At 43.5% G+C, this 72,089-nt stretch overlaps 1 protein-coding gene across 1 annotated transcript; it reads right to left on the minus strand.

The window, feature by feature from the left end:
* Nucleotides 1-31,180: 31,180 nt before the first annotated feature.
* On the minus strand, nt 31,181-45,491 carry slitrk6 (SLIT and NTRK-like family, member 6). The gene is made up of 2 exons (XM_074664848.1): nt 44,989-45,491; nt 31,181-34,957 (listed from the first exon to the last, which is right to left on the minus strand). Exon 2 carries the CDS (start codon nt 34,940-34,942, stop codon nt 32,414-32,416), a length of 2,529 nt encoding a protein of 842 aa, XP_074520949.1. The 5' UTR covers nt 34,943-34,957; nt 44,989-45,491; the 3' UTR covers nt 31,181-32,413.
* Nucleotides 45,492-72,089: the final 26,598 nt, after the last annotated feature.

The following is a 72,089-nucleotide window of genomic DNA, read 5'->3' on the forward strand; positions in this document are numbered from 1 at the left end:
TACAAAAATGTGGATTCAAAAGCCAAGTGGTAGACCAAAGACATTTCACCAGAGCTGAGCCAGAAGATCTGATTGGTTGATCTTGGAAGCAAATGAAGTTGGTTACTGGAGCCAACCGCAGCCCGATAACCATCAGACGCCATCTAGACTTCTTCCAGAGGAATCAGCTCACTCTTTGGACCATCTTGATGTGGTCCCCAGATCTAAATCACTCTGACAACATTTGGGGATGGATGGAGAGGGACGTTTACAGAAATGGACATCAGGTCCAGACAGTGGAGAAATCTTCGCCATTTGGAGCAACGTTCACACTAACTTCCTTCTCATTACCAGTGTTGGGCAAATGACTTTAAAAAAGTAATTGAATTAGTAACTGAAGTACTCCTTTGAAAAATGTGACTCGTTACTAGGAAAAGTAATTATTATTTTGAAAAACCTTCAAAAGAATTCAGTTTTTGAGCAGGTTTTGCTTTGGGACACTGTGTAAACATGTCTATTCTTGCTTTTTACATCTACGTTGAAGTTGTGTCTGTTTACTTCCATCCTGAAAACACTGATTTGACCCACACAGACCGCTCCAGACTCAGGAATATTACATCTGTAGCTCCTGTCCTGTGTCTGGCTAAGGGAACCAGTCTGACAGACCTGTCAACAGTCCTGATTTAGGAGAGATTCTCCCACTTTCTAACTGTGTCTCACACTCCACTCCCAACTTGTAATTTCTCCTGGTTAACCCCTTAATTGTAGGTCTGGTCCTGTCATCTCTAATGTTTTCAGCTACTTGTGCCTTACATTCAAACTTCTAAAAGCATCCACCCTCTCCCTGGAGCTTAGGGCTGGGAGGATGAATCGGTAGAATTGATAAATATCAATTACTAAAGTGCTGATAACGTTCTTCCATAGTTGACGGTCTGTGCTTCGTCATTACTGTATTAGTTTCTCTTCAGTTTCTTTGTCTTTTTCCTTTTTGTTGGATTGTGTAGCGGTTTGCAGCTAGCTTAGGACACAAACATAAAGCTAAAAATCCTACAGACACTCCTTTATATGTTGTGAAATGTATGGTATGTCTTTTAAGACTGTTTTTTCTTTTTTCTTTTTTTTTTTAAATTGTCAGCCCGTTTGAAAACCACAAGAAGCTCATTAAACTAATGTTAGCATTAGCGTTAGCTGCTATAGATAGTGATAGGGCAGAGAGGTATTACTGTTTAACCTACAGGTGAAAAGATTGAAGACACATTTTTATTTATTTGCCTTTTTGGCCACTAAGTTCTTAATCTGATGACATAACAATATATTTTCTGTTATTTTGCCCAAACTGTTGATTCTTAAAGTGACAGTACATTTATGTCTTTTGTTATACATTATAAATGTAGCATGTAGTCAGTTTAATTATTTTCAAATATGTTGTTTCTTTGTGTATATCATTAAGCAAACAATAGTCATCAACTAAAATAACAACACGTTTGGTTTTGCAAATTTTCTATTATGCATTCTCATCCCTTTTTTCAGATTCATTGATCAATCGTAAATATAATCATCAGAGTAATCGATGACTAAAATAATTGGTAGTTGCATCTCTTCTGGAGGTGGTTTGATCCAAAGACGCTGCATGAGATCCTTTCTGACTGAGGTTACACAGACGCACACAGGTAGCATCAGCCCTTTGTTAATATCGAGTAAACAAGATTTTTCTCATCATTACTTGTGTGTCTTAGGCTTCTTACCATATTTAATTTTGCACTTTATGTAATCTGTAACAGTAATGGCGTTGAAGCATTTGAAACAGTAATCAATTAGATTACCCGCTACTGGAAAAAGTAACAGTGTTAGCAGACTGCTCATTACTGAGTCCTTTCAACTTTGATTTCTGTTTTAGAGGTTATTCAGGAGTTTTTGTCTCACTCCCAATTCTTCTTTCTGCATTTTGAAACTCCACTGAGTAACCTTTTTAAGATCCAACAGTGCAAAATGTAAATTTGTGCAGTTTTTCTACTAGTCTTGACATTTTTTCAGTTTTGTATGAGTGAGGTCTGTGTAACTCAGCAGAGAACCCATTAGAAACACCCTTCACAGGATGTTTTAACTTCATTCCCAGAGAACATTTCCGTGTTGCACTTTCTCACTTGAGTGCCCAAGCGGAACGAGTGAAGAGCTGCAAATAGCATTCTTTTAAAATCAAATGATTCATCTGTGTAAAAGTCAGAGGTAACACAGCTCAAACACCATCCCTGCTACGACCAGACCAAATAATGACTAATCCTCCAGCACTTACAGAGTGCTTTCTGAAAGTGGAGGAGCAAAAAGCCACCAGTTTCTGTCAAAAATCAGATTTTTCACTTTAAACTCTTTGTGGGAGTCGGAGCTTTTTTAATGAAAGGAGCTGAAAGTGTGTGAATTTTTTTCTCTTTTTTTCACAGAAAGCAGCAGGAGCTTTGCAAGTTGTTTGTGACTTTATCGCACCGATTTCACAGATGAGCAAGTGGCTTCATCCCTCATGTGATCCCGCTCGTGTATTCTTATCAGGCAGGGACGTAGACTTTGATAGAAGAAGGATTCCTCTGTGGTACACTCGAGGCCGCCGTCTGCTTACTGTCAGCTCTTAAGCGATCCAAACTTGGGGAAGTGTTTACAGTGCAGGGCCCTGTTCTTTATGAGGCCATATGGGCTCCGTCGTGTCTGTTTCCAGTCAGAGTCTTTCGACACTTATCTGCTTTCTCTCTCCCCCTGCGATCATGACGGATGGTCCCCGTCTGCAGATCAAGGAACTTAACTGGTGTCAGCGGGAAGTGCGGATTACAAGCGGCCACATGGTGCGCATTTACCTGTTGTAGGTCCTGGCAGGGGTGTGAATGGGACGCAGGTGCTGGAACTGGCAGTGTATTGTAGTATTGTGGATCTAATCATGTATGGGGGACGGTTTTTGATGTGGTTTGGGCTTCAAAGCCAGGTCAGAAGAGACACGTTTGGACTCTTGGTGCCAAGTTTTCATGGTGTTTTCTTTTCATATATGTTTGGAATATCTTGCAATCAAAGCAAGGTTTTGGGATCACCTGACTTGTTCTGCCGTTCACATGGGAACATTGTCTTGTAATCTGATCCAGATTCCAAAGTCTTGCACAATACCATCACAAAAACCTTTATTATTTGTTGGCCCAAGATGAACTCCATCAATGGAAACATCCAGGCTGAGGCCGGATGCTCCTTCTGTCACCCACCAGGCGTCTCCCGCTCTCAGGAGTGGAAGAGTGTTGCTGCCATACACAGGAATTCAATGAGCATGTTCTGCAACCAGCAAAAGTGGGTCACGGGATTATGTGCAAGTCCTCCGCAAACAATCGTCGTCTTAATACCGCGGGATTGTGTGAAGAAAGAAGGGTGGAAGATAAAATATTTGATCAAGATGGAGCACCGCGTCAAGCAGTGGAGTCCCTAAGGGGAGCCAAATCCTGAGTCTCTTTTGAAAAGACAGTCAAAAGCGGTTTCTGACTACAGTGCCGGCCCCTCACTCTTAATGCACCATGAGGCCAAAGGTTGTTAGCTCATGTGTCGCACCTTGACAGCTCCACTCTCCTGTTTCAGCAACGAGACACCCTGAGGCCACGTCCCTGTGGTCGTCTTCAAATATGAGCTCCAATCAGCCTCCGGGGTTGACAGTGGAGGGCCGAGGCAGGAGCTGGAGATCATCCAGTGCTGATGTTGTTTTGAGCTGTAACCTCAAAAGTGTTGTTGTTGCGAATGGGGGTCTGGATTATGAAGGATTACATGATGCATCCTGTAATCCCCCACAATTTACATGGATCACAGTGATAAACCCCAGTGACCCTGTTGGTTTCACCAGCACCACCAGACGCCACTTGACTTCCTCACATTCCCTCTGGAGTCAGGGCCCATTGCCTGTCTGACAGGGCCTCATTATTTGTTATTATCTGTAATAATAGATCATTATTCTGCTTAATTGACTCTTCTGATCTGATGGGACCTGTCGTGGTACCCTCATTAGCCGAGTGTGGCGACTCCTTATGCAAATAGACCATCTACACGTTGCATCGACAGCACTGCTTCGAAGAATCCATTGCCCCGTCAGCCACACGGATCACTTTCACTCTATTGATGTTACCCTCCCAGTGGTTCCAGCTTCCTGCGAGATGCTTTGTGACAAGCCACCCCCTCTGGCGCAAGGGGATCTACATATGCCAAGAGCCGCGCTCGAGTTAGTCCACAAGGTCAGCGGTCCCAGCAGAAACCGCACATGACAGGGACAAGCAGTTCAAGGACGGTGCGATTAATGAAAAGCTCGGCCCGTGCTCAGAGAGCCATCAGGGACCAGGGACCGACAGAGCTTTTTATGTTCCCCTCACTCCCTGTTATGACTTTGTTTGTCATCTCTCGGGCCTTGGATTCCCCCTGCAAGTGAGCTATAAACATAAACAGTTAGAGGAAGGACGGACACGTGGGGAGCCGTGTTCGCACTGCAGAACATGCTGGACGATGGGAAGGGGAAAGGGGAAGTGACCTCTTCATGTGAGAGATACAAACCATTGAAACAGGGTTCATGAACTCCAGAATGGAGTATGTTAAATTACCCTTTGAGAGCTTTGATTACACCAAATGTAAATATGTTGAAATGTCATGTAAATTGTATCAAGCTGTGTTTCCATGGAAGGAACTTTTCAGATTGATGAGGTACTACATACCTTGTGCTTTTCCACTGCAGGGTTTGAAAAAAGTTCTGGAGGCTAAGTGTTATCTTAAGGATGGTTCCTGTGGTTTTTTTTTAGTTTTTTTTTTTTTTTTTTTTTTACTGAGATGTTTACTCACCCACCCTTTTAACAAAACCCACAGAAATATTGCTCTTTATTTATTTTTTTTTTTTTTTGATTTTTCATATTTTATTTGAAAAATTGTGCAGTTTTGGCTGCATTTTTCATAAAGTTTTTCATAAATATGCATTTTTTAAATCAGAAAATACTTTTTTAATGTTATTCTTTCCACAACTCTCTTAAAATTAGTAAAGATTTCATTAAAAAAAAAAAAAAAAAAAAAAAGTTTGGATGATTTCATGGGAGCAGCCATTCTGAAAAAGACCAAAATATAACTTGATGTGCCTGTAGAATAATGAGAGTAGAATATATTTTCTAAAATCTGTTGAACAGATTTAAAGGAAACTATTAATCACTGTGATATAGAGATTTTAGAAACTCATATATCAAATATAGCAGCAATATGGGATTAACTTTGCTGGTCTCTTGAGCATATATTTCTCTTGAAGTCCAATTCTTTGCAGGAATATAAGACAACAGAAGGAAATTTAAAAGAATAAATGAATAAATACGCCACTTTTAATTACAGACGGTATTTTTCAATAGTTCCACTTCTGTCAAACACAACATCTTAAACATAAGAAAACTCAAAATAGGCTTTTTCCATTAGTCTCTTAATTATGATTATGTAAATTGGATCACGTTTCAGCTCACCATCTGTCCACAACAGAAGAAAGGGAAAACCAAAACACTGGCCTGCATAGAAATAAGGCTGAAAGTTAACTACCAATAAACAAAATAAATTAACAGGTCAGTTCAAACAGGCTGGCAAATAATCACAACGAATTACAGTTAAATTTAAATGAAACGTTTATATTTACGATAGCTTAAAATCTGTTAGCATTAGCTTCGAAGGCTAAATCACAGATAAATTACCTATGACATTCAACATGTAATTTTTTTAAATAGATGAATGGGTGCATGAAAAGAGGTTAACGACAGTCAAGCGTGCTACCAACTTACCAATTCCAATTCTATATCACATTTAATAGCGTCATGTCATCCGGGCACAACTCAGCTTCATAACCTTAAATTCAGCTTCTTAACTCAATACAAATATAAGCTTAGCTTTGAAACTTCTCATAACGTAAGATCAACTTCAAAACAGTTCACACAGGTTGTTTGCAATCTCTGTTGGCCCTCTCACGCTGAACAGCCCCATCTTATAGAAACCACTTCCTGGTTGATACCAAATCCAGGCTCCTGATTGGCCGTTTGTACCCCAAGACTCACCAAACAACACCAGATTTATTCAAACACTGAGAACAATTACTTAAGATTAGTAACCTGAGTTACATGTGCAGGAACTTTTCAATCCCTCAGAAAAAGTTCCTTCTTTGGGCTTCATTTCTGGCAGTTGAAACATAGCTTTATAGCATCTTGTCCTGACAAATCAAGAAAAGTTGACGTGCTTGTATTATTTGTCTGGCTCATTCTGGCTCCATGTAGCCCCCTCTCTTAAATCAGCCTCCTGTGATCCAGTGTTTACCCTCGGGACTGGAACACTTGCCTCACACCACCTCCCTTCCCTGCCGGTTGTATTTAGATAGCAGTGACAGCCTACCTGAGCGATCTGGGCCACGGTAAACTTTCCTGGGCCTCGTTTACTCATTTGGCTCGGGTAATCATCACAAGGCGCTCGCAGCCCTCCTGCCTGGGAGGGATTATTTATCCCCAAACAGGACCTGCTTGCCTGAAGCCTCTGCGCCATCACAGACATTTCTATTATTACATCGTTTGATGCATGTTTGTGAGATAAAGCACACGGAAATGGAATTATGACATGCATTTAGAGCCAGGTGAGGGCTGTAATTGCATTTTGTTTAAGAACAATCAGTTTCACCCAGGACCAAATGTTCCTTTGCCCTTGTTTTGATTCCCCAAATAAATGTTTAAAGAGGACGCAAGGCAATTACTGTGAGCTTTCAACAATAATAACACCCAAGTTGCAAGATTATTTATGTCAAACAAACACTGCTGCTGCACCCAAAAAGGGAATCAGTCCCTTGACTTACTTACTTAATGGGATTTCTTTGTTCTCGTGTTTGCATTTGTTGGAAAACCATGAGTAGCATTTGTGAAACTCTGCGCTGAGCCGTGACCTTAGCGCTGCCCTAATGACAGGCCGTCTTTCTACACTCTCAGGGTGTGTGAAGTTCAAAGCGAGGACAAGCTCGGCTCGCTGTTAACAGCCAGTAAACACCTTCAAACACAGGCTTCCTCAAACAAACACGACGGAGGAGGACGCCCAAAAAAGATGGAGTAAAAACGTAAAGCATTTCAATGGGATATTTCTCTTTTTACCAGGTAAACAATATTTGCATGAGGATGTATTCCAACACACACACACAGCAGGTGACAAGGTGTGAAAGAAAAAGCCTATTTGAATAACAAATAGGCTCCGCTGTTGTTGGTGCCCAGGGAGGAGGTGATGTTTTGACAAGAGTGGAAAGGAGTGACAAGTGAGAGGAACACGAGGAGGAGACAGGGGAGGGCCAGGGAGGAGGTAAGGTGGCAACCAGCTGGGAGAGAGAAGGAGGAAGGAAGGAGAGAGGAGGGAGGGATGCATGTGTTTGAGCGCCAAAGGGGGGAAGGGATGGAGGACAACAAAGAGAGAGTGGGATGAAAAAGTTGTTTAATGATAAAGGAAGAGACTCGAGTGAAGAGATAAAGGAAGTGAGCGCGGTGTGTTCTCCGTGTTTATTGCTCCCAGATGTGTGGAGGTAATTGTGCTGAGGGATTGCTTCTTCCCGGACATCTGGCTCACACTCAGAGAGGCTGGTCGCCTCGCTCAGGCACATAACCCGGGTTAATTCAGACGACCACGGGTCTCCTTTTTGATTGATTCCACCAAATGAGTGTTGATTTGAGAGTGTTTGATATGAATTCTCTTCAACGGCGAACTATCCCTGACATCTTACCTTTCAACTTGAAACATCCGTCAGCTGTCCGTTCTCAAGCTCCCCCCTCCTTCCTTCTTCCTTCTTCCCTTCTCACTCCTTGAGACGCTTTGTCTCCCAGCTCAGGTGGATTCCGGTTTTGACGCGCTCGCCTTGGAACTAAATCTCTTGAACATTCGCACCGGCGCCCGGGGTCCACCTCCGGGAGGCGGTCTGCATCTCTTTCAATTCCAATCCGTCTTCCTTTCAAGTCTGCCAGTCTACGAGTTCCTCCGGGAGTCCGTTTGTTGGACTCCAATTGGCAGAACGCCTTTGAAAGTATCTGAAATGTTGGTTTTATGCTTTCATTGGAGTCTGGTTATCGTTGCAACAAGGCCGCAGCTTTGAAAAGTGGCGAAAGCTTGGGCTTGAACAACCCTGGTTCCCTAGAAGTGAAGTTTCTGTTCTGCATTTATACAGGACTCTGTAGTGGAAGTCCCCACATGAGCCCAAAAAGCGCCATAATAATCTGTTTGATCATCATTTCCTTGTCTGGACTATTTCAGAATCAGGGTTTTGGGGTGGTACCCATTGCTTAGACCTCTCCCTGAATACTAATTAACGTTTCTCTCCAGGCTGCTCCAAAGGTCAAATTGCCGGAGCTTGCTTTCATATTCTTCATCGTTTCTCTCATCAAGGATGTGGTGGGCGATCCATCTGTTTTGTGTTCTGACTAGTTTGCGTCTTATTATCTAACCCGCCTACATCTGCCTTCTCCAGACCCTTCAGACCTCTTCAGAATCCAACAAAACAAGCTGTTACTCACACTACTCCATCCGTGTCCTAAAATAGCTCCTCTTGAATACTTTCAGGGAGTTCGATTAAGGAACAGCCGTTGTGACGCCGCTTGTTTCCACGCTGAGAACTTTAGGGATAGTCTGCCAAGGCGTTTTTGGCAAGGGGCTTCAGAGGAATTTAGAACCGGCCTTCCGGGGGCCCCGCATTTGAAAAAAAAAACGGTGCCTTAAAGGAAGTAGGTACAAAGTGATACTAGCTGGAGGCTGCTGGACAAAAAGGCAGTCTGTTCGGTAGGAGAATGCCATGTAAAGCTTCCCGGGAAGCCGAGCAAGAGCCGGTGGCTGCCAGACGATACCAGATGTCTGACAGGAAGTGGAGCCATACAGGGGCAGTCTGTCAGGCGGTTAGATATGAATTTAGCCTCCCAGGCAGTCAGGAGGACCAGATTGCCGTTAGAGTGCCATATGCCTGACAGCAAAGGAAACCACTATAGGGACGGGTTATTGAGTTATCTCCCATCTCCTGGCTTTCAGCTAAGTAGCTGATGTTATTGTTGCCTGTGCTTTGTTTCGCTGTGAATAAGGATTTTCTTGCAGAGCACCTTGGAAACTGTAGTTAGTGGTAACCCTCAGGTCCCTGCTCCTGCCTCTTTTGTTCTCACTGCTTAAAATGCGAGGAGGTGATGCAGAGGAAGGTAAACCGAACGTGTGAGCACTCCTGGATTTAGATTTACTCTGCTAGTATCACATTTTTGTCCCTCAGAGTGTCAGCGAGAGAAAAAAGAGACAGATCCCTGTCTTCCCGTCTTGATGGTAATCTTTTTTAGCTCAAACTGCCAATCTCCTGCCGTTTTTCCCTTTGTTGAGTGCCGTTTAAAGCACCTCTCTCTGACGGGCTGGACATCAGAGGCAGCTTCCAGATGAGCAGAGTGGCTTCTTTTCAGTCTGTCCCATACTAATCTGAGCAGTGGCGTGCACAGACTTTTTGAGACAGGGTGAACAGAAAAAGGTACAAACAGCGTGTTCCTGCCTCTAAAGAGGGCACCAAGTTCCATGTGTTTTCAAGGGAACTTTTGACTTGTTTATCAACCCAGCCAAGAGGGCATGTTAGGGCACATTTTGGCTCCCAAGGAGGGAATTTGGCACCCATTTTGGATCCCAAAAAAGGACACTTTTGCGTACATTTTGGCTCCCAAGCAAGCCAAGCAGAATGCTTTGGCCCAGTCATTACTTTAGTGTTCATCTTGGCTCACAAGAGGAAACTTTATTTGCATTTTGTTCTTAACTAGGCTCTTCTGCGCTGGTTTGACCCCCAAGCAGGCACTTAAGCTTGTCTTTTGGCTCCCAACTTTTTTGCACAGTCTTTTGGATCCAAAAAGGGCCCTGTCCTTTGCATTTTGGCTCCTAAGACAGGACTTAAGACCAAATTTGACCCCAGAGCAGTTACTTTTGCAGGCATTTCTCCAAGAGGAGACTTTTTCTACATTTGGGCTCCCAACAAGGCACTTTGGCTACCATTTTTCTTCCAAGAAGGCACTTTGGCGCACATTTTGGCTCCAAAGAGGCAATATAGCATGCCTTTTGGGTAGCAAAGGGGCATTTTTGGGCTCATTTTGGCTCCTGAGAAGGCACTTAAGCCAAGTTTTGGCTCTCAAGCAGGCACTTTAGAGCACATTTTGGCCCCCAAGCAGACCCTTCGCCCATTTTTGACCCCAAACCAAGCACTTAAGCACGCTTTTTGGCTCCTGAAAAGGCACCCAAGGCTGAGTTTTGGCTCTTCAGCAAGTACTATAGCACCCATTTTGGCTCCCAAGAGAACATTTGATTTGCATCTTGGCTTTTTGCTTCCAATCAAGTACAAAGTGTAAATTTTGGCTCCGAAGAGAGCTACTTGGCAAGCCAGTTTTGGCTCCCAAGCAGGCACTTTAGTGCACTTTTTGGCACCTGAGTGGGCATTTTGTGAACATTTTGACTCCCAAGATTGCAATTTAGCCCAGTTTTAAGATATCCCAATGTAGTGAAATGGGGCTCATTATGTCCCCCAAGAGGAGACTTCTTCTGCATCCTTTGCTTCAGACCAGGCACTTTAGCGTGCATTTTGGCTCCTGAAATGGCACTTTGGCACACTTTTTGGATCCCAAAAGGCACTTTAGCACAGCTTTTCAACAATTTGGCCTCTTTTGTGCACACCATTGAATATGTGTCTGGATATAGCTTACCTTATACCACATATATCACATACCTTTGAGTCTCCTTTATTTTATGGGTTGCAAGATCTCTTCAGTTGTACTTCACACGCTGTCTTCATTCCTCTGTTTCCTTCCCGTGCTCGTTCAAAAACACGCGTGCACACGCTGTAAAACAATGTCTCTTCTACATCCCTGCAGAGCGAGCTGCTGTAAGCGGGGCGGCGTGTCCCCGAGGAAAGTAATGGCCTGCCCTGGAAAGTCAAATAAAAAGAACCAAGCACAGAAGCGAGAAAAGGGGGGTTTAAAAATTAATTACTTCCTACCTTATCTGTGCACATACATATTAAAGTGCGGAGATGGTATCGGTTTTATTGTACCGGAGGAAAAACATACTGTAGCTTGTTCTCAACTGAATCCATGGAGGGGAAAAATGAGATGTTGAGCATAAATATTTGAATTTGTCGGGATATTGAAGCCTGAAAATTATTGACGCGGCGCGTCATGCTGACTAGACATCATCCCAGCAGGAACAACAACTCAACAGGGAGAGAAACAATTTCCGGAACAACACGTACAAGAGATTCTGTTTACTTTCATGTCCGATATAAATAATTCAGATGATTCGTGCACACGTGCGTCTGCGCTATTAACACGCCGCTTTCCACCTGAGATGCAGAGAGATTACGACGGGTTGTGAAATATTTAATGTGCTCTTCCTTTTGTTCCACGAGTCAGCGTTATGGGAAAGGACAGAGAGCGCAGCGCCGGTCGTGGCGCCCAGGTCGGCTGGTCGGCCTTCCCCAGGAGTCGTGACTAAAGTAGAAGAAACAGAGGAGGAAGACAAACGCTCCCTCCCACCTCCTGTAACCCTGCTGCTCAGCCCGAAAGGTACACAGCCAGAATAAGTCTTCAAATGGATTATTCACAGTGGACCTGGGAGCGCTTAGAGTCTGAGTGGAAAAACAAAATTATGTACTTCCTTTGATCTGAGGCACATTTAGCCAGGAAAAATAGCAGCATGTGTCACCCAAAATGTATTTTTACATTACACTTGCTTGCTGCTCCCTTGCATGATCAAGCGGCCACATCAAAGGGAATACAGAAGCTCCTCTTTCTCTCCCTCCGTCGCTATTTTACGCTCCACACTGCGAATCATCCTAAATTTAACCTTTAGAGTCAGGAAATTAACCCTCAGCGACACGCTCCTCTGGAACTTTCTTTTCTCTCCTCACATCTTCCTCCTCACTCCTCTCACTCCCCTCGCTCTTGATCAGCGGAGCAGGAAATAGATCCCACAGAAGCCGTGATGTAACCCGCTTATCTAATAGCCAATTGAAACGCATCCAATTTACATCAAGCCCGGACTTGATGTAAATGACCTTCTTTGGAGCACGCCGTCAAACGCCCTGTTAGCGGCGCAAAACGCCCCCTGATCGGCTTCGCCTCCCGCCACGTCACATCGATATGGCTCGCCATGGGAACACGTCTGATAGGATGATACACATTTGCATACATGCTTCTGACTGGGCAGGGCGAGGTGTCGAAACGACGTGGTTCCGCAACATCCTCCAGGATGCCCTGGGAAGCGCTGGTCTGCATTGTGTGTGCGCGCTCTGCACGTGTGTCCTCAGCTTGTGTCACTTTTTAGCGACAGGCGCTTGAGGACCATTAGTGATATAACCCATGGCAGGGATGTCGCAGCACAAGGTCATTATACCCCAAATGTAGCTGTAATGATAGCTGCGCGTACAGTAGAGGAGGAAGAAGAAGAAGAGAGGCTCGCCTGGTCGTAATGAGCTCTTTTGGAGTGTTATTTCACCACCGCTGGAGCTTTCCCTCAACCCCCACCCTTCCAGAGATCCTGAGTCATTAGCAGTTCGCCTGCGATGAAAGTTCAACGCAGTTCAGGCTGATAGTTTTTGATTTGGATGAAAGCTGCCCGCCGACGGAGGGGTCTGTTTTTTTCAGACGACCCTCGAAAGGAAGCTCCGATGAGACAAGATTGAGAAACAGGAAAGAAGGATGACGTGGTGCATTTAAGTTTTGAGCTTTGAATAATCAAAACAGAGTCAAGGATCCCAAAAGGAGTCTAATTAAAGTGCTTCTTAAACATCATGATCTCTGTGTGTCGGCCCACTCCCTCCCTCCCTCCTGGGCGTGAAGCTCTCCGCCGTCCGGCTCTGAAACACCAGCCTGTGTGAATCACACGCGGCCCTCTCGTCCACGCAGTTCACACATATGATTCCTCCCGCTGACGCTGTTTGAAGAGCACCGCCGGGGCGGTGACACATCCCGGCGAAGCCCGGCGCTGAACTTTCCTGCCTGCCCGGCTGAGGCGGCGGTGCTGGTGAACCAGCATCACTCACTGTGAAGTTAGTCACGCTTTATTTAAAGCTTCACTCAGTAATTTCAGAGGCTTTGACACATCAAATGTAACTTTTAACATCCAGATTGAAATAATGACGTGGTCTGTTAGGGAACGTGGTGCCCTGTGGCGATTGGCAACGTGGCACAAACTCACCACAAAGGAAGTCACTGTTGAGCACGAGGGGGGCGGAAAAAGAAGAGGCAATCAGCCAATTCAACAACAACAAAGACTAAGTGACTGTCTTTACGTGGTGAGTTTCCTGTACACTGAGAATAAACCTGTGGAGGCAGCTGGCAGTGGGCCTCCAGTTATTACAGCAGATGGGAAATGTGAACACTGTTATCTGCATATTTGCCCCGGCAGGTGCTGAGGATTCTGGATCTGTCTTGGATTTAAATACTTGTAAACGAACTGAAAAAATAAAACAACAATCTAATTAAATCATTTTTGTACATTTGTTTGAAATCCAGCCACTCCTCCATGTGAATCTCATCAGTCTGGAACTAAAATGTTGCTTGCTAACTGGTGTGTTTGGGGTCTTTGTCTTATGACTCACTCAAAGAGCACTTCCTCTTCAGATAAGGCAACATGACCTCTTCAGGTGTTTTGATGTATGTGATGGATCCATCCGACACCACAGTTTGAGAAACACCCTCATACCATGATGCTTGCGCCGCCATGCTTCCCTGTCTTGACCCCGAGACCAAAACAGAATTGTCTGGTTTGTATGGCACCACCTGTTGGCCTGCGAAACCTCACACAGGAAGTACACCCATTCCAAAGGAAACAGGAAGTGTGGACTCTATAGAAGGAAAAGGAAGTTAGAGGTTCTTCTTTTTTGTCATCTTTAGATGACATGTGCCTACTCCTGAAAGAAGCTGAACTATCCTCTGACTCCTGTTGCTTAAGTCTGTTACTCTGTTTGATTACAAAGTCGCTAGTTAGATGTCTTGTCAACTGATAACAGAATCTAAATGTCTAAATTGCTTGATGCGTGATCATTCTGTTTAGTCTGGTGTCTAGATTAGCATGGTTGCCTTTAGGACTGCATCTAACGATTATTTCAGTAATTGATTACTCTAATGATTATATTTAAGATAAATCGATGAATCAGAAAAAAGGATGAGAATGCTTAGTGTTACATCATCAGACTAAGAACTCATTGGACCAAAAAGGCAAATAAATAAAAATGTGTCCGCAACCCAGGTAATCTACACTCCAGTCTGTAGGTGGCAGTATCGCACCTTCAGCTAGTTGCCAACTGCTAAATAATCCAACAAAAAGGAAGAAGAAAATAAACTGAAGAGAAACTAACACAGTAATGGCGCAGCACAGTGCATTGCTAATGGAAAAATGTTGATGACACTTTTTTGAATCAATTTTTAGCGATTTTATGGATTCGTCGTTGCAGCCTTAGTTGACTTATTATGGCACACGGACGAGCACTTAGCTTGGCATTTATCCAAGCGTATTGCTTAGTATGTAGCTTAGCATGCTGCTCACTTTCATACATAGCCTAATTTAGCATGGAACTTAGCACTACGCTTAGAATTAGCTTAGCATTAATGCTACATTTTTTTGCAAGTTGATTTTTTTTTTTTGATTAAGTTATTTATATCACCTTGCTAATTTTTGCAATTTTTTTTTGTTACTGTTTTTTCCCTCTGAGTTAAACTGATGATGAATAGAAAAAAAAGAATAGATCAGATGAAACCTGGCTTCATCATCATTTGAATTTGGAGCATAGATGCCTGTCAAAACGCATTTCATCATACATGTAGGAAGTACAGTTACAGACCTTCTTTCTTCACCTCTTTTAAAGCTTCAGTGTAAAACTTCTGGTTGGTGTCCAATTTGGCACCCCCTTGTGGAGAAAGCTCTTTACTTCTCTTATATTCTAAAAGAGTTGTCTAATGTTTGTGTGTTGTCAGTATTTCAGATTGAAAACACTAATAACAAGTTGTTTCTTGAAATACTTGGCTGATGTCTTCTGCTACAAATTGTGATTAATGAACGGGGAAACTTTTTGTGCACTTATGAAGATCACTTTCCACTTCCTCTTACTGTGCTTCCCTTTGAGACTCCGCCTCCCTTTAATTAATCTCACCTTCTCGTTAACAAGTCCCACCTGTGTCCAATCAGCACTCCTCCTTTCTGTTACACTTTGGTTTGCTGCTAAGGACACAGTATGAACCTTTTGATTTTTTTTTGTTTTGAGTCTTGTTTTGGGATTTATTCATCCCCTCCCCTGCCTCCCTGCTCCTTGTTTCTTCCCTCTGCTCCTCTTACAGTATGAGCACTCATACGAGAACTTCATGACCTGAAACAATCACCCGTAAAAAACAAAGCCCACTCACGCTCATTGAGAATATTCCCACCGTTTTCTGCCCCAATGCTCCGCTGAGCTCGCGTGCAGCCGCTCCGTCGAACAGGAGGAACGAGGAGCACCGGTCGTGGCATCAGCTGGTGTAGCTGATATCTTGTTCGAGTCGAGAGCTCCCGCCAGGAGTCACTCAGGTGGCTCTGAGCCAGATTACCCAGCGGTTGATTGGCTCTGGGAGTGAAGGAGGGAAATGATGTCCTCTAAGAAACCTTGTTTGCTCCTGTGACTGGCAAACAGGTTACGCCTGGCTTCCAAGACGTGTGCTCACGCTGTGTTGGAGACTGTAAATGTGGCGCGGTGTGACAGCTTCAGGGATGACCTTTTGGGATGAGTTGAGGTACCACTGAGTTGGCATTTCCAGCAGCAGTTTCTGAGCCTTGTAGCACCTGGGCTAACAAACCTGAATTAGACATCGAGTTATTGCACATGCACTCAGTTTGTTGCTGTTGGAGCTTTGTGTGGGACGCCTTCATGTTTGCAGTAGGGTTAAGGTTTGTCTAGGGAATTTAGAATATTCTGGATTGTTGTTCAAATCTTGACTTTGCCTCATCCTCAGGTGGTGCCTTTAATGATCTTGTGTTGTGGGCATCATGCACAGTGCATGAGTTATAATGGAATAGAAGTTTGATAAAGTTCAATGTGCTTTACATCAAGGATTAAAATACAAAGAAAAGAAAGAAAAAAAAGAAAAAAAATGGACTAGATATAAAACACCAAGACTACTTAAAAAGAGTGGACTCTCTTCTTTTATGTTCTCTTCCTGTTTTTGATCCAAAAAACGGACAAAACTTCAGGGCGCTCCATCCTTTGATCCTCTCCATGATCTCCGCCATATTTTCTCACGATCACGCCGTTCTGTCTTTCTGAACTACATGACACATCCTCAGTTGGAGCGTGAGCTGCCTGAACTTTTCTGACCTGCAGCGTCTCGCTATGCCACTGTCATCTTACATCTTCTCCTCATATCCATGCTGAGCTCTCGTCCAAAGAGCACATCGCTCTCACCCACAGTAGTCATCAGAATCTTCTCTTCTTCTTTGTGTGTTCATTTGATTAGTCATGTACTACAATTTTGTAATGTCCTAGAGTTCAGATTCTTTATTTGGGGACCTTATACAGATATGAGATTACAATGGGATTAATTAGATTAATTAATCATAAATCCTGTAATTAATTAGATTAAATTTTTTATAGCTTGACAGCACTAGTAACTATTTGTATGTTTGAGTTTGGCTTTAATGGTGGAGACAGTTGTGATGGAGCTCAGGTCAGCAGGTAGTAGGGATGCAATGATCCAACTTTTCTGGTTCTGATACCAGTTCAAATTATGGAGGAGGATTTGGGTCACCAAAAAAAAAGAAAGTCCAAAAAATTTTTTCAACAATTTTTTGTCAGAATTCTGACTTCTCTGTCCCAAAAATAGTATTGGAAAAATTCGGGGATTTTTTTTTTTTTTTCAGTGGCCATAATCCTTTTCCATTTCAAATTAAGTCACCAAGAGCACCGGTGATTAAAAAAAAAAAAGAAAAAAAAAAAAGGCACAGACCTGGTTCTCTGCATCTATGCCATGGATGCCGTCTTTAAGGGGCACCACGACCCTGGTACCCAACACCAAGATCGGTATCAGTGCATCCCTAGCAGGTAGTTGTTCCAGAAAGAAGGGCCACCCATGGGTAACTGTACATACAGAACATTACAGTCATCTAACCAGGGAGTGATGCATGGACTCATTATTCTGCGTCTGTTTGGGACATGAAGGCATTTTGATGTGTTCTCTACATGATAAAAAAGCTGCTCTGGTAATGTTAGAGATGTGAATTTTAAAGGTAAGGTCAGGGTCTTGAATAACTCCAAGATTAATGGCCTGCTCCTTTTACTTAACCTCCTAGAATCTGAGCTTTTGTCTGGTGTGCAATTTTTAATTCACCTTGCTATTTAGTGTGATTCGTTGCTAGGTGCTCCCCCTGTTGAGGCTGCCTTGTAATTTTTTTCATCTCTTTTTCATCATCTTTGCATTTGGAGTGGATCATCACTTTGTATGGCTCATTTTTTGGTCGTGGACACCAAACTGGTTTTGTCTTCAGTGATATTTTTACTACTTTTCTCCTGTGTTTGTCTGGAGATCCTACATGTAACCATGCCTGCATTGTTTACATATGAAATCAGCTGTTAGCAGCCGGTAGCATGTCAATGCTAATTGGTGCTAGGCCTGATGTTTCCCACAAGGTAGGGGATAAATAAAGTATATTCTATTCTATTCTATTCTATTCTATACTACTAGTTGTCTGTTAGTAGTGTTATTGTACTTAAATACGTAGGTTTTTTTTCACTAGAATGGGTGTAATGTTGTAATTTCACCAAAAGATGATGTGGGCAGTGTCCCTAAATGTGGCTAAGAAGATAAAGTTGAGAAAAAATGATGTTTCATGGGTCTGAGAGGCAAAAATGTAAAGTGGACATACAGTAAATTTATACTTCTATAAATTCCTGTGGAAAGTTTCCAACTATGAAAATTCCTGAAACTCCTCAACACCAGATCCTGGTGTCCACATGGATCAGAGATTAGAAACAGACAGTGACACCTGTGACTGAGCCAGTTCACAGCTCTTCCCTTCAAACAGGTGACAACCTTTGCCTCGTGAAACAAGCAGCGACTCGGAGCCCCAGCATCACACCACCCCTCACAGCAGTCACATTAAATTTCCCATCCATATTTTGGCACGGAGCGCTGCCGCTCTTAATTGTATATTACACCGCAGCTGGCGTCCCTCGCCTCTCATCCCGAGGTCCTAAATGTGCGCCGTGTGCACGGTGTGGAAAGTGGAAAACACCAATATTTCATCCATTTATCTGTAATTGACACTTGACATTTTCACGCAAAGTTTCGCAGCCCTTGAAAAGAAAGTCTGCGTAACCTTGCGGCGTCTTGTCATGTGGACACAAAAAGGCACAAAAATGCTCCTCATTTTACCCAGACTGCCCTGGAAAACTTGGTGTAATCCTCTTTCTCTCTCCTGAGCTGTACACTCCTCGCAGGTAACGTGATAGAGAAAAACAAGATTTGGGGAAGCTTGTTTGCACATGCTCCGCTTTGAAAAAACATCCATCTGAGGTGACTCTCATCCCTCGGAGCGATTACCCACTGAACTTCTTTTTTTTTTTCTTTTTTTTTCCAAAGCAATATCGCCGGTCATTGGGATGTAATGCGGGTCGTTTTTATGAGCTCATCCATCACTTACGTCCGCGATCAAAGCGCTTAACGAAGCAGTTTGCTCGCCAACTCGGAGATTCATTTGGAGTCCCGTGCTTCCTTGATGAGAAACTTCTAATCAGTGCGTTAAGCTTTGGATCCACAGGAGCGGAAACTCAACTGTTGGTGTTTAAGTTCCAGTTTGTGCTCGTCTTAGGCCACAAGAAATTACAGATTGTTTAAGAGCGAGCGCAGGAAAGGTCATCTTTTCACTCATGTCCTCAGGGAGCTGGCACCCTGCGCAGTGCATGTCAAAAACAGCTGCATGAGCGCAGAGTTTAACAGAAATTGGACGGCGCCTTCAGGGCTTTAAAGCACACAATCCTACAGTGATTGATGGCGCTCAGCTCAGAGGACATTGTTTGGATGCCTGGGTAATTTCAGAGTCTTTATGCACAAAAGAAAACAAGCTCAAACGGCGCACGAGGAGCAGACGAGAGATGAAGAACACAAAACTGCAGCAGCCACATCCGTATAATCTCCTGGAGGATTTGGGGACCTGTTCTGCAGCACGAGCCCAGCGTATCAAAGAGATTTGATCTTTGGAGATTCACTCCGCCCCGTCTAACTTTCCTGAGGGTGATGCATGCCGCATAATGAAAAACCCCGGCTCCGTTTGGATTGGAGGAGGCTGTGGCTCATTGGTGTAGGTGCACAAAGCAGCTAAAAATAGCTTCAAGGGGTGGTGGAAGCAAAGATGCAGCATGTGTGGAAAAAGGAGGAACGTATAAGTCGCCGCTGCGTTTTGTTGAAGGAGGGTGTGTGTGGGAGTGTGGAGAGAATCCGTCAGAGGGCTCGCGAAGGAAGAGGCCGAACTCCAGGGGCTCGCGGGGCTCTTTTCACCAAACTGACAGCAGGCTCCAGCTCCCGCCGTGGGAAGTGTGTGCCTGTGTGTGTATCCTGTTACACAAATCCCCTTATGCTCCTGCACCTTTTTTTTTTTTTTTTCTGATGTGTGTCTGCGCTGAAGCGTGTGACCTCGCTCGCAGCGGATGTGACTGGATGAAAACGCAGAGTCAAACGCCTGAGCGGTGTCATGCTGAACGCATCATATAGAGGGAGAAAGAAGAAGCTCCGAGGTGTTTAAGCGTGACTCATCGCTCTCTATCCGTGTTGCCAGGTTTTGGGAAAAAAAAAAAAGGCGAGGGTCGGCGTGTGCAAAGTTCACACGTGTCCCAAGCGGCGGCTTGTATGTGGAGGCAGGAAATCCACTGAATATTGATCCATTTCCGGATGTGTTAGTCAAGAAACACATATGCACATGCAAAACAGAGAGATCTCCACGCCGAGTGCAAGCGTGTAGGAGTGTGTTATGTTGTCATCAGGAGCAAATTAGCCCAGGCTGTTGGAGTTGCGGTGGGTGGTATCAGAAAAAGCACATGCTGGCGGACGCAGCCAGCTCCGGGTGAGCACACACACAGAACGGGACCCGAGTCGGAGCAGCCATGTGGACTGGGCCATGTAGCGGCAAGTCCTCGCTGTGGTCGCTGAGCAAACCCGGGAACCCATGTGTTTGTTTACAACACGGAGCTCATGATGCGTGCGGGCGGCAAGGCATGAGTCGCCATCCTTCTCCACGTGCTGCTGGGAGAACATTCACTACAGGTGTAGCGACAAGAATAGCTGCTTTATAAAAAGCGTCCTTGATTGCATCGCGCGTCCCTGGAGGATGCAAAACATACAGCGTCCTTGTCGAGCATTATTCAAATGAAAGTGTTAATGCAGCTCGGCTTAAATCGAACGCTAATTAGTTTGGGTTCTAAAGCCACACAAGGATAAATATTTCATCCAGCACCATCTTTGAAAAAGGGACAAAAAAGAGCTTCACCCCACCTCCTCCAGCCTCCATCCAGCACAGCCCCGACGGCTCAGCACTGATTTAATTGTTGTGACTTCCAACGTCAAGACCACAACAACAGGAACACGCGGGGCCCAAAGCTAAGGGTGCTCGTATGAAAGTTTGCTCAAGTGGAAAAAAAAAACAAAACTGCAATCCACGGTGGTTTTAGTTGCACTCTTTCCAGCCGAGGGATAGAAGAAGTTGCGTTTAACTTCCTGCACACATCGTGGAGTGTTTCATGAGAGCCTCTGAGGTAGATTTCTCAAGTCTGAGTGAAATGAGTGTTCTTTTCCCCCCTCTTAAGTAGACTATTTTCCTTTTCTTCGAGAGCAATCCGTTTCTCCTTAATCCACAAGATTAAGGACTGACTGTAATTCTAAATAAGAGGCTTCAAAAATCCACATAAGAGACTTGAGGGACTTAGCGGTTTTAACCAGGGGATGGTCCTAATCCCCTAACCGCACAGTGGAAGTGGGTCTAGTGGGGAACTCCAGACAGCAGGGGAAAGGGGGGGTATGACCTATGAGTGGAGGCTGATTCATGCTGTGGTCGGGGCTGTGTGATCTGTGTCAGTAAACCTTGGATGGTGGCTGTCTGGTCTTTCTCTTACAGAGCATCTGGTAAGTTCTTACAGGCTGAAGTGGCTCAGGTTCAGCCTGTTTGCTCTGATCCACATTGAGGAGTCTGCTTGTGGTAAAATCAGTTGATGGGACCTGATTTGGAAGGTCACACCTGTCTCTCTAAGGTCCCACAGGTAGGGATGGGTACCTTTCACATTTGAAACGATACGGTACTGATGCCCAGTACCTGGCAATCAGCATCAGTACTCAACGGTATCAATTTTTGGTTCTTTTGTGTTTATTTATATCGTTAGAAATTTAGAAAATGTTTTTTTTCTTCAAGTGTTATCTCAAAGTTTTTCAACTTAACATAATTAGGCCTCAATATACAACCTTGCAATGCTGTGTTCATGTCCAGCGTGGAAAACACATTCACAAGGAACCTGGTAACTATAAAAGTACCTGATTGGGTACCCATTCAAACCCACAGTTGATGTGAAGTCAAAGGGATTGTCTGTAAACCTCTGAGACAGGATTGTCTCCCGACACAGATCTGAGGAAGCGTCCAGAAACATTTCTGCTGTTCTGAAGGTCCCAATGAGCCCAGTGGCCTCCATCATCACCAGGGCTCTTCCAAGACCTGGCCCCCCATCTCAGCTGAGTAGGATGAAGGGCCTTAATCAGGGAGATGACCAAGAACCTGATGGTGGCTCTGTCAGAGCTCTGTGGAGAGAGGAGTACCTTCCAGAAGGACAACCATCTCTGCATCAATCCACCAATCAGGCCTCTAGGGTAGAGTGTTCAGGCAGAAGCCACTCCTTAGTAAAAGGTCATGGCAGCTCACCTGGAGTTTGCTTAAAGGCCCCTGAAGGACTCTCAGACCATGAGAAAGAAAACTCTCTGCTCTGATGAGACATAGATTGAACTGTTTGGAGTGAAAGTTTGGAGGAAACCAGGTGCCACTCATCACCTGGACAATCCCATCCCCTACAGTCAGTGGTTACAGTACATCAGTGGGTTTTGTGAGAATCCATACTTTACTTGAGTTTCTATATTTATTACAACTTCCACTTTTACAGGAGTAGATTTCATATTGGCATATGACATATTGTTACTTTTCTTCCAATATGGTTTTGAAGTACTTTATACGCCGTTGTCTACAGTGAAGCATGGCGGTGTCAGCAACTTGCTGTGGGGATGTTTTTCAGCAACAAGAACTGGGAGACCAGTCAGGATTAAGGAAGGATAAAAATCTGCTCCAGAGCACTTTTGACCTCAGATTGGGGACGAGGGGTCATCTTTCAGCAGGACAACAACCCTAAGTACACAGCCAAGAGCTGCAAAGAGGAAGCTTGAGGCATCATCTTCAAAAGACTTAAGGCTGTAGCGCTGTTGGAAAAAGTGTGAGGTGGGAGTCGAAGCTGAAAAACACTCCTTGAGTCCAAATCCTCCTGGGAGCCTTAAACAATAACAAGAGCTTATAGAGCCACACGAACGCTCTGTATCTCCCTCTTAAGTGTCGGTTAAAGCCAGCAAGACAACATTAGGGATTCAGACGTGAGTGCATTTAGTATGGACGTTTATATTTCCCTCCAACCTCTGGTGTCTTCCCTCTGAACCCCAATTAAAAGACACTTCTTTGATGTCTGTGAATTCAATCCACTTTCAGCTCCATCACTTTTTGACCCTCCATCTTCAGCAATCAAATTTATCAAGCCCGAGCCTCCGCCGTCTAATAACCATCCGACCCCTGCATCCACCCGAATCACTGCGTCAAGATTCATCCTTGCTTTAACGCCACGGGCACCAAGGAATAAAAGAAGACGCTCAGAGTTTTTACATGTTTGTTTTTGCCTCACTAATCTCTTTTAAATGACACGACACAAACGCAATGATAAGACCTTCGCTGTCGCTTGGTCGTCCTTGAGAATGCGCCGCTTGTGTCACGAATGCACTTTCCCTGCCCTCTGCAGCTCCAGACGTCACCGGTGCGAGTTTGTGGAGTTCATGCACTTCTGGACGTGAATTTATAACGAAGGCTGCGGAGATGCATCACCAGCTTGTTTTATCACATTTTCCTCCTTCCTCTTTCTGCTTTTGATCACAGCCTGTCCTCTCGCTCTGATCTCAAAGGGAACAAAGGATAACAATCCCAATCTGCTTCTTTTTGGTGAGAATGTGTCACCGCAATCATCAAATCTGCGTCTGCTAAGTGATGGGTAGTCCTGGTGAACTGAGTGCAGCTCAAAGTTCCCACTCCTACGTCTTCAGCGACACACTCCTGGAGTCAGAGCTCAGACAGAATGAGGCAAATAGAAGAAAACAGCACAGAGGGAAAAAAAAGGAGCTGGCGTGGAATATTTCCTGCTTTTGCATGACAGCTCTTTGAGGAAGAAAAGCGCGAGCCGTAGCCGAAGCTGGCACCCTATGAAACATTTAATTGCGCCATCATTCAGCAGAGGAATGAGCGGATGCTGCTCGGTGGCTTCTCCAGCCATGAAAGCCCATCAGTGATCCCCGTTTCCAAGTGGGCCGGGCTGGGCCAGGCGCTTTGTGGAAACGGGTCGTTAGCTTGTCATATTATTAGAAACACTTAGGGCTACCATCTCATATCTCTGCAGCGTGATCACATGAGGAAGTTTGCCCTAATATCGGAAGCACAAGTGTGACTTGTGACTCTTTTTCTTGGAGGGTATCTCTCTGCTTCTGTTCTTTTTTCTCTTTCACTCGCACTACTCATGTCAGAGTCAGCCTCGCTTCATGCTCCAGAAGCTCGCACCATGTTTGAGCACTCTCTTATGGGATGTGCATACATGTCATGTGCATGAACGCTTCTCTTTGCTTGTAACAGTCGATTGATTGCATCTAAAGAGAAAGGGTAACGCACATCTGGAGCGGCTCTGCTGATTGTGGTTTATTCATGTGCGTTCCTCATGGCGCTGTATCGGTAACACTTTCATTCCTGCTGCCTCCTGTTTGAACCGTTCACGCTCTGCTCGGAGCGACTGGTTAATGCAGAATGAAGCCTTTAAAATAGTAAAGAGCTGCTGTGTACAAACAGATTCAGAACGACAGGAAGTCCTGCATAACTGTTATTTCTCTCACTCTAACACAGAATACCTCGCTTAAACTAACCAATCATGTGAAACTGTTATCAAAAATCATCCGAGGTCACATCCAGAGATTTTTCTTTTGAAGGTCTCATGGTTTTGATCAAAGAGGTACAAAGCTTTGCTTCACAGGGGCGTCTTTAATCTGGTATGCCCTCAGTCAGACATCACCAGAGGGGGAAGAGTACTTCAAAATCCACTCCAGCGAAAGAAGACTCAGTTTGATGAGATCTGACTAAAGGAGAAGTGAAACCACCTCTGTATCCTCCCTGACCCTGATTGTTGGACTATAATCAATATAAGGCCATGAGTAGTCTAAGATGATGCACAGAGTCCATAAAAAGGACAAATCCTCCTGAAGATACTTAAAGCACCGTCATCAATCCAGGGTGTTCTGCACATCCAGGGGCTATTTGGTGATGAAGTGCTGTAATCTACTTTCCCATTTCTCCTCTTAGTGACTTCCTGCGTTTCCCAGAATGACGAAGATTGTCCCTGAACTTTCAGTTTTTACACCGGCGTGTACAGCAAAAAGTTAGTGCAGGGTAAACAGATGTGCTACAAAATGAAAGGTACAAATAACAAATAGTGTGTGTCTGTGTTGTTCTGATTGGTTACTATGAACAGCTATGTGGTTTCCATAGTAATAGACATCTCCATTCATTTTAATGGGGAAAAAATGTCAAAAAATATCAAATATCTTAAAAAGTACAAGGGTTGTGAATGTGAAAAATACAAACAAGCTTCCCCTGAACATGCTGAATCATTTCCAGTTTGAAAGGTAAAATTTGGACAAAATTTAAAAGGCCAAGAAAAGTGCCAAAAAAAAGATACTGAATGACATTAAGAAGAAGTGGAAATATTTAAATGTTATGATTTCATAATGAAATGTCTTGAAACTATTTTGTTTTATTTGATTTATCCTCAACTGAGGAAGACTAAAAACCCAGGACAGAATAATCAGACTTGTTTGAGCTTGATTATACTTCTTCATGTATGTAAATCAAATTGTAGACATCTAAATTTTTGAGAAACTGAAACTGAATTTTGTATTGTTAAATTTCAACGTGCTGTGAGAACGATCCATTCAAAGTGGACTGTAGCGCCACCTTTCTGCATGGAGTCTCACGCACACACTGTGGTGAAGACTTTCTACAAAACATTGTTTTGGAAATGAAATGTCTTTGTTCAAGACAATTTTTGCGGAATACAATGTGACGAGAAGAGGTATTTATCAACAGTCATGAAGCACTGTTGTTTATAAGGTGACAAGGAGCAAACACAAGCCTTGGGCTGTTGTTTTAGCCTGTTGCCCAAGTTTTTAGTCAGTAGCCCCTGTATTATCATTTTTTGGGTTTGGCCTTTAGCTCATGTTTTAGCCTTTCGTCCTTTTTTACTGTTGCCTGTGTAGCAGTATTCAGCTTTTGTTTTGGCCTTTTACCCATTTTTATAGCCCCTTAGCCCATGTATTAAAACTTAGCTCTTGTTTTAGCTCTTATCGAAGCCTTTAGCCTAATTTTAGCCTGTAGCCTGTGTAGCTGCATTTTGCTCATGTTTTAGCCTCTAGCCCACTTTTTTTAGCCCGTAGCCTATATTTGAATTTGAATTTGATCTTTTGTTTTGGCCTTTAGCGTGTGTTTGAGCCTCAAGCTCATCTTTAAGTCTGTAGCCAAGGTGTTTTAGCTTTTAGCTCTTGTTGAAGCCCATAGCCCAACTTTTTAGCTGTAGCCTGTGTAGCAGCAATTAGCTTTTTTCATAACCCATGTTTTAGACTAACCCACTTTCTTTAGCCTGCAGCGCATGTGTTTAAGCCTTTAGCCCATGTCCTCAAGCCTTTGCCGTCTGTTTTAGCCATAGCTTGTCTTAGCCTGTAGCACGTGTGCTTAAGTCTTCAGTTCGTGTTATAGCCTTTAGCCCATTTTTTTAGCCAGTAGCCCATGCATGAAATTAAGCTTTTGTTTTGACCAGTTGCCTGTGTAGCAGCATTTAGCTTGTGTCTGAGCCTTTGGCTTATCTTTTAGTCTGTAGCCCATTTTTTTAGCCCATAGCCTGTGTATTGTAGTCTTTAGCTCGTCTTTTAGTCTGTAGCCCATGTGTTTAAGCCTTTAGTTCGTGCTTTAGCCTCTAGCCCATTTTTTTAGCTAGTAACCCATGTATTTAAATTTAGATTTTGTTTTGACCTTAGCTCATGTTTTAGCCTTTAGTACAATTTTTTTAGCCTGTAGCTCATGTATGAACACTTAGCTTTTGTTTTGGCCTTTAGCTTGTGTTTAAGCCTTCAGCTCGTCTTTTAGCCTTTCCCTTGTGTGTTAGCCCTTAGCTTGAGTTTTAGCCTTTAGCTCGTGCTTTAATCTCTCTCCTGTTTCTCTTTCTTCGGCTCTTCTGTCCTTTTTCTGTCTGACAGTTAGGCCCCAGTGTCCACCATCTCTACAAAATTAATCACAGAAATCCTTTTCAGCAGAGAAAAACACAGATCTCTCTTCTCTACTAATCTTTGTCAGCCGGCGTGGTGTTGTCATAGAGACCTTAGAAGTGCTGTAAATCAATCTGGTCCTGCTCTTTAAGCAACAAAGACAGTTAACTTTTAATTTTCAGTTTCAAAGCAAATGAAGGAGGATATATAAGAGTATAAGAATTCAGATTCAGCATCTTGAAGCTTAAATCTCAGCCCACAACGAACACTTCTGGTGTTTCCGTACAGAACTGGGTCACCGGCTTGCCTTTTAAACTGTGTGCCAAACGAACAACAGGACCGAGGGTTCAATGTCCACGGCTTCACAGCAAGCTGCTCAGCTTGGCAGCCTGCATCACAAGATCGCCCCCGAGGGGGAAGAGCTCAGAGACAGGCGAGGTCCAGGCAGGAAGTGGGGGGACAAAGTCGCTCCTAGTGGTTCGAGTCACTACGCTTCTTCTCTGAATCAAACCTCACATTCGAGCAAATCGGATTCAGCCATTGCAACACAAAGGGACATTTTTATAGCCTGAATCAGATTGTCTTCACGCTCAAATCTCCCATATCACTTTACATAAACACACACATTTCATGCTCAGAGGAGCTCCAGCCTCCTCATGACCCTGAATAGCCAAATCTCAGATATGGAAATCTGGCAAGGATTGATGGACGCACACATCATAGCTCATCAATTAAAGTGACCACAGCTGAACTGGAGCGATAGAGACGCTGACGTCGGAGTGTGGAGTGTTTTACTTGGGAGCTCATTAGCAGTTCAAGGAGGCACGAGGGTGCGAGATAAGGAGCCGTCGCCGAGCACAAACTCCACATTAAGAGTCTGTCATCGTTGGGTTGTGAGATTTAGATCACAGGGGAGCGTTTGGCTGCACGACGAGGCTTTTTGCACACCAAATGAAGTGTTTATGAGTCTATTGACTTTACAGAAGTTGCATTAATATTTCAAAACCCAGCTGTCTCCTAAGAGATGCTTTGTTATGGATTAACACCCTGTTCTTTAAAGCGTGTTGGTAGTTTCCTGACCTCCTTGGTTACACTGAACCCTTATTATTCTGCAGTCCTGCCACTCACTGTTCGGTAAATGTCAGGAGGAATTAAAGGCGAGAAAGGCCGCTCGGATAATGTAATCTGCGAGGCTCTAATTGACTCCAGGAAACTCCTGGAAAGCTCAAAAAGAGGGAGTCGATAGCACTACCCAGAGGAGGGCAACTCTGCTGTCGTGTCTTCAGATATGAATATTAATACCTCGTGTTTGAGGAGGGGGACATTGCTGATTTTCTAGAACAATAAGTGGGAGAGGTGATATAGATTTCTCCGGCTGCTCTCATGGAGCTAATAAATCTCATGCATCATCTTCAGCGCGGACGCTCTGATAAGTCTGCTCCACTCGTTGTATTAACAGAGCCAGCACAATGGAGTCTGTTTGATTACATTTCAGGTCATGAGACGAGAGCAAACACGCTGATGAAGGCTGGTGTGGACGGATGCACACACATACACACACACACACACGTCAGGTTTCATCCTCCCAGGCTGCACAATTTGAACTAAAGTGTGTTCAATTTGCACAAGAGCAAAGTTAGAGTCACACTGGGTGCCTTTTGTTGTTTGTACGTTTGATTAAAGATGGGCACGCTCCAGTTCAAAAGTGCTTCCATTAATTTAAAACCCAGGCCCTAAAGTAGAAAATATCTCCAAACACACTAATGCACTTTCCTAATGTCTCACCTTTGGATAAGCATACTGCTTATGACTCCCCCAGGATGGGCTGCAGAGGGTAATTTGTCTCCCCTGCCATGCATGGAGCTCTGATTGCTCCCATAACTTCGCATCCATCTGAAACGATCCGTGTCTGCACACAAAACCATAAACATTTACTTATTAATGCCGGGGATTATCTGCGTTTCTGGCGAGGGTTTTCGTGTGTGTGTGTGTGTTTGTGTGTGAGCTCTCGGGAAGGAAGGAGCCCGGGAAACATCAATTAAGATATAGAGAATGGAGAAATTAGAGCGGGGGCATGCTGTTTCCCCCAGAGAGGAGGAGTGAAGGGAAGTCATGCTGGTGATAAAACCCTGCAGCCATTGTTGTGTGATTAAGGGCTAGGTTTGAGCCGTAGCGGGGGGTTGAATTATTCACACAGCGGGAAAACAGGCGAGTGCTGTTTACACAAGTATGCATGTTCATATGTGAGTGCTAGGAAAGGGTTGGTAGTTTCTAGCTCAACCAATCAGAATCAATTTCTGTTTTTTTGTTGGGGTTTTTTGGGCTGTTTTGCACCGGATCACCTTACGTACCTTTCCCCATTCATGTCCTACAGGCAACCTGCAAACTCCAGCTCCTATGTCAGTTTGATTTAGAGTCTTTCAGAGCCTCTTTAAGCATTAAAGCATCTAACCCACTAAACATCAGACGTTTGAATGACGTGCAGATCATCATCAGTTCATTTGAACATTGTGTCAATTTGACGTCTCAGCAGGAGTAAGCCCATTGCGCAAAGAGATGTTCAAGGGACGTCCTTTCGCTATCATTTTTGAACATCTAACTTTGGTCTCCTGAAGGTGCAGACTGTTCCTAAAGACTCTTTTGAACGTCTATTTATGACGTCCACAGTACCTCCCCATTGCGCAAGTAGGTGGTCAAAGGATGTCCTTTCAACCTCATTTTCGGTCGTCTAATTTTCAACATTAGTTTTGAATCAAAGTGATACTCTGTTCCCATTTTCTGTTTCTATTCTAAAATGTTGATGTGTTTTCCTGCAGAGGTTAATTTCCTGTAGCTTCAAATGGCTCAGCAGCAGTAGCTTTGAAGTGGAAATGTATATCTTTGGATGTCTTGCGGATGGGTACCTTTCGCATTTGAAACAATATGTTACCAATACAGATGCCAGGTACCCGGCAGTTTGTATCGGTACTCAACTGCACCAATTAATGTGGTATTAATGCTGATTTGTTTTATAACAAAATCTCAAAGTTTTTCATTTTATCTATTTCTCAAAATATATCCTTGTAATGCTGTGTTCATGTCCAGTATGGAAAATCGCCTACTCTTCCACTCCGAAACAGTCACAAGGATGGGTTTAGGTACCTAAACATGGTACCTTTGATTGTATTGATAAGGGTGCCTAATTTGGGACCCATCCCTAGTATAAGATAAGATAAGATAATCTTTATTGTCCCCTTTGGAAAATTTGTCATGGACATAAGTGCAGTGCTACTCACAGTCAAAACATCATTCATTCAAACATTCATACCAATAGACAATAACATGCCAATAAATACAGAACATGCCAAAATGCTCGAATAAGACAGGCCTGCTGCTTGTACACTACAGCATTGTGTTACATTACCGCAGATAGTTTGTTGAGTAAAGTGATGGAAGTAGGGAGGAAGAAGAGTTTGAAGTGATTATTTTGACTCTGCCGACTCCACCAGCTGATGACAATATTTTCAAAGATAGTTTGAAGGGTAATTTTTCATACCTATCACTTTCATAGTACATTGAAGCATTTTGCTAATCTTCGTTTTACACTGAACAGATAAGGAGCCAAACCAGGCAGCCATTCCATATCTGATCACTCCCTATGACAGGCCAGCACAACATTTGTACTGACACCAAACAATGTAAGTCCATGAAGAAAATGCAGTCTCTGGGTAAGTTTGGCACACAAGAAATCAACATGGAAAATAAGTATTGAACGCGTCAACTTTTTCTCATTACATTTATTTCCAAAGCTGCAAATCAAACTAAATTTCTACCGGACATTGAAGTTAACTGAAATAATCCACACATGAAAAGAAATCACAACGTTCAGGTCCATAAATAATGATAATGTGGAATTAAGTACGATAACACAGGAAAAAAGTATTGAACACACAGGAGCTCCTTGCAAGATTTCTGACCAGGGAATCAGAAAGATAGTCAGAAGAGTACTCAACGAGCCAAGGACCACCTTGAAAGTGCTCCAGAAAGACTTGTAGGCAGCAGGTGTAATTGTTACAGAGAAAACAATAGGCAATGCACTCCAACGCTATGGCCTATATGGACGCTCAGCCCGCAAGACTCCATTCCTCAAGAAAAGGCGTGTTGAAGCCCGTATAAAATTTTCTAAAAAGCATCTTGACAAGCCTGTAGAATACTGGGAGAATGTTGTCTGGTCAGATGCAAACAAAGGCTTCTCCACTAAGTATTAGATGAGTCTCAGTTAGTGTGTTCAATACTTTTTTCCTGTGTTATCGTACTTAATTACACATAATCATTATTTATGGACCTGAACGTTGAGATTTCTTTTCATGTGTGGATTATTTGAGTTAATACCAATGTCTGGTAGAAATTTTGTATGAGTTGCATCTTTGGAAATAAATGTGATGAGAAAAAAGTTGTCGTGTTCAATACTGGATGCAATAAATGAATGATCAGCAGACACTGGAAAAAGTCGTCCTTTGAACGTCTCCTTGCTCAGGGGGAACATACAGAATTTAACAGCACAATGCTCGCCCATTCATAAATCCACTTTATGTAGAATATTTCAACTCTTTATTTCCTGTTCATCAGTTACAACTTCTGTTTATATTCTGTACAGCACTGAAGGCACACAAAAACCAAAGATATAATGCAACAGAAGTATATACAAAATATACAGAATAAATAATTCAATCTAGTTAGGTAGAAAAGCTACAGAGTGTGTGCTTACATGAACCGTTTCCGAGTTGAACGAGTAGGAAGAGGAGGTGTGTAGTATAAATCCGGAGGAGGTCCTAACAGCAGTTCATTGCTTTGATTACCAGCGGGTCGTCGGCGTGGCAACCGCCGCCAGGTGTGCTAACAGTGAAATGTACCCACTGCTTTTGAAAGGTTCGAAACGGCTCCAAACAACATAAATTAGTCACATGACACACACATACACACACATTTGTGGCTCATTTTTCTCCGTCAGACTTTAAAAAAAGAAAGAAATGAAACTCAGCAGGATTCAGTTGATTGTCATGCACCATCTTATGGCATTTGAATAGTGCAATGCATTTGTACAAGGTTACAGTCATGTAGAATATATAAGTGCTGTATGTACTGATTGAGAGGAGGACACACATCCGTACTGTGAGTGTAGAAAAATAAATAGATATGACTGCAGCAGGCGACAGGAGAGCAGGGAAACCGCACTCCTGTCACTGTTTACCAAATATACAGTTGGCATTTCGCTGACTCTACGGCACAATGAGCATTATGGGTACAGCATTCCAGCTGGCGTATGTAGACGGAGGGTGTAATCAGGTCATACCCGGAGTAAGGATGGAGTGATTAAACAGTAATTCTGGGTCAAGTGGTGATTGAAAATGCACCCACTTCTTTTCCAAACATCTGCTCCATCCTATCAGCATGTCAGACAGGGTGGGGGTGGGAGGAGGGGGAGGAGGAGGGGGGTTTGCTATGCGGATCAATTCAGCTGGCTGCAGTGCGCCATGGATATTTCATCAATCATAAAAAGCTCAAATATCAGAGCTGGTTTCCAGCCAGGTCTGCTCTACAGAGTGGCTTCTATAGGTTCTGTTTGGCCCAAAATACACTTTTCACCAGCTACATCACATGGCTGTCAACAGATACAGGTACCAGAAAAAGGAAGGTTACATTCTGTGCTACTCTTCAACTCAAAGTGATGTGCCCGTGGTTATATCTCACTCTGTGGAAAGTACAGGAGGGCAAACAGGGCAAGGCACTTGGTTCAACATGTAACAGAGTCTTTGTGTTTCAGCTCAGTTAAATGCAGTTTGATGCTCCAGAACCTCTAAGTAATCAGGCTCAGTGTGCAAGTTGGCCTTGAGTTCAAAGTACTCGTTCTTAGTTTGCTCGAGCATGACCTTGCGCGGTCTTGAGTACATAATTGTCTCCATTAGCTTTAACTCCTCCTGGTGCCCCGGGACCTGCATGTCCACCGCCGACTGCAGCTGAGGCATGTTCTTGCGAAGGTACTCCGTGATCCCCAGCTGCTGCAGCTCCTTCTCTCTCTCCAGAATGTTCCTGTACAAGGAGTTGGGGTTCCCCAGAGTGACGAACTCCGCCGGGCACTCCCCAGTCATGGGTCTGAACTTTGAACTCCCCGTGAGAGGGGAGGTGTTCTCCTTCTCCATGATGCTCCTGCAGAACTGGTGCTTGGAGGTGGGGTCGTCGACGTTGTAATCCAGCTCGGCGTCGTGCTCCTTGTGCTGGGAGCAGTACGTCGGGTTGCGGCAGATCTGGACGATGGGGCTGTGCGAGCGCTCCTCGTAGAGCGTGGAGGAGCCCGTTCTTTGCGTTAAAGTGTGGTGTGTGGTTTTCTGCCCATACATGCTGTAGTGTAAATGGATGGGGCTGCTGTTGTTTTCACGAGGCTGCTCCTCGGCTGCTTTCTTCTTCGCCCTGCGCCGGCGCCGGTGCACCACAAACACCACCAACCCGGCTGAGCAGAATATAATCATGAGGATAAACATAAGGAGGCTTAAGATGAGCACAGAGAGGGGGACGGTGTCCGTGAGCGAGCTGAACAAACCTTTCTCCACGCTGTCCGGCCCTAATGTGGCTGTGATGCTCTCCTCCCCGCCTGGAGACATAGGGTAGTACGTCCCCAAGCCAGGACACAACACCTCATGACGCAGGCTCCTCAGCTCAGCCTGGATCACTTTGTTAGGGGTGTGGCATAAAATGGAGCCCACCACCGTGTCCTTTCTGAGCTTCTCCACCCATTGTTTGAGGCTGAGCAAGTCACAGCTGCAGTCCCAGGGGTTGTCCTCTAAATAAATCTGCTCCAGGGAGTCAAGTTGATCAAGCACGTTGCTCACTGGCAGATGCATAAGTAGATTTTTCCTCAGGTTTAATTTGGTGAGGGGCACATTGCGGAATATCTGTGCAGGGAGAGAGCTGAGCAGGTTGTTATTTAATGACAACAGCTTTAGGTTTGGCAGGGGATTAAAAGTGCCAGGAGCAATCTCTTTGATAAGATTGTATTCCAGATACAGGTATTCAAGGTTGTGCAGTCCCACAAACATGGTGGAGAAGAGTTTCTCTATTCGGTTTCCATTTAAGTAGAGCTTTTTCAAGCTGCTCAAGCTCAAGAAAGTTTCATTGTCGATGTAATCTATCCTGTTGTTGGCCAGGTTGAGCAGTTCTAAGCTGTCATACGTGACGAAATCATACTTAAAGAGTGTCTGGATCATATTCCCAGTCATGACCAGCTTAGTCGGGCTCTGCTGAAGTATTCCGATATCTGACACCTTCTGAATCCCCCGGTCCTGACAGTGCATCAAAAACCCTGCCACAGGGTGATTGTGACAAGAGCAGTGCTCCACACAGGGGCTGCCAGGAGTGTGAGACGGCGTCGGCGCCTTGGCGTCGTCTTTGGCGTTGATCACCTTGGGAATCTGAGCCACTTTGGATGACGGGGTGACGACCATATCCAGAGACTTCGACGGCTCCTCCAGGTTGATGTCAGCGTGGGACGGGCACAAAACGTCCCGCTTGACTTTAGCGAGGATAGTTCCCTTCAGCTGATGAGGCGTGGTGCAGACCACGTCCCCGAGAGCCGACTGGGCCCTCATGTTCTCCATCCAGATTTTCAGATGCAGAATGTCACAGTCACAGACCCAGTTATTGTCCTCGAGGAGGAGCTCCATAATCCTGCCGATGTGCTCCAAAAACCCGACATAAGGCAGCGTTTGGAGCTTGTTCCCACGTAAGTCCAGGTGTGTAAGGGGCACAAAGCGGAAAATGTTGTTTGGCAGAAACTCGATGGAATTATCATTGAGGATTAGGACCTTGAGGCGGATCAGTTTGTTGAAGGCCCCCGGCTCGATGACCCGTATGAAGTTTGTGTCAGCTTGGAGGAACTCCAAGTTCACCAGGCCTTGAAAAGTGTCCTCTTTCAGCGTGACGAGGAAATTGCTATTTATGTGCAGTTTTTTCAGCGAGCCCAGGGAGCTAAAGACCCCTGGCTCCAGCTCCTGTATGCTATTACCCCCAATGTGCAGCGAGAGGGCATTCTTAAGCCCTTCCATTTCCTCGGCGCGCAGCTCCACCAAGTCGTTCTTGTAGAGGTTCAGGTGGAAGGGCACGCCTGACGGGATTTTGATCTGGGAGATTTTGCTGATGTTCCTCTGCTCGCAGTTCAGATAGAGGATGCCATCCTTCCCCTCGCAGGAGCACAGGGAATCACAGGACTCGCTGATGGAGGATGAGGCCTCTGAGGGGGGGACGTCTTGGGAGTGGGTTGCGGAGAGGAGCAGGGCGATGAGAACGATACAGGGCAGCATGTTGCTGTGAGATATCTGTGGAGATAGAAAAGGAAACCATTAGGCTTACATGTTTTTGAAGTCGTGCAGGGTTTAATACAAATTTAATGCATGGTTCTATGTCAGAGTGTATCCAATCATCCTGATCCACATGGAATACAAGTTTCATGTCTTACAGTACAGTTAGATCCTTTCCTGTCCTAGATGTCTCTCATAATCCTCTCTGTATCACTTAGAGATGTTGTTTCCTTAGAGGACAAGGAAGCGGAGTGAAATCAAGCGCAGGAGCTAACGAGCATCCTAATAACCCGTATCAAACCGCCATCAGAGCCCCAAACTGGACAATGCGTCTGAGATGAGCTCAGACAGAGAGGCAGCATCTCCCTCCAGTGAGTCACAGCAGCATGATGGTACATTTAAAGAAACTCTCTCATTTGACTGATTTTTCTGCCCCTTGTGCTCATTCCAACAAAGACTTACTCAGCGTGAGTCACTCAGATGCATAAGTCACTCTGGTTCTTTTGGAAGTCTCGTCTAAGAGGAAGATTTACGAGGGGACTGGAAACAAACATCTTAATTGATCACCCAGAGCCGGGGGTGAGAATTAGACTCCACCTATGAGCTGCCCACTGACAACAAGAGGACTCAGGATTTATACTGACTGACAAGAGACGAGCTGGAATGTGATTTTAATGATGCCACGCATCAGCGCCACATCTCAATCCATTAGGTTAATGCGAGTGAAATCAGGATGGATCAAAGGGGAGATCGCTCTCAGGGGACGGGTAGCCCATGTTCTCGCGATCAAGGAGGACTAGATACCCACTGTTCTCAGACAGAAGTCTTCAAAGAGATAAGACGGCAGCTGTTCTTGTTAACGAATGAGATAACTTCATAATCCACAAAAGCTTACTCCTCTAACCAAGCCAGTATCGAACGCTTCTCCTCTTTTGAATCAAGCAAAATCAACCCCAACTCTCTTTTTTCCCCCAAATGTTCATCTGTAGAAACCAGCGTTAACGCTCTACCTACAGAAATACTTCACCAACATTAATAATCCATTCTACTCCGCCTCTGCTGGGAACCACCGCAACATCAGACGGCAAGAATAATTAGCTGTGCGCTCTCGCCTCCAGGGACGCCTGGCGCTGTTTGTCGGCCTGCGCGGATAACAATGAGGAGGCCGAGTGTTGAAACATCTTCCCAATGAGGAGTACACAAGTCATTTAAAAAGCCAATAATTCTGCAGGAGATGGAAGAGATTCCTCAAATGATAAGCAGTGAGTTACCACCCTGAATTAATTTCTTGCGTTAGAGGAGATGCTGGTTAGATGGAAGGAGAATGGAAGATATGATTGACTTTGAGCTTTAATTACCGATGTTTATTATCTGGAAAGCCCTTTGGTTTCAGAAAATAATGCTCGCTTGAGGATATCTTTGGCTATTTTCCTTCATGAGTTATCTGTCCTGGCCTGTTCGGAAGCCAGGTGGCAGTCGCGGCACCTGAGGCACTCACCCTTGTGACCCAATGTGAAATGAAACAGACTATTGGCAGATGTTATCTCGCCCTGCATGATGACACAGCCAGGGGGCAGATATGGAACGGCATCACCGTCCTCCACATTCGAACACACTCCCTTTTTTTTTCTCAGGTAATCAATGTTGCATGGAAGCCGGCTTGCGCGTCTCTTCTCTTTTCTTTTCCAATTCGCGTCCCATGCTGCTCAGACAATTCAATTAGAGATCTAGTGGAGCCCTCGGAGAACTCCCCTCATGCATGAGCGCGAAGCCAAATCATCACCCGACATCAAATGAGATGAGTTAGAGGAGGAAAAGCTGGTACTGAATCAACGAGGGATGAGGAAATGTGTTGATGGAATATTTATCGCACGTTGACGCCGTGTTGAATATACAACAAGCATTAGCCACTTGCAGTCACAGAAATAGCATCCTCACACTCGGTTTTGAGTAAATGCAGAGGTAAAAAAACACCCTAAGACTGGAGAAACTAACTCAACAAGCTTCTTTTTGTCTGTTTTCTCCTCCACAGGAAGGTGAAAGATGCCTGAAAGAAACATGCCTGAAGCAAGAAAGGTAGGCCGACAAATGAAGACTGTACTCATCCAGCTCTGGTGTATTCAGGGAAGTAGGAACCCATGTGACCCTCAGCATGACGCCCATGTGTGTCCTCCATTGAATTTACACACTTCATGCACTAAACGGTCTCTAATTGTTACCTTCAAGGCATGCAGGCCCATCAGCCTGAGACACAGCACAGGAATAGTATCCATGAGCACACACAAACCTGGATCAAAGAGCACCAAAGTAGCGTGCACATTATCCAGTTGACAGTTTTTGGACATTATTTTTAGATAATACGAACACGGCCGTAGTCATGTTCTGTCCTCGTCACTGTCAAAGTGAGTAAAGCACGCCGCAGCCACAAATAGCCCATAAGGCAGGAGCATAATTCCTTTTCTGTAGCGTGAGGCATCTTGATGTACAAGTACGAGGGGCTTGTTATCCCTCGTGGCACCCGACGGAGCCATCCCCCTCCCCAACTCCGTCAAGACTGATAAAAGTCACTCTGTATTTATGTTTTTAAACTTATCCAGTGGGGATCCAGTGGGGAGAGTTTTCTCAGTTTCATGCTTGTTTTGGGAGCGCTTCGCCAACGCCTCAGCTTTCTCGCGTTTTATGACCTCGGTCCACCTCATTACGAGGCTACCTGCATACGTGGTGATTTATGGTGGGTGACAACAGGGCGGTTGAAGGAGTACATTTTAATTCAGGGAAGTCTGAGGTTTGCTGTCAGAGCGCGGCATAAATAGTCTTTAATGTGCTGGTCGATCATCTGGAAGTCTGAGGGCTGAGATGTAAATGCAGTATATCCTCATGACAGAGATCAAACACTGAGATGATGGATTCAGAGCTTATATGACATTATTTATGTTCTCATTATCATACAGAGGCTGAGGCTTGATGTAAATGCTAAAAGTGACTATTGTTACACTGTACACACTGTAAGCACACTGAAAGGTGCTCACTCTGAGTCGTTCTGGCTTGATGTTTTTGTATTAACCTGCTTGTTTGTGGTCTCATGTTGTGGAATTTGCAAAAAATTTCCAAAAAGTTGTTATGGCTGATTTTGCCTCCCTTTTAAATTGGTTAATACTGGTTATGTAATATGATGCGATAGCCAATCAGAGAGCCAGCTGACTGAAAAAGGTAGAACAACAAATGTAGGTATGTTAAGTAGCGTGGAAGCAAAGCATAAAGCAAATTGTACAGTAAAAATGAAGGCCGCACTCGATCATTTGCAGAAATAGTATTGAGTTAAAACAGGTGTTTCTGCCGGCAACGCCAAGATATCGGCGACAGACTTGTAAACCACATTCCCCTTCTGTTGTGGTTAAACACTGCTCATAGACAATCAAATTAGCACAGTAGCACACCTGTTCATGGCTTCTCATCTCAATCGATCACACATGCTAGCCGTCATTGCGCACAAATTGCTGACGAACACTAATGGGCCAGTTTAATGGAGTGCTATGAGTGCACCCAACCTCGTGAGTTTGATAAGAAAAATATAAAATAGGGGATAAGACACTGATGTGGAGCACCAACCACCATCTTGGGAGGGTTGCATTTAAGGCAGCCTCTGATTTTTTAAGCAAACAAGTTATTATCTGAAAAATGATTTTTTCGTTTGAAATTCAAGCAAGGTTAATTTAAATCTCCCGTCTTTTGCGGCATGATAAGACATGCTGCTAACTTCGCAAGTGATACATTCAGGTACCCTCGGAAACTTGAGAATCTGACAATAATACCACTGTTTTCAGTTTCTGGATTGGACAAATGGTTTGTAAGTGCTAGTCATTTAAAAATAAGAGGTATTTTGATCCCGCCGGCGGGTTTTGAGATCAAGAGGGTTTTCACATTAAAACCAAGCGGCAACCTCCGGTCTGAGAATATGAGACAATGCTGAAGTGCTAAAATCTGCTGTTTCTGGAGTGTTCACATGAGGATAGCTCCGGAAGTAGCGGAAGTCACATACACACCAAGCCAAAAAAAGCCATTTTCAAAGCAGAAATTAACCTATTTACAGCCTGGTTCAAAAAATGTCTCCTGTCTGAGTCTTTAATTTACTACCACCACCCACTGTAGGGGGGGTGAATGTTTTTCTAACGTGGCCGTTCAGAGGATATTAAGATCACGAACTTCCCCAATAAGAGGCAAAGCTGAGGGTCACGTGACGGCCGGCGCTCTCTGGCTGTAGGTGAAGCCCTTGCCACTACCAATATGGCCGCTGTAGCCGATATGCTTCATTTTCCATTTCAGAAACAGACTGGTGACGTCGGCGAGACTACGTCCATGATTTATACAGTCTATGATTAAAACTAGCTGAACGAAGCTAAGTGGACTTGATAAGCTCATGACATAGTTTATCTGTTATTTTTCACTATTCAGTGTTATTCAATGTGTTTTGTTGTTAAATGGTTTTAACCCTTCTGGAGCTTCTAGCATTTTTTCTTTTCCTGATTGTTGGTAAACTCCAACAGCTGGACTATATTAGCACACTTTTTTACAACATATGTGCTTTAACCTTTTTTTAAAAAGCATTTTGCAAGCGCCCCCTAAGGGCCAGACCACCCTAACTGTACTGACTGGAGTGGAGTTGAACAGAAACAGAGTCTGCATTTTTAGCTTCACAGCTAGCACTGTTTAGATTGGCAACCATCACATTCTCTGCCATGTTGACTGTAAACTCAGTGAAAAGACTCAGTTAGTGTTTCACCACATCATAGAACAGCCTCTAATAAAAAAACAACCCCACATCCTCCTCCTGGCGAGGACTTAAGCCGTACTCCCTCCACTGCACAGAAACAAAGATCCTCCTGGCGCTGCTGCACACGAACACAGCCTCAGCAACCAGGGAGGTGAGGATCACGTCCTCCCCTGTGCTCTGCTTGCTGCCCGCTCTGGGCTGCGTCTTTAGAAACATCAGCGGCCTGCTGAAGCACCATCAGCTGTGCCGCGTCCCGTGCCGTGCAGTAGCTGGAACATCTGGCGAAATGAGCCCTCAATCTGCACATGCATCCAATCAGTCCCCTCTCTGAATACCTTGTGTGCTGCACAGCCTCCTCTCTGACTGTTCTCAGCTGGTGGGCTTTAATGTCTGATAGCCAACATATGCATGATAGAACTAATAATAGAAGCACAAAGCGAAGGGACTGGATGGGAGGGGCTGAGCTCCCTTGGCAAGCGCAATTTAGTGGGCTTGCATTTCAAATGGTCTGTTTAACTAATGCGCAGTAATTAGTTCTCCAGAAACGAGCACGCACATTACACAAGTGTATTGTGGCATTAAGGTACATTTTGTAAAAGAAGACATCTGCAGTGAGCAGATGTATATTTCTTTGTGCATTAGTGTCGTCTTGAAGAGGGAGATCATTTAGCGGTGACTAACCGGTGCCCAGGAGGACTGGTGAGTGGAGATAAATTCACCCTGCAAAGACTGGCACGTCAGTAGTGGTGCAGCGTTGTTAAATAAGCATGCCAGTGTTATTGGTTGTGTTCTCAGCTGTTTGAACAGGCCGTTCAGAAGCAGCAGCGAGAAGGCTACAGGGTAACACTAATGATAGTCTTGTGATTCAATCCAGAAATAGGTGTAGATGTGCCGTCAGATACACAAGGCTGAGTCTGAAAGTAGGCACATGAGAGGCAGTCAGACCTGCTCAGGCTGGGTAAACAAGGGTGGTCTCTGCATAACAAGTCTTAACTGATGATTGGTGATACAGAGACACTGCGGACACATCTCTGCTACAGTGTTGTATCGAAATAATCTCATTGTCATGAATTTGAAGCTTCAAACATCCACAACTCCAAAGAGTGGCTTTCAGATGTTGATTTGTGAGCTGTTTACACGCTACACGTAACTGAAAATAGTGCAAAAGCAGCCTGTTCTGGGTCACCAGGAACATGTTCCCAAAAATCTGATCAGTGGACGTCAATTTTTCCTAACTATTTTGGAGTTTCTTGCTTCCATTATTTGTAAAAAGACTCTGTGATTTCAAACAATAGGATTCCATGCTTTACAAATGGTTTACATTCCTGTTGAATGGGATGAAATGATAGCCAATCAGAGCGCAACATGGGTAAAGAAGGAAGAACAACAAATTTAAGTATGTTAATGAGAGTTAAAGCAAAGCATAAAGATAGTTGTACTTAAGAAATGAAGTTCGCAATTAGTAATGGATCCTGCCGGCAACGCCAAAATATCCGCACCAGATTTGTACACCACGTTTTCTTCTCTTCTGGTTAAATGTTTTTCGTAATGAACTAAATTAGCACAGAAACACACCTGTTACGTGGCACTTTTGTGGTTTTGCGCTGATTTAGTTTTTAAAGTTTTTCACGTAGCTTGTTCACAGAAAACCAGCTGAGTGAAATCTTCTTTTGCAAGTTGTTTACACTGTAATTGTTACTAAAAATAGAGCAATGGCAGCATGTTTAGGGTCGCTAGGGACATGTTTCTAAAACATAGCGACGAGGACGCCATTTTTTACCCAACTTTTTTGAAGTTCCAGAAGTTTAAAATAAGCATGAAATTCTCAAAAATGTCAAAATATTTTGAAGTCAAATTTGATTTGTTGCAGTTTTTAAATCCAAAACAGGGTTTAAGTGTTTTTTTTTAATGGGTCCAAAGCATATCTTAACACTTTAACTTTAAATAAAACTTTGCTCTCCACCAATACAACCCTGATATCCAAAACTTTGATTAAATGTCAAAACTTCTTTCCTGACTCACTCAGTTAACTTTTAAAAAATCCAATGAACCTTAAAAAAATGGATGTTTTTCACATTATTTTCTAAACACAGAAAAGTCACGGCTGCTATTCTTGTTAAACGTACAGGTAAAAAAAAAAAAAAAAACGACATGATGTGAATGATCGATGTATCTTATCTGGTTTCATATCGACAACCAATGAAAAATGAATATGCAAATCCAGCGCCTCACTGGGCTCTATAGGGTTAACAAATGTGAAAAGTTGTGTAAAAATGTGGAAGATAAATGAGTGAATGAAATATATTTTAGAGATGAGATAGAAGTCACACTGAGTATTTGGAAATGCAACCTCATTCCAAGTTGATATGTCGTATTTGGTAGTAATTTGAGAAACAAAGGCTTGATTTTAATCCGTCATATCTGGAGCTTTAAGGAAGTTTTGCTTCACTCAGATTCTTCTAGCTGCATAAAAAGCTTGTCAGTACAAACAGGAGCACTTCAGAGCCTCCGTACGACTCCTGCACATTCTTTGATTTATGACAGATTGGTGCCAGGCGTGTACGTCACGTCTTAGTGACGTGTGAAATTGGCAGGTGTGTGACTGATTGGATTCCTGCAGCTTCACTAAAGGGAAACCCTGCAGAGCCAACTCATCGAGTGTTTACATCACACCTGAACAGTGATGGAGAGGAGAAAAACGCATGGATTCATTTTCTGCCAACCCAGCATTAACCAAACAAAGTCCCCGTAGCTCTTGTGGAGAAGAGAAAGTAATAAAAAGACGCAGGAAGTCGTGGTGTTTCTGACTGTTCGGGGAGCTCGTGAGTTTCCCACCTGACAGAAAATCACTCGGCTTGGATTGCGCACACCACCTATTCTGATTCACTCCTCGCTCTGCCCCGTCTCTATTTATTCGCCAGACGCTTCCATTATTCATCCTGGTGACACTCTGGGATCACTATAAGTCGCTTTATGATGCAGAGCCGCTGGAACAAAACTCCACCTGTTTGACACCCTGAGGGAGCAGGAGCAACGCAGAGGCCTGAAGGAAATCCAGGGTATGACCAATGGAGGCTGCAGGCCTCGGAGGAAGTGACAGACTTTAAGAGATTACAGACAGAGTGGTGCAGTGTTTTAATAATGAAAGAGGAGGATTTGAACATTAAAGCCTGCGAGGAGACGCTTTGAATATGTAAAACAGAAGGACAGTTTAGCCAGATTGAGCTGGAGGCATCTTGTTTTTCTGCCCCTACAAGTTTCTCTTTTACACCATCAGGTACAGTTGCAGAGTTAATTGAGTGTCTGATGACTTAATAACCACCGGGACTCGCGCTGACCCGCACGGCCTCCCCGAGCAAGACTTTTCAAGACCAATTAAGGAGCAGCGCCAAAGGATGTGGTCAGCGTCAAAGTCAAAGTCTTAACTCTCATTTTTGTTCAAAGGAGGGTGGATTACCGCCGAGGAAGAGATCATAACAGAGTTATCAGAGGCAACACATCAGTGTGCGTGTGGGACGTGACGTGGATGCAACAGAAACGAGGCCGGCGAGGTGTTTATTGTTCTCAATAATGTGCTCACTGAGCATTTCATCAGAGCCCCTAACCACAGCCGCTTCCCAAACAGCAGCTTTTACAATATTTATAGCCGCCTGTGCAGCAGAGACACTCATGACAGGTGGGTGACATCCTCCTCGCGTCGTGCAGAAAGTTTCAGGAAAAATATCAGGGTGAAATGATTCCAGGCTTAGATTGGGTTTCAGAGCCTGTGGACGAGTCTATCCACTCACCAGGCTGCAATAAAAGAGCCAGTGGCCTGGAGCGAGCTCCCCCCTATACGTCTCCTGACAGAGAGCTTTATAGCAACTTTAGTGAAAGGAGCTATTTTCCTCAGCGTGGAGTGACTAAGCAGAAAGAGGAGGGGAAGAGCTTCACACACAGGCCTACCTGCTCGTGGAGGAGAGCCTGACACACTCATGACCTGAGAAAGTTCTCCCCCTCATGGAGGTCAGCGACCAACAGTTGCGTGCTCCTCTGATACTCAAAGGCACCACAGTAGCTGCAGGGCTGAGACACAGAGGACGGCGGAGGAGATGCGAGACTTGTTGCCCGACATGGGAGCTGGGATTAAATCGTGCATGAGCAGCAGTGTGTGGCAGCGCTCGTGCTTTGTTTACGTGCTCCCCCCCTCCTCCCTCCACCTCCTCTCCAGTGTCCCCTGAGCGTCCAGCGGGGCACCAATTACAGCAGGCCTTCTCCTACTTTTTCTCTTTTTTTTACTCTGCATTGGAAGTGATGTGGCTTGCCCTGCAGGGTCGACACCACCGCTACACCCACGGATCTGTGGAGATTCTGCCAGCGCCCGCGGCCCTCCAGCGCGGTCCTAGAGAAATGATAATTATGACATCCGCCCACTCGAAAGGCAGGAGATAGTTCAACTCTCTTGCTCCTTGCTTGAGTTCTTCTTCTTCTTCTTTTTTTTTGACTGATTCAATATTCTGCGGGCTACTTTCTTTGTCTGTGAGAGGAGCTCACTCATATATCTGCAGGCTTTGTAAAGTTAACACTCAGTCTTGCTCCTGATATTAGAAGTAGAGGCGCAATAAATCAAGAAAAAAATCCATCTTGAGTCAGATTGGCACTCACAGGCCACCGTACATGCAGAAACCATAATTAAACCAAGCATATAGGTATGTTAAGGGTGCAACCATGCGAGAAATTAGGGCCCAAACTCATTAAGAAGAAGGCCTGGATTTAAATATGAGCACACCTGTGCCGAACAACACCTCTATGTATCCATCCACAGGCTCTATATGTCTCTGTTTTCAAGCTGAAGAATAAGAAGTTTCTTGATTCCAGGAAGGCAATAACAGCCTCCTGTACAAGCTCAGCACCAATCTTCATCACCATAAAACCAGCACAGCCGTAGGATACAGTAACTGCGTGTGGCACGCAGCCAGGTGTGCTCGAGGTAATGGAGGACCCTCTGGAATACTCCCCCCGCTCCCTCCCTGTCAGGTCCGAGCACTTTTCCTCTCCTCTCCTGGTAATAACAAGCAGCCATGAATTACCCTGACAGGTCGTCCAGTTAACTCACAGGAATGCTCTTTTCTGTCAAATGAGGAGAGGGGGGAAAGCTAGTTGGAACCTGTCCACAAGGAGCACCTGGATTCCACGGTGAGATGAACGCACCCCACCTGGTGTAACTGTTCAGAATGAGCCTGTTTTCATTTTTTTAATTCCAGAGGTGTGAGGTGTGTAACTCCGCTTCGTGACTTACCGAGTGGAAGTGGCAGAAACGGAGGCTTCAGCTGTCACCAGCCATGAGGAGACGCGGCGAAGCGACGCATTGAAGAGGCGCTCCCCTCCACAACACGCAGGAAAAACTTCACCACTCCGCCACTCAGTCCTCCCGCAGCCTGTCTGAGTGTTAAAACCCTGTCTCTCCCTCACACACACACATAGGCTACATCCACACACACCAATTATTCCGAGCGGCTCGCGGTGCGGCTCCACTCCGGTCCCGGGATGATGTGTGTATCCTCTCCTCTCTCCTCTCACACTCCTCTCTCTGGAGGAGGATGAAGTTGCAGGTGAGAGGAGGAAAAATAGAGTTTAATTGAGAAAAAAAGGGAGTGAAAAAGAAAGGATTCTCCTCCTGTTAGAGTCCGGGCTGAGTGATACACGCGCGTGCCGCGTCCTGCTCTTGCGCCGCGCCGCGCGCTCCGTGTAGTTAACCAAGCTGCGATGTATTGGAGTTGCTCAGTAATTTGCATGCAGTAGAGGTGGACTACAGAGACGGGTAGCTGCGGCAAGCGCGGTTTAATGCGTGCAACTACTTCCGCTATCGCCTTTCAAAATAAAAGCACGATGAATATTCTCTTTTTGTGCTGTCATCAATTTCAAAATCCTTCTCCAGGCAGCATATTCAATCAAAAAAACACTCTATATGCAGTTTTATCTCACTGATAAATCAATTAGTGCTTCCCCTTTTCCTTTATTTTGCAAGTACATAATAAAAGGTTTTTATTTTGAAAGGTAACTCGCAGATTTCTCACTGTTTTCCCGTGTGTATGTGGTAGTTTTTTCTCAAGTTGCAAAAAAAAAGGTTTATAGCATCCATACAGAGCCCCTCCTCCTCCTGGAGCTTCTTACAATACCAAGAAGGAGAAAAAAAACTTGCATTGATGGGCTTTAAATAGCCTGGCTGCAGCAGCCTAAAGCCTGGAGCTGTGCAATGCATCCAAACTACACAAGACAGAGTCCAGGATCTGGCTCACAGTCCAGAGGAGTTGACCCCCCGCCGCTGACGAAGCGTGGCGTCATTATCCCTGCTCATGCCCCTCGAGAAGCCCAGCGTCTGCGGCTCACTGGTTGATGAGTCTCATATGTGTTTGGAATGTCCTCCCCAGGCTGCGGTAGTTTTATACATCTCTCTGTGAGTGTGTGTGAGTGTGTGTTTCAGCAAAGTGGGTCTGTCACAGGATTAGTGTAAATTTACCTCCCATCTGGAACATCATAGCACGGTGAAAGTCTCTGCTTGACCTCGCTTGTTACCCAACCCAGATAAGGCTCCTCAGAGGAGGAAGAGGAGTGAATGGAAGCCGGAGAGAAAGAGCGCAACCTTGAAAACACTCGGGAGATTTTGAGACATAGAAGTGACTCCTGGATGAGAAAAAACACAGTTTACACAAACTGAAACATCTTGTAAGAGCAGCTTTTCGAAGCCATTAGGCGCCTTTGTTCCTGAGTCATCCAGGTAGATCTCTTCTGAAGGTGGCTGTTCCTGGGTTTAGACTGGTGTTGATGCCGTTTTAATAATGCACGTCGGGGTTTGATGAGAGGATGAGTCAAACAAAAGCCTGACATGCAACGTTAATTGACTTATGCAACAGCAGGAGTTGTTTTTGACGGATTTCAAAGTTCCTCAAATGTTTCTATTTCTGGACGCGTCTTCAAGAGACATTTTATCACATTATTCCATCTCCTTTCTCAAAAACACCCTCAATCAGCAGCACGTTGACAGCAATTAGTCTAAAAGCCGTTAAAGTCGAGTGTGTCAACTGAGCGGCTTGAAAGCGGCGATTTATTTGTGTGTTTAATGTTTGTTCCCCACCCTGGGATTCCTGAGATTTCCCCTGCCGTACTTAAGCCTCTAAGATACCGATCCAAAGCGCTCCAGGCCTCCGCGTTTGACACTTTTTGGTGTACTGAACGGCATCATTAAAACTCAAAGCGGACCGAGGGAAAGTAGGGTGACACTCACAAAGGAGCCGTCTCTTTGGCAACTGCTCAGACACCATCCGTCCTATTTTCCAACATAATCATCGCACTTAACCGCGTGAAACGCCGAGCAGCAGCCTCGCTGTGACGTCTGAGGATTCTCTCAGGCCCCGCAGCACTAATGAGAATAAAGTTACCTCTGTGTGGATACTGAAGGGGGCACTTTTATTTTATTTTATCTGACTCAAACGGAGGAATTTGAGCAAAGATGGAGCCTCGGGTGTTTCAGAGCTTCACATCAAACTTGTAAACACACGTCAGCCACTTTATTCGGCACACCTGTCCAACTGCTTGTTGACGCAACTTGTAGACATGGTCAAAGCGAGCATCAGAATGGGGAAGAAAGGTGATTTAAGGGACTTTGAATGTCAACCATCTCTAGGTTTACAGAGAATGGTCCCAAAAAGAGGAAATATCCAGTGAGCAGCAGTTCTGTGGACAAAATGCCTTGTTGATGCCAGAGGTCAGAGGAGAATGGACAGACTGGTTGGAGCTGATAGAAAGGCAACAGTAACTCAAATAACCACTGGTTACAACCGAGGTCTGCAGAAGAGCATCTCTGAACACACAACACGTCCAACCTTGAGGCAGATGGGCTACAGCAGCAGAAGACCACACCGGGTGACCCTCCTGTCAGCTAAGAACAGGAAACTGAGGCTACAATTCACACAGCAACACCAAAACTGGACAATAGAAGATTGCCTGGTCTGATGAGTCTGGATTTCTGCTCCACATTCAGATGGTAGGGTCAGAATTTGGCGTCAACAACAGGAAAGCATGGATCCATCCTGCCTTGTGTCAACGGTTCAGGCTGCTGCTGCTGGTGTAATGGTGTGGGGGAGATTTTCTTGGCTCACTTTGGGCCCCTTAGTACCAACTGAGCATGGTTTAAAGTTCACAGAAAAATGGGGGGGGAAAAAGAGAAAAAAAATAAGAAGAAAAGGAGAAAAAAGAAAAAAAGGAAAAGAGGAAAAAAGAAAGAAGAAGAAAAACAAGAAAAAAGGAAAAAAGAAGAAAAAAAGAAGAAAAAGGGAAAAGAAAAAAGAAAAAAAGAAAAAAGAAGAAAAACAAGAAAAAAGGAAAAAACAAGAAAAAAAGAAGAAAAAGGGAAAAGAAAAAAGGAAAACAAGAAAAAAAGAAGAAAAGGAAAAGAGGAAAAAGAAGAAAAAGGAAAAAAGAAATAACAAAAGCAAAAAAGAAGAAAAAAGAAAAAAGAAGAAGAAAAAGAAAAAAATAAGAAAAAAAATCAAAGAAAAAAAAGTAAGAAAGAAAAAGAAAAAAAGGGAAAAAAAAGAAAGAAAGAAAAAGAAAAAAAAGGGAAAAAAGTGATGCTATCATGTCAATATGGAGCAAACTATCTGTACTTTGAAAGCTGAGTGTTTTTGCACAATAGCTCTGGAACAATATGCACAGTTAGACTCCACAGCTGGCCAAGGTCGCATCCTGCATTTTAGGAAAACTCCACTTGCTTCAAGGCGTCGAGTTTTGCCACCCATACACAGGCGTATCCTCCTACCCCCTGTGTCACTCTCAGTCATCTTCATAAGACTAACACACTAGCCAAGAAGCCAAAGGAGTAAAACACTGCTGCTGCTGCGTGATGACATTTGGAAGACAGGGCAAGTTTGGCTCATCTGCAATGAAAATCTCTGCACAAATAATAGAAGATCCTCCCGCGTCTTTGTGTGTGTGTGTGTGTGTGTGTGTGTTTGTCTTCGCCCAAGGAGCTGGCCCACCCACAGCCGTACGCTGCACACAATTTGTGCTGCTGCAGCCGGAGATGTCTCACATGCTCTGCATCATGGCTTCGTATGGAGGGCAGGGTGGGAAGAAGTATTTCGCCAGGACCCAGACTTGGTAAATTTAGTCTCGCTCCTCGCTACACCCCCTGTCACAAGAGGAGCCGTCAGAAACAGGCCTTCCAACCCAAACTGCTTCTGTTTTCTGTTTGTTTTTTCCTTCTCGAGGAGGACTGGTCTTGCTAGGGAAGTCCACAGGCTGGTACTGTGTGGGATTTAGGTCAAGGAACACTTTGTTTTGGCAGGAGCAGAAATATCTGCATTAAAAGTTTGTTTTGCAGGAGAAAAAAAATGATGCTGTTTTTCTTCACATAACAAAAACATGAAAACTGAGCCAAGAGAGTCATAGTGGGTTAAAGTGGGGTTTCATGAGTGGAATTGGGTTACATTTCACCGCCACAGAACCAGATGGCTGCATTGTGCACCAGTCAGTCCTGGCTTTCTTCTTTCCCCCCCGCAGTAATTATGATCCCAATTACATTGTGATATAGAGCGACAATAGAGTGATGTGCGCTCCCTGTGTTTTTTGTCTTTCATTCATTGTGATTGAGACAATAATGGCAGGCAAAGGCTCAGGAACAGGCAGCCTTTGTTTGATGTGTGTTGCTGAAAAGAGCCATTCTTCTGCTGTATTATCAACAATCCCTTCTGCTCTGTGAAACTTGGAGAAGTGCTCCGTTTAGAGCAGATTATTAAACCAAAGTGAACATGTCTGCGTCTGAAAGTGAAACTCATGTTTGATTCTTCCCCCAGTGGAGCCACTGAGGGCTCCAGAGTGCTCTCCTGGTCCCAGGGTTTGCTCCCCAGGTTGGCCTGAGTGCTCTCCTACTTAGCACAGTTGCTCTGTGAAGTGGACTAATTGCTCTTTAACCTCCCAGAGGGCGCTTGTTGTCAAGTCAAGTGGTGTTTTGTGGAGCACTCAAAGGTAAAATAGCACTAGATGACAGTGGTGTGCAACAGGGGTGGGCAAAGGGGTTTCCCCTCATTGTGACCCTGTTGATGAAAAACACATGTTAAAACCCCCTTTTGAGAGCCATAACACATGTTACTGCCCTCTTTGATGCTCAGCTGCACACAAAAGTGCCCACTTGGGATTCAAAACAAACATGCTTAAATGTCCTCTCGGGAGACTAAACACATCATCTTAAGTGCCTCTTGAGAGCCCAATTGTGCACTAAAGGGTCCTCTTTGGAGCCAAAACACTCACTGAAGAGTCTCCTTGGGACTCAAAATGTGTGTTATGGTGTCATTTTGGAGCTAAGATGCACGCTAGAAAGCCTCTTCAGAGCCAAAACATACTTCAAAGGGCCCTTTTGGGAGCCAAAATGTGTGCTAAAGTTACTCTTGGAAGTTTAAGAAACAGTCTTTAGTGCCAATTGTGCACTTAAGGGTCCTCTTTGGAACCAAAATGGGCACACACTTAAAGGTCTCTTGGAGTCAAAATGCTGTGAAAGTGTATCTTGAGGGTCCAAATGCATGCTGGAGTGTCACTTTGGAGCCAAAATGCGCACTAGAGTGCCTCTTCAGAGCAAAAACATCCTACAAGGTATCTCTTGGGAACCAACATGTGCCCCAAAGTGTCTCTTGTAAGACAAAACCCATGCTTAAGTGCCCTCTTGGGAGCCCAAATGTGCGCTGAAGTGTCTCATCAAAGCAAAAACACACTAAGAAGTATCTCTTGTGAGCCAGAACACATACTATAGGGCTCTCTTGGGAGCCAAAATGTGCACCTAAGTGTCTTTCGGGAGTCAAAATACATACTTAAGTGTCTTTCAGGGGCAATAATTTATGCTAAAGTGTCCACTTGGGAGCTAAATGTGCCTCAAAGTGTCTCTTGAATGTCAAAATGTGCACTTAAGTGTCTCTCAGGAGCAAAAATGTATGCTAAAGTGTCCACTTGGGAGCCAAATGTGCATTAAAGTGTCTTGAGGGAGTCAAAATATGCGCTTAACTGTCTCTCATGAGCAAAAATGTATGCTTAACTGTCTACTTGGGGGCCAAAACATAGTTTGAAGTATCTCTTGGGAGTCAAAATGTGCCTCAAAGTGTCTCTTGGGAGCCAAAATGTACGCTGAGGTGCCCTTTTTGGAGCCAAAACACCTTTTAAAGTACCTTTCTAGAGCCCAACATATTCTAAAGTGTCTCTTGGGCATCAAAATGTGCCTCAAAACGGCTCTTGTGTGCCAAAACATATGCTTAAGGGCCCCCTCGGGAGCCAAAATGGGCGCTGAAGAGGGCCCTCTTTGGAGCTTAGATGTGCATCGAAATGCACTCGTGGGAACTTCAATTAAAGTACCTGAAAAGCACAGAACTCAGTTCCTCCTTCAATGGCAAGAATTCCCTCTATGTGCCTCTTTTCTTTCTTCTTGCCCCTGCCCTTTGAAAAGCCTGTGTACGCCCCTGCTGGTGACATGTAGGATGGTGATGGGTCTGGAGCTCAGCTGGTGGATGGGGTCTTTTTAATTTGACGCTTTGAAGCAGAACTGTTTTGTGTTTGATGTGAATTGATTCAAAAAACATTGTGTGGCTGTTGTCCAAGAAGACGTGTGTCTATTAGTTGGTTGTTAGCTTTTACACCTCTAAAAAAATCTTCCTGATATTCAACTGAGGATCACAAATTCATCACAAACCTCTGCATGTTTTGGAATATGAAGATAAGAGGAAATTGTTATTAATACGCTTCAAATTTGTCTGTGCTGGTGTTATTTCTCTTGTTTGTCTCTAACTTGGTGTGGAAAGCCCCAAATGTCACATTTGGAGCATCGTACTGGCTGTTACAGTCAGTTTTATTTGTGTTTATGAGCTAGAGTCCGTCATGGTTCATTCAGAAACTCTGGCGTGTTAGATAAGGTCAGCTTTGCTTTGCTCAGGCATTAAGAAGTCTGGCTGTAAAGTTGGGAATTTGAACACTCATGAGTTGAGTTTTTTCAAATGTAGAGATAAGAAGATAAAGTTTAAGATCAGTGATAGAGGAACAGACTGCCCTTTAAGAAGAAATAAGGTCTTAAGATGCTCTTTTTATGGCTTTTCTGCAGCTGATAGAGGACGCTGCTTTGAGTTTTGGAGTAACGAACGCTTTAAACATCTCCGTTTAGCTGCGCTGACATTTAAATCCAGCGCCTCCTCCTAAGTCTGACTGTGAATGAAAGCTGGTAACAGCAAACAGACATCTCACTCGCTGATATTTACATTCTCTGACTCTCTAACCTCGTGCTGACAGACGCCGTCATCAGGCCGCCCTGTGACGCAGGGTCACCTGTTTGTCGCCTGTTTTGTCAGCACACTGGCTTCACCGGGGAGTCTTCCTCGCCCTGCCTTTTTGACAAACATGCACAGGGCTGCGGCTGGGATGACGGGAATGCCGAAGCCTTTTGTTGACTCAGGTCCAGGCTTGTCTGTATACCATCACTACGCTGCGGCGGTCCAACCTGTCCTCGCGCTGTTGTGCAACATTTGATACCATCCTGATACTTTAATGCTGTAAAGCTGACATTTATAGCCAGGGGGGCATTTTTAACACATCTTGTAATTAAAGCGACATGTCTTAGTACTCTCGCTGGATTCTGGATCGGTAACAACTCAAGCCACAACATGCTTTGCTTTAACCTTCCTTGACAGTGTTTGCTCTCCCTCGTAGCGCTCCTTGTGGTTAGCCATGATTTATGGTCGGTAATGAGATATTTTGCAGCCTACTGTGGTTGTTTGTTTGAGCTATGGCTCACACAAAATAATATTTCAAAGGCGTAATAAAGCGGCTCCACAGGCCGCTGAACCTCAACGATAGGGGCGACAACTTGGTGCAACCCACCCTCTTTGTTGTGACTTTTAATGACATTGCACCTGAGTTGCATCGTATTCTGCAAAAGAACAAAGCACCCTCTCCTCTTTCTTTAAAGTACTTCTCATTTCAGAAACGCTTCTGAGATGCTTTCATTTATTTCATGTCCAAAGGGCTTTGCTGTGTTGTTTCCAATTCCACCGTTACACAGACGAAAGGGCAAAGGTGAGCGCACAGGGGTGGGAACATGGCAGGTGTCGGATTTGATCGCGCTCCCCTCAGGGTGTATGAAACAGGTGGGAGAGTGTGACAGGAAAGGATGCAGGAAAGCTGAGTTTGAGGGCAGAGTGCTTGAGAATTAAAACAGAAAGGTTGGTGTGAGACTTTCTTTACTCTTCCTGAGAGCTGTTGCTGTTCCCCGTCCCCTCCATTCAGCTCTCTGAAGCTGCGTTGAGCACGTAGACCTGATCAGAAATGCATCACTTAATGGAAAAGTTAATGGAGTTGTACTTATGTGGCACTTTTTGAGACTTTCCAAAAACTCAAAATGCTTTTACGCTACAGCTGAGTCAATTTAGCCATTTGGGGGCCCTGCATCTACCGCTTTAATGTACTTTAAATTACTGTTTATCCTGTAATTCAAACAATCAAATTAAAAAAAAAAAAAAAAATGCTGTTTATTGTAGTGGGGGCTCATGTAAGTCAGTGCCCTGCCAGGTGGGCACCCCAGTCTAAAAAGCTTGGAAACACCCCTGTTTGTCAGTGCTGATGAGTGATGAGAAGTCCATCTCTTTTCAAAGAGATGGTTCTTTTGGCTCAGTTTCCAAAGAAGAGTCGACTCTTTTAGCCCCTGATCAGGTATTATTTGTAGCCTCATATTTTATATTTTAGCCTAATCTGGGATACGGTTGGGAATAGAAAATCAATTCCCTTTGAGAATTGATAAGAAATGTTTCAATCCATAGATCCACCAGGCTTTGTGCCGAACGATTCCCTTATCATTTTTTTACACTTTACCAAAGCTGCATGACCTTATGTTGACTAGTCTGCTGCAGCTATCTTAGCTTAGCAGTTAGATGATATTTCCCAGGAAAACTCTGTTATCTACCTTACTCTCTCACAGGAGATTCCTATTCAATACACTGTACGTGGTAAAATTCTCCTTATTTACAAAAAAACTATATAAACAATATAGCGCTAGCTTGATGCTAAAAATAAACAATAATGAGAACTCCAAATGTCAAGACACTTTCAAGCAAATGAAAGAAAAGTTAGGCTTATGGTTGGCTTCATAACTACAGCAAGGTTCCAAACAACTTAGAATATTGCTTTAACCACTTTGAGACACCAGATGGCTCACTTGAGTCAATAACATATTACAAAACTGACACATCATTATCGATAACTATGAATGATCTGTGTGATTTTTGTAACTGACTCATTTCATATTTCAATCACACTTTTTGAGCACAAAAAAAAAAAAAAAAAAGATGCTGATCCACATGCTGCTTGGTTTGGGGGTGTCACTCATATTTACATATTTTTGCAACGCAGCACACTCTCGTTGAGCAATTGAGTAAGAGCTGAGCAATAAAGGGAAAAAATTGAGAGACGGCTCTTCTGATTCACTACAAAGAATCGGCTTTTGGAGTCACATCGTTTGAGCATGACACATCACTAGCCTGTACCTTGTTGCAGGTATGTTTTTCACTTTCTTAGAATAGATGGATTTCTGCTGAATGGAGGGTTCAGTCGTGGGAATTGAGAGAGTTACAGTGAAAAACAAGACTCAACTTTCCCCAGGGAAATGCCAAACAAACTCTCGAACATTTATGGCCGTGTGATTTATGTCACAGAATTAATGCAGACACCTTGGTGACTACACCTGAAGGGTGCTACCACAGGCTGTTATTGAAGGCTACCAACCCCTTTAAGATGATAAGTCAGTCTGAGATCCATCAAGACCGAGACAAAACTGGGACCAAATACTGTTGAGACTGTGACAAGACCGAGATCTTGTGAAAGTTGTCTTGATGAAACCGCTCTTCTTTCTTCTTCGTCTTTTGGCGTTTCATTGGCTAGCTAGTTCATTTTAGCATTATCGCTAATGACTAGGCTGAAGAAATTTGTCAACAACCAAAAAATATCTAATAAGAAGAAGAAGAAAATGCAACTTTATTGGTGGCACATGAGTGAGTGGATGGATTTTAGGGGCAGAAAGGGGGCGCTCTTGGGCCTCCAAACAGCCTTGTATGGGAATAGAAGCAAGACTTTGGCAGCCGACCAGGAAGATGTCTCGCTTTCAAATTCTAGGCTGTGATTGGCTGTTAGCTTCTGTTGGAGGCGGGGGTCTGTAAAAGTGGTATTTCATAATGGAGTGAGCCCCATTCTCATTTTCCACACCTCAAACTGCAACTTTTCCATCTGGCGTTTAATCCCAGAAAATGCCGATGGAATCCAGGAAGGACTCATTAGAGCTGCTTTCCAAGGCCTTTACATGACTCTAACCTTCATTCAATAATCACAGAACTAATCCGAACCCTTCAATAACGCCAGCACTCGACTGTAAGATGAGCTCAAGCAGCTCGAACCACGTGAAAAAAGTAAAGCACCCAGCGCTTCGTCCTTGAGTCAGAGTCAGCTCACACTGCACGCATTACTCATCCTGCCTGAACCCTATTGATGTATGATTGAGCTGAAATCTTATTACCCTGTTTGTCATACAGTGCCCTTGCCGTCAGCATCCTTACCTGAGCGGCCTGACTCATAGCGCTCTCTGTGAACACCTGTTAGCTCTCCAGAGATCATCTGACACCGCTCCACTCATCCTGCACCACACCTCGCTCTTAAACCGCCACAAAACAGGACAATACCTGCAATTTCCTGCTCCATTGTTCACCTGGGAGCGTGTTTAATTAACTGCTGCTTTTGTGTCGCCGACAAAAGCAACCCGCGTCACGGTTCTGGTTCCCTGGCTTTTTATTGACTCGTGGTGCGCGAGGCTCTTCCAGGTAAGCGCTGATGAACACATCGGGAGCACACAGCAGAGAGCCAGGCTGACGTGAGCTCTGCTGAAAGAGGACAGCTTGTGCCGCTGATGAAGTGGCTTCGAGAGGGATCGGAAGAGCCCTCAGGGGGGCGAGACCTCTGCCACATGCTCCCTCGGTCTATTGCTCTCTGAGTCCTGCTTCATTTGGCTCTGGGTGCCTGTCACTCTGCATGTCGGCCTGTCTGCCTCGTCCTCCATCGCAGTGTCTGGGAGCCATGTGCAATCTGCTCGGGTCATTGTGCAATGGGTGGTCATTTGGGTTCACTAATCCACGTAGTTACAGTCCTGCATGCACGTCTAAACCTCTGGTGCACCTACACACACGAGGCTGCATTCAGATTCACAGGCCAAACCCTTTCATTGAGCTCTAAAACCTCGCTCTGCTGGAATGAAACGCGTCATCTCTGATTAATAAAGTCTGTTTTTCCTCCCTGTGAGGATGGATAAAACATCAGGAGGGAGAAAAACTGTGATTTTACAGTTGTGTGCAGAGGCAGTGTTAAATCCAAACACAGCACTGCAGTCTTTAAGGAAACATCGGTGTTTGTCGCACTCTGCTGGACATTTAGTGCAACTGCAGGTGACATGAAACATCAGGATTTGGTCCCAGGAGGTCGTTCTCACATTAAATTAAATATTAAAGTTTGAATTTTGAAATACATAGACTCAAATGTGCGGCGTATCCTCACAGACATTCAAGCATGAGTGATATTCTGACATGTACCTCAGCCTCTCTGGAAGTGTTGGACTCAGTGTCCCATAATGCTTTTGGAATTGTCTTGTCTGAAAAAGCAGCTTTGTTTTCTTTACTAAGCTCTTCACATTCAGCTTAAGAAATCAGACTATGAGCTCAGTCAGAACGAGACCAGACCAAGCATAGCTCGATCAACAGATGTAGATAATGTGACTGCTATCGGACTGCGGTTGGATTTGGCACCGCCTGACTTTTGGATTTAGCTACAACCTTAAGGCAGGTATAGGCTACAGGATAATCAGGCTGATTTTTGTCCCAATCTCCTTATGATCAAAGCCTACAAAGACCTGGTTGTGTGATGTCTGTTGATGACATCATCTGTGAGTTTCTTGTGGTGTGGGGTGTGCCAAGTGTGATTTTGTCTGGTCAGAGCCCCTCGGAAGGCCTTCAATTGAGAGATCATAGATGCTGAACATGTTTAATATTTGCAAGCAAAGCCAATCAAGATGCAAGCTGACTGACCAAAGAGAGAGTTAGAAATCTATCTGTAATACTTGTGATGACTTTACTCACTTCCAATTCCAATTGTTATTCATACAGCCCACATTCCCACTGTCTCCACAACTTTTTCCATAACCGTTTTTCTTTTTTGTGTGTGTGTGGGTTTTTTTTATTTAAGAGGCAGAAAACACCCATCATTGCTTTTCCCATTCGTCCGTCATGTTTGCTTCCACTGAAGTCACATTTTACCACGTGAGATTTGGAATATTGAGTGTGAAGAAGCTGGTTCTCTGCTGAAGAATGGGTTAGTGTATGGTGTCCTTAGTGTGCTCTCTAAATGTGTGAAGGTTTGGAGAATCCTGTAAAGTGTGCCAGCCTGTAGTCGAACTGCTGCATGCATGTTAACGTACTGATACAAGATGTACTGTTTTGTCTTCCTCAAGCTTCACACAGCAACTCAATGAGTTACTTTTCCACTTCATGCCTGAATAAAATTATGTTTCATTTATTTATTTTTTATTTATTTTTTTGTAGTGTAAACAACATTTTTTCCACATACTTTTTATTTGCTTTGTAACATATAAAATATAAACATGTAAATTATACATTTACATTTACAAAATATAAACATATATAGGAGGCAGATTAGTGCTGGTTTAGTGTATACATTTACAATTGTATTAAAAAAAATTAAATATGAAATAAAATTAGATGAAAGGAGGCAGATTAGGTCAAAACGTGCTCTTTGAGTTATTGTACCAATCCATTTGATCGTTTTTTCTTAAAATTTAGCTTCTTTAAGCCTCAGGGTAAAAGTCATTTTTTCATGTAAATAACATATTTACACAAGTAAAATAAGTTTGTTTTCTTTACAAGAAATTCAAGTAACACTATAAGGAATTCCTAACAAAGCAGCCAAAACAAATGCACAACATCCCAACAAATTTCAACATGTGTGCGCACCATGAACGCATCTTTAGCTTATAGCACTTAAACCTCAACTCTCTGTGTGCTGCAATCATGTAAATAAGTCTATTAAGGGAACATTAATTAATTGATTGATTGTGTTTTTGCGGGCTCACGAGTCAACATTATAATGTTGAGGGCAGAATGCTGTAATGTAATGTCAAATATTTCACTTTGTGGTATATTCACACGTTGGAAAAAGTTTAAGTAAAGTAAAACAAATAAAGACTATCAACCTTACGTCACTGTTGTTCACAGGCTCTTTTCACTTAGTGATGTTTTAGTAACAGATGGGCTCATTCTAAAATCTTAATGCTCCATTTTGGAAAGACTCCAGTTTCTACATACTGCTCCTTTAATGTGCAAACCTCTGCTTGGAAACAGCACTGCAGAGCCACTGTAGCTGCAGGCTGCTTCCATGCAGAGAGGATGTGCTGATGAGACAAGTTTACAGACTGATGGTAGATAAATGTTCAGTTACTTCATCTTTCAATCTAGTCCGTGGTCGTGACAAAAAGCTGCTCTCAAGTGAGTTAAAGAAATGAGACAATAATAATAAGTAGAGCTGTTTTTTTTTTCTTTCTCTTTGGTGCACTCTGCTGGACGTTTGCTAGAACTGCAGCTGAGTAAAAGCAGCAAGAAATGCAAAACGTTGAACCTGATTGGTTACATTTTTTTTGCATGTATCCAGGTAGAAACACACTCTCAGCTCTCTCCACAAAAGCAGCAGCACACACACCGACACACACCAACACACACTGACACACTCTGACGTCTCCAGGCCTCAGCTGCAGGTTGCCCTCCACTGGCAATTACTTTCATCCACAGACTGTGACCAGGAACTGTTTCCCTTGGGACACACACACTGACACACACACACTCACCCACACACACTGAACGCTCCGCTAGCCTTCTGAATGCTGATTCTGGCTCTCCTGCCTGTGCAGCTTTGGTCCTGATCCTCCTAACTGCACCCTGATGGCGGCGTGCTCACCGGGCCCTGCACAGCCATGCTGGTCGGACTCATAAAGACATGAGCAAACACACACATACACACATGCACACACTAAAAAACGCAGGCTGGGTCACTTTTGTGCAGCTTTTAGCACCCTGATGCATGAATGCACCCTCAGATCGTTGACTTCACTCACACACAGCTCACCTGGACCAACCCTGAGGACAATTAGAGCAGTGAAACAGTGAATGAGGACTTGAGGGAGCGGGGATTAGTCCGGGGTGTGTTTGGCTCTGAGGATTAGTTGGGGGGCTGCAGGGGGCTTTAAAAGCAAGAGATAAGCTCTCCAACAAGCAAAGGTCAGTCACCAAACAGATTGAGTGCTTAGCAGGGATGAGGGGAGACAGGTGGAGCTGAGGAGGGGGACAGTGTGTGTGAAGGTGTGTACTGTTAGTGTCAAGATGTTTCTGTGAGTGTGGCAGTTTCATGGTGTCAGTTTGTGAAGATATTGATCTTTAAGTAGATTTACCGTAACACTCAGAATATAGGCTCCACTGGAATTGAAATTGTGACCAATTCAACTCGATGTCTCCATTCAGATTTCTGCACCTGCCAACCTGCCCACCCGCGGAGCCCAACGCACCCTCAACAGCCGGTCTCGTTGAGCACAGGGGACAAGGTCGTTTAAGCGCTAATGAAATTGTCTCATTACCGTAATGAGTCACATTCATAACGAAAGGCTGGAGAACACAACGCTCACAGGAAGGTGCATGCACGCTGACAGGTGAGCACACAGACGAAGGTTCTCCACATGCACAAACACTGCCGCCTAATTACCCAGCAAGCACAAACACGATGCACATAACGCAGTCAGACGGGCGCTGCTGTGTGTGTTTGTTTCCATGCCAAGGAAGTGTTTAGACTGGAGAATGTTGTGTAAATAGGTGGAATGCTCCTTTTTGGATGTCTTTCAACAAACTACTGTACTTCATCAAGTGTGTGCATTTGTGTGTCTTCAAACGAAAGTAATTCACAGTTGGGTTTTTGAAATAGTGACAGAGTGAGTGCTCTGTATTTGTTTTTGTTTGGTTTTCAAAAGTAGTATCAGAGTGAGCGCTCTCATATCTATCGAAGATCTTTGACATTTTTTTTGGCACCAGTACTAAAACTTTGCCATCCTTTTTTTTTTTTTTTTTTTTTTTTATTATTTTGCAACCACCCCCTCTGTAACCGTAGTAACCATTAGTTTACTTTTAGTGATGAGCTGATAAATGTATCTGTTTCTGATGATAAATGCTCGTTAGAAGCTGAAAGAGACACAGACGAGATACACTCATGTTTCCATGAAGCTTGAGCCTCCTCCACCTCCTCCTGAGTCAAAGCAGCACAGTGATGCTTCACTGATCCCCTCCAAACTTACTTCCCTCAAATTAACACAATGCTCATTTTGGCCACTAGATGGCACTGCTGCTCCACTGTTCGGCTTCTTTCCAAGCACCCTGGCAAGTCAATCACACTGCAGTGCCCCTTGGAGTAAGTAGTCCATTCTCTGGCACTTGTTCATATATAAATAGTCCCCCCAAGGTGAATGTCCTATAAATTGGCTGTCCGTGAAGTAAAAGGGACGGCAATTAGGTCCGTCATTGAGAGGCAGAAGGATGGAGACCTTGTGTCACTGCATCCAGCACACGGCCCCTGCATTCTTTGATTCCTCCTGTTTGTGTCTTTGACCGAGGAGCGAAGGGGGCACACCAACTCCATAACTCAGCTGTGGTCTCACCAGTGCCCTCACACACCCCCTCACTCCCCTCCCGGCTATCACTCAGTGAGCGGCTCTGTCAGACTGTGGAGTGTGGAGGGAGACGTGCATCGTGGCTGTCTGTCTGTTGCGCTTTTACAAAGCATGCTGGATGAATGGGTGGTGAGGGGTGAAAGCAGAGGAACGCACACACTGCACTGTTTGGAGTGTTGTACGGCGGCCAAAAGTGGCAAATGTGCATTATTTCAGTTTTTCAAGGCATTTGCAATTAATGCATTTTTTAAATTTATTTTGTTTTTATTTATTTCATTTTTTTTTACAATAAACAGTGGCCAAATAAGCACATGGATTTTTTCTGGTGGAACCCATCTGCAAAAATCCAGAGAGTTAAAGCTCATTACTTAATATTACACATGTAGAAGTTAAGTGATTTTTATTTTTGGAAATACTTTCCTGAGTTTGTGTTTTTACTCAATATTTGCAGTGAATTTGTTTATTCCCTATTTTAAGTGTGTTATTAATTGTCACAGTGGCTCAGAATATAAAGCCTGTAGAGAGTCTAAAAATTTAGGCATGTTTTGTCACCATTACTTTTCTTCCTCATTCCTTCTTTCCTTCTGTTGTGTTGGTTTCTGTTATTCCTCAAAGAATGTGCAGCTTTAATGGGAATACATGTTGTAGGTGCGTCATCTCCTACTATTGAGTCCTGTTCTTGTTGGAAGTGTTAACCAATTGGCTGCCAACTGTTTTCCAGAGCATCTTGAACAATCTTTAAAGACCCAACTGATAATAAAAAAAATAAAATAAAATAAAATAAAAAAGACCCAGTAAACAGTTGTAATCACTTTGACGCCTAAAGACGTCAATGGCAGTTAATGCATTTATTAAGACCTGAGCCAAAAAAACAGCTAAGGCACTTTTGTAATCTTCCAATCTGCAATAAACCTAAAATTTTATGCTTGCAACGTGCTCTGAAGGTCACCAAATTTTACACCAAACACAGTCATACTGAAAATTTGAGTGCTTTCATGCTGAAACATGCTCCAGGGCGCCCCCTAGATGAGAAAAACACAGCCCCTCCATGGTTAAATCTGAATAAGTTTAATGTCAGATTTTGACAGTTTAAGGTTTTTTAAAAGAGCTCCTCCCACAGTTTTTTTTTTTTTTTTTTTGATCATTCTGTTGTTATTTCATGTTTTAAACATTATGCTTGACTTGCTAATGGAAGGATTGTAAAGCTTTGGTTCAATAATGTGAGTGGGTATGAATGTTTTGCATGGTACCCAACATACAGAGCATGCAACCAATACTCCCCCATTCCTTCTTTTTTTTTTTTTTTTTTTTTTTTTTTTTTTGCAGGATTATATGTGTGTGTGCAGATCTGCTTGTTTTTGCATGGTGCCTAACCTTAGGGGTGCAACAAGCTAAGCTAACAAGTTCCAAAATCGAGTCAAAACAAGCATCATGTGTGTGTGTTTGTGTGAGCTTTTCAGAGCATTTCCATGTCTGGTTTGCCCTTTCAGGCCTCCGTAGAGTCAGACACTCTTCTATCTTTGTTTCCCTCCATATGCATTTGTACCTCAGCGTGACATATCATCTGTGTGGATGTGTGTGTGTGTGTGTGTGTGTGTGTGTGTGTGTGTCTACTCCCACTGTAAATGCTTGTGCTGTGCATGTGTGTGTGTGAGTGCAGTTTATTCCTCCCTGTGGATAGCACAGGGCGCACACGCTGAAAGGAGACATCAATCATGGGGCGGGGAGTAAAAATAGATAGGCTGGTGGACTACAGATGTGTGTGTGTGTGTGTGATGATGCATTTAGATGTGTAGGAATGAAAGAAATACAGGAGCATGAATATATGTCTGCTCTTCTTCACGGCCTGTCTGAAACGCGTCAGGCTGTCTCCACTCCGCCGCCTCCTCGTCCCACACGCTGAGAGGCTCCCGCTGTCCATATCAATTAGCAGCGTTTAGCTGGTCACACCACTGCGCTGCAGATGACTACATTTCCCACGTGTCAGCGAGGCAGATTGCCTCCTGTTATTAATGATAAGGAGGAGTGCTGCAGAAGCTCCTCCTCTGAGGAAAAGGTCAGCATTCAGAGCTGTTTCTCTCTTCTTCCTTCAGGTTGTGCACATTTCCATTCCTGCATTTCATCAAAGGTTTGGCGCAGTCGCCCAGCTGTGAATGCTTCCTACTTAGAGGGAAGTGATGTCAGCTGTCAGGTGAGATAAAAAATGAAGCAGGGGGAAACTCTCTGCATGTGTGCATATGTGATCACACACACATACACACACATACCCTTGATGTGCAAGGCAGGGGGGGAGCTGAGGGTGACCGATCGATCTTGGCACGGTGTTAATAGTTTCAATGATGTGAGGCTGTGGGTGTGCATGTGTGTGTGTGAGCGTCTCCCCAGCTTTATTGATCATGTGCCAGGGGCGGGGGTTAATGTGCGGCTGTTTGGAGGCAGACGGCGGTCAAAGTCACTTCATGAAACAGTGTCCTCGACAATGGATGTGTGTGTTTAATCCTTTAAAGAGGAGGACAGGGTCAAATGTGTGTGTCACCTTCCTATAAAGCACATAGAGATATCTGGAGTAGATATGTTGTCCCAAAGCAATAAAACAAAGGAGAATAACAAAAAATGTCTGAATGCAGAAGAATTAATGGAGATCAGATGGAAACAAGGCCAAGGTAAGGTATTTATCAGTACAGTTAAGTAGAGCTACGGTTTGAAACGTGGCATCAAGCAAACATTGTAGTAGCTGGCTATATGTAGTGCTATCGGCTGCCCTGTGCTCGGACGTATCTGTAGGCTAACATGACAACAAGTAAACACTGTTAGTTTGTAAGTTGTTTAGCAGCCATTTATATGTCGTGCTATCGGCAGCCAGTGCTCTGAGTCATCTACCAATCAGAGCTAACGTAACCTCACTCTTCATTTTATTGATAGACTCTCAAGTTTGAACAGACCACTGAAGAATAACTGCTGACTGTGGGTTGGAATGAACGTTAGCACAAACACTTAGCCTCTGTGTTAGCCTTCAACTCATGCTCTATCACTCTCCTGTTTAGCTTCCTTGTGCTCTGTCCTTTTCTGTCTTCCCAATTTTCTTCCTGATCAGGAAGCTAAGAAATAGCATTTTGAAAGAACTTCCTGTTTCGATTCTTTAATAATTTCTGGGGTGACGAGTCAATTTAAATTGCGATTCTTTGATACTTCTGATATTTGCGGAATCATGTGAAAAGTTAAATGATGATCATGATGATGTCTATGGACCATTTTGGGAGCCATATTTCCCCCCCAAAATGCACATTATTTAAGTCAGAGAAAAACATTTTGCCCTCTGCTGGAAAAAAGCAGTATTGTTTTCCAACCCAGTTTATAAACAAAGACCAAAAGAAAGGATTTAAATTATTTTTAAAAACTATTTATCTATTTGTTTGTTTTAGTGCTTTTTAACCAGGAACCAAGACGACAACACTGTAGAAAAAAATCTGTGTTTTCATGGAAATCCTGAGGGATTGAAAACGCTGTAGTGGCCATGCCAGGCCTGTAGTTGGCGCTGTAACAGTCTTGTCTAGAAGCAGCTTTCGGGGGATCTCCACTGAAGTATAGTTGGGCTGATCATCTGGTGTACTGGTGAATGCTAAGAGCAGAAGAAGGAGCAACAGATGCACATTTTGTTAAAGATAGTCAGCAGATTGAGCAGAGTCAGGGTTTCCACTGTGAACGCTGACTTCCTGTTTAGACAGCAACAGTGGCCGTGCCATTTTGAAGGCTGATATAAAAGTTTGCGTTGTCGTTCAGCTAAAGCACGGTTTCTGTGTAAACGAGAAACTGAAACTCAAAATACTTTTGTGTTTCACCCTTTACATACTGTTGTTGTATAAACGACCCCTAGCATAAAATGTGGCCCTGTTAACTAGTGACTCATTAGTCGACAATCACTGACATGTTCAACTGAGAGTCACCAGTTAGCATGGTCACTCTTTGCTCCTGAACACCCATACCTCTGCAACATCTGAACTTGATACAAGCTGACTCCATGGTGAAGTATCATTTCTGATACCTAACCACAAAACAACCAGGCATTCTTATGCTAACAGCTTTAATTTAGCATTTAAAGAATGGATGGAGCTAAATGCTGCTTCCGCGCGCATATTTTTGATGATGTCGACTGTTAATTGGTCTATTAGATACAAAAGCAATTATCCTACCTCTATTCATGACTTCTGATTAAGGAAAAATGCTAATAGCATGCTAATTCATGCCTAGATTTGAATAAGAACCTCTTTGGAGATTGAGAAGCTGAAGTAATTAACAGCAACAAAAGTCCCAGACGGCATCGTCACAGTCAGGAAATTGGGGAGAACACAATTCTGATTCAGTTTGTCGCAAAGTCTGTGATTGTATGTTTGAATTTGGAGCTGAGAAATTTTGTGAAAGGGAAGAAAAGATGAGGGTACTTGTAAAAAAAAGTTGGAACTTGGAGTTATTAGGCTTCATTCTTCTTCTTCTAATTGCTGGGCGTCAGTATTTGTGTGTTAAGGAAGCTCTTTTGTGGAGATGATGAGACTATTTCTCCATTTTGATATCTTTTAAAATATGATGGAACAGGATGTGTTGGGATGTTTTTGCATTTGGATCAAAAAGTGTTGTGTTGTTGGTGTGTAGAAATCTGTATTTGATTATGTTGTGGGACTCAAACACACCCTCCTTCCCAACACCTGCTCCTGTATTTCTCTTTTTGGGTCAGTAGCATCGATCCATAACCCCGCTGATGATATGTTGTGCTCATTTTGTGTTATGGGGCCGTATAAATCTCACTCATTGCCCCTTTAAACCGAGTCAGTGAAGCAACATCGATACAGCGCCATGATCGCTGCGTTAAAGCCCCCTCCTGGATCCATCACTCTGAACACCTGCACTTCACGAGCGGCGTTCCCAACCCTCAGGCAGGGCAGCAAACCAAGCCTCTTACATTTCTCCTTCCTTTTTCTTTTTTTTTAAAGAGCAAAGGGTGTTAATAAAGCGCTGATTCCAGCAGCGTGCGCGCTGGCAGCAAACACCTCCACTTAAGTTAACGGCCGTCATAAAATTAACACTCATAATAAAACACAGACCAGGAAAGTATGTTTGGAATGAGACCTGGAGCCCCTCAGGTCATTTGTGTAGGAAATTGTACCGTAAAAAAATTAAAGTGGAGCCAGCAACTGTGTGGGATTAGAGTGGGGGTTTGTGTAAGGAGTGAAACTTAAAGAGGGGGTATGTTGCTGTTTCAAATTTCAAACATGGGACAAAGTAACAATGCTGGATGCTTCAACTAAATGTTTGAAGTTGTTGTGCAATTGTAAGCTGTAAAAAATCCCTGAGTGCGGCTTTAAACTCTTCAAAATGTGCCATTTTGAATATAGCATGAGATTTCAACTGTTGAACTACCTACTTTACTGTTAGCTCTCCAAAAATATTATTATCATTTTGTTTACTTTTTCTTAAATGGAACATTTAAATGTTTAAAATCGAAAAGACTTTACATCCCTTGGATTTGACAAAAGTGACAGTTTAAGGGTTAAAGGGGAGGAAGGTTAAGGTGACTTCCTGTCACGACGAGGTCATCACAAGGGTCTCCTAGCTTGTTCAGGACATGTTCTTGAAAGAAAAATCAAACACAGAAGTTTTACCAAAGCTGTGCCAGACCTCTGCAGGGCTGGCCAAATAGAGGGAAGGGGGTCGCCTCAAAGGAAAAGTGTAAAAAAAGAGTCAATTTTGGGAAATGCGTTTTTTTTCTTGAGATGTAAGTCATGTAAAGCCAGTAAGGAGTCACTAAAGAGAGAAAATTAGGACTGAAAATTGAGGCACAATACCCCTCTTTAAAATGCTTTTCCTGTAATTTCTTGAAATTGTGTTATTCTTACACAATCTCCCCAAAGCAGTTCTCATTTCTGCATCAGTATCTACACTTGTGTGTATGTGTGTGTGTGTGTGTATCTGTTTGTGTGTGCCACAGTGCTTTCCGCAGACACCAGAGGTTGTAAATTGTGTCTACGGGCGAGAAAAAGAAGCCATTACTCAGGGCAGAAGTCTCAATATGTTTCAGGAAAACCCAGGAGGAAGATGGAAATTGAAAAATCGTCGGCACTGCGCTGCAATGTGGAGCAAATGATCCCGTGGTTTGGTGAGAGGAGAGGAAGAAGCGTGTTCACTCCCATCTCGGGTGGGGGATTAAAGGGGCTTCAGCCTGAAGAGGGGGTTAAAGAGGGGGTTATCCTGAAACCTGAGGTGTGTCTCTTTACGTCCAGATCATAGACGCCATGTGCCACCGGTTTCTGGCTTTGAGAGGCTTTTTATGAACAGTTTCTTCCTGGATACAAGATGTAACGTGACCTTTTTGAGTCCGTCCCTATGGTAACAACATGTGGATGTGATGGATGAGAGGTTAAAGAGGGTGTAGTTCACACGCTGACAGGAAGAGGGCACTGGAGGACTGAAGCAGAGTCTGGATCTCCTCTCTCAGGCATGGTTATGTCATCCCCTCCTTCTCTGTGTCTGCTCAGCCACAGGAAGCTGAATCCTGTGTATTTAGAGGGAGCGGGGAAACAATAGCCTGATGTGTCTGCTGTTTATGCCCGTGTCCCATTTTCTCCCCCTCTTCTTACCCCCTGCTGCCTAACCACTGTCGTAGTCCTCCTACACGCTGTATCACAGTACTTACGCCATTGTTAGCAAAGCGAGCGTGTCGTCGTGTAAACACGGGGTTTAAAATTAACTTGGCAACCTCCACCTGGAGAGCGTGAGCAGAGGATGCTGGGATATCTGAACTCTGAAGCGTTAATCTGGTGTCTGAAACTTCCTATGGACTCTATTTAAAGACAACACATCTTGTTCTTGCTGCTTTTTTTAGCCCTCATGAATAATGTAATGTGTTTTTTTTTAGTGGATAAATATTTGGTAGCGTTCTCTAAGAGGATGTCAGATGTTTAAAATAGGAAGTCTTATTTTAGGACAGAGATTTAAGAAAGAAGATGAGAGTAGATGTTAAAACGTCTAGAAGAGGAGGGGAAACAGAAGCTGTATTGATTAGTTTGCTCAAAGTCAAGAAAGACGTTTTATAGTTGGAGTCAGAAGCAGAGAACAGCAGAGTCTGTGTGGATTGATTGCAGTGAGGAGTGGAGCCATACATCACTATAGGGGCAGAGTTTTTCAGCCTCCTGATTACGACCCCTGGAGGTGTGGCTCTACGGGCTGACACACTCATCACTGTGGGGGTTTGGAGGGGAAGAAGGGTCTCTGCATCTTCTTCTGGGCGTCTGTACTTCCTGTTTGTTTGAGCTTATGCTGTTGGGTAATGTATAGGAGTATCTGGTGTTCCCTTAAACAAGATTTTGTAATATTACAAAATCAGTCTTTAAAAAAATGGAACTTAGACATTTTTCTGGAGTGGTCAGGTGAATGTGGCTCATTTTAAGTCTAAAAAGACATTTTCTTCTGGAAATAAGACACAACAAAAAAAAACGTAGATTTCAGTTTTTGCAGTGTACATGTTAATCACCATCTCAAAACAACAAGGATAAAAAAAAAAACACCTCCAGGGCACAACACATCGTTACAAACATGAGACAGACAAAAAGATCTGCCTCTAAATCCTTCAAGATCTGCTTCAGAAGCGTCCAATGAGCACAGTTCACCAAATCTCAAGTCTGCTCAAGTCGTTTTTTTGTACAATGTAGGTGAAGAGATCAAAGTGGAGCAGACCTTAGACTTAGAAAAGAAAAAAATACACATTTCTTATAGATTCTGAGTGTCACTCTACCCACTGCAAAAAACTGTAATCTGATCAAGTGTTTCTGTCTTATTTTAAGTAAAATTATCTAATCATACTCGATTTGAGCCACATTGCACTCATCAGTCCAGAAAAATGTAACAAAAGAAATTTGCCTGAAACTAGAATAATGTTAATACAAGGAACTTTTCTCTTCTTCCATTGGCAAATTTAATTTACTTGTTAGATTGTCAGATTAGGGCGACACATACACAGCAAACACACTTCACTACCATGTACTGCATTACATGAGTGATGAGACAGCAAATCTATGAAAAGCTAACGATACAGTATTCAAAAGCTATATTATGTAGCTTCTGAATACTGGAACGTTACCTTATTATAGCTTATGTAGCTGATGCAGCTCCTGAATGCAGCTCAACTGTCTAGTTATTCATGAAATGTAGTTCATTGTAGTGAAGTCTTGCTCTGACGTCGCTGTAGCTGTTATTTGCTGCAGCTGTCGCTTTAGCAAGGTTAGCGAGATAGATACAACCAACAATTCAAAGCTTGGCTAATGTTGACCTCAGGTTCAGGTCCAGGTTACTTTATTTGTACCCGTAGGTGGATTTGTTTTGCAACACCAGAGATGGAGGTAAAACATTAGGACATTAAAGACATTACAGTAGATATCCAAAGGATTGGATATCTGATCAAATAATACTGACATGGGAAATTAGTTATACTCCTTGGTTTCAAGTGAGGTCCTGGTTTGTCTTTGTTTTAAGGGCTATGTAGCCCTTCTCCTTGATCTTACAGAGAACTGGGACACCCCTTTACTAGATGTGTATGTGCAAAACCAAGGGCTAAGTGGTAAAATTGGGACTGGCCCTTAGTCAACGCTGACGACAGAGGAAACAGTGACGAGTGATGGACCTTAAAGCTCCATGATGCTTGGTATCCAGATCATGTTCAGGACATTGATGTTTGTAAGGATGCCCAGTGACTTTAAGTTGGTGTGTGTTATTGTTTTCAAACCCAATGAAAAATGTTGGGAAAGTTGTTTGTACATATTTGTGTTCAAAGCGCTCGATGATAGGTCTACCTTCAGGTGGTAGAAACACTCATGTATATGATAATGGTTCCAGGGGTGTGCTCCCTCTAGAGATTGTTAGAGTCTGAAACCTAACAACGACCTGAAATGGAAAAAGTTGTTACATTTTGGGTTTTATTCTATATATATATATATTTTTTTTTACATTTTGGTTTTTATTGCGTTTTTTTTATTTTTTAATTATTTATTTATTTATTTTTTTTAAATTTTACATTTTGGGTTGGTGGTACGTATCAGGTCATTCTCATGTGTCCGACTCTGACTCATTGGGCAGCTGTGGCCCAGTGGTAGGGTAGTTGCCTCTCAATTAGAAGGTTGGGGGTTCAATTCCAGCTCCTGTGGTCACTTTGAAGTCTCCTTGAGTAAGACACTGAACCCCCAATTGCTCCCACTGTAGGTCAGTGGTGTGTGAATGGGTATGAATGTGATAAAACAAAACTGATGGTTTCCATAGGAAATCCACCGTCAGTGTGTGAATGTGGTGTGTATGGGTGAATAAGAGACTAGTATTGTAAAGTGCTTTGAGTGGTCTGAGAGACTAGAAAAGTGCTGAATAAGTACTGGTCCATTTACCTTTTACCATTTAACTAGTAGTAGTCTAGTAGTCCATGTGTCAGAGTGTCCGCAGGGTCTAAAACCCCTGTTTCATTTGCATGTCATTACAGCCGAGCAAACAGAACTCATCCCAAACAAACTTTTTATTTTATAAACGAAACGCCGTCATTTATTCCAGCATTTGTTGGAGGACGAATGAATCCACAGAATCTGTAATTATTGAGTGATTAATTAACGTTCCAAACAGAGAAGGACAAACTTTGTTTTGGTTCCTGCTTTGGAAAAACTGAACATCTTCCAGCGTGTTCATTCAGCATTCATCAGTTTGATGTCCTGTTAATGGGGTCAAAGGACTAATTAAAGGAAAAACACGCAGATTTGTTGCTTTGTGTTCTATACACATGATGCACATCAACATATTTGATCAATGTGTAAATATGGAGCTGCACAGAAACATGTTGAATCAGTCCGACCTTTTTCAACCTGGGGATGAAATTAACAGAGTGAAAGCGGCGTGTGATGTTGGTCCATGCAGATTCTGGTTAATTATAGTTTGTTAAAGCGTGTGCAGATGGGGACATGGATTTGAGACCCCATGTGGAGGTTTGCGCTGCAAACAAACATTTTTATTAAGCACAGAAATGTGTCATCTGAATCTAAAATGTGCTGAGCTTTAACAGCCATGCAGCAGAAAAAGGCAAAAGGAGCTGATTCTGACTTTGAGGGTGAAATTGAGGCCTGTACATCAGAACATTAAGGCTGAAAATGCAGCGTGTTTGGGTCATTCCAATCCAGTAGGGTCAGCCTGGCTATTACCCTATTGTTGACTCTATGTTGAGAGAGGGTGGGTGTCTCTAACTGCTTCAAATTGGGGTGAAAAGTAGTTTGAAGCTCAGTTTGGTGTTTAAAAAGCATGTTTCTGAAGAAGCTGAGTCTATGAATGCATGTCAGTATTCCCCTGCATGCATGTGCAGAATTTGCTTCATTTCAAAGCTGAAGCTATGATCCACAGCTGACTGGAACATTCTGTGGTTATAGGAGTGAGCAGTGTGGCAGTGAGGCCCTCTCCAGGCGTACTGTGGAGGCTCTGACTTGGCACAGCTCCTCTGTGACTCCTGCTGGGGCCCTGAGCCGCCTCAGTCGCCTGTCACTGCGCTGTGTGTGTATCAGTGTGGGAGAGAATGAGATGCAGTGGAACCTGTGTGTGTGTGTGTGACAGTGGCCCTGAAGCAGAGCCTTGAGGAGGTGAGCCGAGCCATGGCTGCTCTGTTTTTCTTCTAGAAGGAGAGGTATGTTCCTATGTTCAGCTGGACTGGGTGAAAAATGACACACAGGGGGATCTTGAATGTAGTGTTTAAATACCTGAGGCTACCACCATGAGATTTTTATCCCCACTTTCTATCAATCTTGGTTTATGCTGCACCAAATCATAACAAATATCGCAGGACGCTTTGTCTAAAAACATCAACAGGTCTAGACCGTCGTAGCAATGAACATAAAAAATGCTGAGTTGAGCAATAAACCAAAATTCAAGTATTCAGATTTTTTTTTCTTTTTTTACATTTCTTTATTATTTTTGGCAAATTTTTGAAGTTTCAAAACAGTTGAATTTTTTTTGCATATTTTCACATTTCAATTTTTTTTTTTTATTTATTTTTAATACAGTTTAAAATTTTATGAATTTACATTTTTGTGATCTTTTATTTGTGATTATTTACACCATAAAAAAATAAATTTAGTTTTGGAATTTTTGCAAATTACAAAAAAATCTGAAATATTTGGGAATTTATTAAAAAAAAATAATAATAAATTTATTTGATTTCTTTTTTTTTTTTGCAAATGTTTTAAGTTTCAAAATAGTTTAACTTTTTTTGCATATTTTCACATTTCAAATTTTTTAATTTTTTACATTTTTGAAAATTACAAAATTTCTGAAATATTTTGGAATTCATTAAAAATGTTTAAAATTGATTTATTATTATTATTATTATTATTTTTATTTGTTTTTTTTTTGGGGGGGGGGGGGGGGGGTTGAGTTTCAAAGCAGTTGATTTTTTTCTCCATTTCAATTTTTTTAAATATTGAAAATTTTTAATACAATTTCAAACTTTAAAAATTTTAATTTTTCTGATCTGTGATTATTTACTACATAAAAATCAATTA

Source organism: Halichoeres trimaculatus, unplaced genomic scaffold (genome assembly GCF_033239565.1).
Source record: "Halichoeres trimaculatus isolate MK-OKI-2021-1 unplaced genomic scaffold, fHalTri1.1 fHalTri1_scaffold_24, whole genome shotgun sequence".
Taxonomy (NCBI): domain Eukaryota; kingdom Metazoa; phylum Chordata; class Actinopteri; order Labriformes; family Labridae; genus Halichoeres; species Halichoeres trimaculatus.

Excerpts from the sequence above, each read along its gene's own strand:
- slitrk6 (XM_074664848.1), bottom strand. The coding sequence starts at position 34,942 with ATGCTGCCCTGTATCGTTCTCATCGCCCTGCTCCTCTCCGCAACCCAC.